Source organism: Siphateles boraxobius, unplaced genomic scaffold, assembly GCF_051911475.1.
Source record: "Siphateles boraxobius isolate OS27281-9 unplaced genomic scaffold, OSU_SipBor_1 102, whole genome shotgun sequence".
Lineage (NCBI taxonomy): Eukaryota > Metazoa > Chordata > Actinopteri > Cypriniformes > Leuciscidae > Siphateles > Siphateles boraxobius.
Genome location: NW_027508703.1, coordinates 1436770 through 1508858, shown reverse-complemented (window position 1 = coordinate 1508858; position 72089 = coordinate 1436770). Strand labels below are relative to the sequence as shown.

The following is a 72089-nucleotide window of genomic DNA, read 5'->3' as shown; positions in this document are numbered from 1 at the left end:
GATTTCGGCTGAGAGTGCCGCGGCTGAGCCCACTGTCCACCAGGGGGAGCACGAGACGCGACACTCTGCTTCAGCGCCCTATATGATGAGCTCGCAGACGGCCAGGGCTGCTCCCGCTCAGCAGCCCCAGGGACATGAATTTTTAAAGGGAGAAATTTCTTAAAAGCTGTTGTTTGCTTTTCCTTCTCCTGGAATTTATCGATGACAGAATTTACAGCATCGCCAAATAAACCCAGGGGGGAGAGAGGAGTGTCTAAATGGAAAGCTTTTTCTTTTTCTTTTATATTTGTCTGATTTAACCATAGATGTCTTTCTGCGGCCACCAGAGCTGCCATAGATCGACCCACTAGCTTGGCCGACTCTCTGGTTGCGCGCAGGGATAAATCAGCCGCCTGACGCAGGTAGTGAACCACGTCAGCACTGACCTCCTTACTCTCACTCACGTCCCTCAGCAGGTCAGCCTGGTATGCCTGCATAATAGTATGCAGACATGACGCAGCCTGACCCGCCGCCGAATACGCTTTATCCACAAAAACCGAAATATTTCTTTTTTAAGAGGCTTGGTGGGTAATGCCGGTGCCTTAACAGATGACGCAGCCTCGAGGGAGAGAAAACTCGCAAGCGTCTCTTCCACGCGAGGCATAGCCGAATAACCATATGGTTTTGCCCCCACAATATTAGAATATGTTGAAGTCTGGGGACTAAACCCTCTATATGACACCGTTTTTTTCCACGATTTCGACACCTCAGTGTGGAGATCGGGAAAAAACGGCAAGCACCGGCGTGGAGGTTGCACTCGTGACGGCAAAAATCTCTCATCTAATTTTGATTTAGAAACAGACTCCTGTCTAGTCACTGACCATACAATGCTGAGTTTTTCTACAGCTCTTGTTAATACCTCCGCTAGCTCATCACTTTCGGGAGTGTAAGGTGGCGAATCCATCTCCCTCATTTATAACTGGTGCCTCAGCCCGAGCGGAAGAAACCGCAGCGCGTGCTTCCGAACACGGGACTGAGGCATTGGATCTCACAGGTGAAGGGAGAGATAAGGCAGAGCCCGTCTCTAACCCCGCTGAGAGATCCATCTGCGATCCCCACGATACGCGTCATCGCTCTGCCTCGGCAAGAGCGGGACCCGAACCGCGGGGAGTGCGCACCGAACCGCTCTCCTCGAAGAGCGCCCGGCGGGAGTGCAGCGTCCTTAATGGCAGACGCTCGCAATGCTCACAATCAGCTCCCTCGAGAGCTGACTGGGCAAGCTGCACTCCCAAACAAACAACACAAAGAACGTGTGTATCCCCACTCATAAAATAACGCGAGCAGGGAGGGACACACTTCCTAAACTGCTGTTCGTTCGCCATATCTCTCTTAATATATATATATATATATAAATTGTTTGTGTGGTGCAGAGTATGCAAAGACAGACAATATTCACAAAGGGACAGATTCACATATAGTGTGACTGAAGGCACAGAAAGCTGTTGCGCTTGTGTTTATAGGGTGCTTTATAGTTTCCTGGTCGATGACGTCACCCGCCTATGACGTTCCATCTCTCCATTGGGCTGATTCCATACGTGCTTCATGACGCACAACGCAGGGGCGTTCCCACAGCGTTTGACGCAGCTCGAGTTCCCTTGAAAGGGAACTCCAGTGTTAAATGAACTCTCCTGGGAGTTTATATGGCTCCAGACTCAAAAGTATTAAAGTGTTAAAATATGAGTGTAAAATTAACACTCAAGAGTGTTTAAGTTAAAGAGCTAATTACGTGATTAAGTGAGTGATGATTGGGGTGAATTTGCCTTTACTTTTTCTCCAAAACTATACAGTAAAATGACTTGAAAATAAATACAGTAATAGCCAGGGTCACTCTGAACAGGAATCAAATGAAAGAATGAGCAAACCTATGAAGGAGAGATTTTTATGAGTGTTTGAACATGAGACATGGCGTAAGTGCTTTAATGCACTTTGATGATTGGGGTGAGTTTGCCTTACTTTTCTCCAAACCTATACAGTAAAATGACTTACAAATAAATACAGTAATAGTCAGGGTCACTCTTATGAATGTTTGTCACCCTTATATATATATATATTGTGTGTGTGTGTGTGTGTGTGTGTGTGTGTGTGTGTGTGTGTGTGTGTGTGTGTGTGTGTGTGTGTGTGTGTGTGTGTGTGTGTGTGTGTGTGTGTGTGTGTGTTTGTGTGTGTGTGTGTGTGTGTGTGTGTGTTGAGTATCATATTTCATACATCAGGTATGAATGTATATTTCATAGGTCAGTTTTTTATAGCTCATATACGCAATTCAATGATAATGCGAACCAAATGATAAGCGTTACGTAATTCCAATTTCGTGAAGATTGACGCTCCCTGCAACATCTCGAAGGCTGAAGACATCAACGGTAAAGGCTAAGTATTTTTTACCGTGATGTTGCTCAACTCCCGGTAATCAATACAAGGTCGCAGAGAACCGTCCTTCTTCCCCACAAAAAAAACCCCGCCCCCGCTGGAGAAGAGGAAGGACGGATGAACTTGGTTGCTAGAGAATCAGAAATATATTTCTCCATAGCCTCCCTTACTGGGACAGAAAGCGAATATAGCTTGCCTTTAGGCGGAGACTTACCTGGCAGTAAATCTATAGCACAGTCATAGGGACAATGCGGAGGGAGAGAAGCAGCGCGAGACTTACTGAACACCTCCTTCAGGTCGAGGTACTCAGCGGGCACGTCCACATCCACTGTCTCCTCCTGAAACACAGAAACAGGCACAGACGGACAGGCAGACACAAGACAAGACTTATGATATTCCTTGCTCCACTCCAACACAGATCTTTGGTGCCAGTCCACTCGAGGGTTGTGACGGATGAGCCAGGGGTGACCAAGAACGATGGGTGCAAGGGGTGAATCCAGAAAAAAAAAGAAATAGTCTCGGAGTGGTTGCCTGATGTGATGAGGGTGATGTCTTCAGTGATCGACCGTTCAGTGCGTGTACAGAAATCCTGTGTGTGAGTGGCTTGAAGGGAATCTGAAATTTGTGTGTAAAAGTATGGTCCATGAAATTACCTTCGGCACTGGAGTCCAGAAGTCCTTTGCAGTTGTGTTGGTGCACTGACCATCTTAGTCTTACCGGGAGGAGCGTAGATGTAGATGAGGTCTTCTCGGCGGAGATCCCACCCAATAGTAGCCTCATACTTACTACTGGGCTTGAACTTTTACCGGGCAGTTGTAAGCAAAATGTCCCGTACCTCCGCAATAAAGACAAAGGCCCTGGGATCTCCGCCTCTCCCTCTCTACCCGGGAAAGCCGAGCTTGCCCTACCTGCATGGGTTTGTGATCATAGACGGGTCTGACCACGTCCCTGCCGCTGAACCGAGGACCCTCAGCTCCTCCAAGCGTGCGGGTGGACGAGGCTCGTCGTTCCACTCGTGATAGTCGACCCGCAGAGCCAGCTCAATGAGTCTGTTCAATGAAGTGGGTAGGTCCAGGGCGAGAATCTCCCTTTGGACGCGGTCAGCCAACCCATGCAGGAACATGTCCCACTGCGCCTCCTCGTTCCATTGACACTCTGCCGCCAGGGTCCGAAACTCAATAGAAAAATCAGAAACCGATCCGTCTCCTTGGTGCAAGTCGGCCAGTACTCTAGCCGCCTCTCTTCCAGCCACGGCCCGGTCAAATACTTGCCTCATTTCCGCGGAGAGTGTCTGGAACGAGGCGCAGCATGGGTCTTGGTTCTCCCACACCACCGTTCCCCATAGTGCCAGTCTCCTAGTCAAGAGGGTTAAATCAAAGGCGACTTTGGCTTGTTCCGTGCAGAAAGTTCTGGGCTGGAGTGCGAAGTGCATAGAGCATCGTGTCAAGAATGCTCTGCAGTATGTGGACTCACCCGAATACGATCCCGGAACCGGTAGGCGGGGCTCCGACTGGAGAGGGTTCTCAGGTGGTGTGGGGGGAACGGCTGGTGTGAGCGGCGCAGTGGGAGCTCGTAGAAGTTTGATTTGCTGGGTGAGCTCGGACACCTGCGCCACCAAGGATTGTACCGCACGACCCGTGTCATTGAGGTTCCTTTCTTGTGAATCCATCCTTTGTATACTGTGGTGGATTAACTCTTCTAGCGACGCAGATTAAACACTCGCTGCTTCCATTCCTGCGTCAGATCGTTCTGTCAAGATCTCGGAATGGATGACAGGAAGCAAATGCAAGTGAACACTCCTTTATTGGGTAGACAGACAAAGTAGACTCGACAACGGGCGTAACAGATGGCGCAGGGACTTCGATGGTCAGAGTCCGGGAAAAGTGGTGGGATGAATAATGGTGACGATAATCCAGCGTATAGACGAAAAACCACAGGAAACTGGAATGCAGGAAGACAGGACGGGAACACAGACAGGGGAGACATCAAACAACGATCTGACAAAAGGGATGCGACAACGGTGAGTAAATATAGAGTCATGAGATGAACTGCAGCTGGTGAATGAGATGATGATCAGCTGGAGCGGATCAGGTAATGACACTCAATCACGCCCACTACACACGCGCACTCATACAACAACATAAACACTAGACGAGAAGGAATCAATGAATTCGAATACCGTGACAATACATTTAAAAGATGTCTTGATGTTTTTCCTGAATGTATTTTACAACAATAAGAGCAATCTGTAAAGTTTTACCAGATTTAGTGCTACACTTATTGTCTCTTATTTGTTCCCCACTAAATAGTGTTTTTTTCACTAAATGTTCAGATTTTATTCAATTATTGTGCACTCGTGATTGTTCTAGAGTAAATTTTACTGCTGAATTATCACTAATCTAGTTTATAATAGCATTTTTGTCATATATTATGATCATATTTTTTTTTATTTGTTGTTTTTCTTTATAATAAAGATGTCTGTTTTTAGTAGATTGTTTTTAACACACAAAAGAGTGATTGAGATTAAGAAATTGGAATCATACTTGAGTGCTGTTTGGAAGTATTGGCTAAAGGAATTTAAAGGATTGTCCATGTTTTTTAATTTTTGTGTTTGTGAAAATAAATGTGCAACACTTTAACGGACTTGCAGTGTATTTGACTTGTGAGACACTTCAACTCCTAATAGAATCAAGAAAAAGCTGTCTTTGATCCTTGTTTCTATATATAGTATTATGTATAGTATTATAATATATATAGTATTTAAAAAAGTTAAAGGTAATCTTATAACCAGCATGTGGGATGGATCATCACAGACTGTCTTAAACCACCATGATTGCACAGCATGCATTAATAGAACAATGCAACAATAATAAAACAATGGTTTACATAAAAAAGGAAATTTATTTTTGAATCGCAAGTACTTTTAAAAGCAAGTTCTTTTACTTTAGTAAAAATTGGGTCTTTACAACTTTCACTTGTAACATTTGAACAGTGGTGTCCAGTGGCGTCATGCCCATTCAAAGTGAGGGGGCACGTGCCCCCTCAGATTTTTCCTCCCTGATAATTTTTTTGTCACAACTTTATTCCTATTATGCTCCATAATTACCAGAGCCTATAACGACTCAAATGTATTCTTCTGGATGTGTAATAAATCGGTCAGCCTCAGCCCGCCCCTTTTTCCTAATATGGTGTCTGTGTATAGAGCGCTACGCGCGTATCGCTCTAGAATCTTTGCATTGTGTGTTCAAGCAACTCACTCGTCTCGCACGTTGAGCTGGCAATGTTTTACAGATGGTCTTGAAGTGGTAAGTGGGCAAAGCAACAAATCGGCATTGAATTAGTTATCGGATGATATTAAAAGGTAGTGGGAGTATTTGTGGTTGATCTGGAAATTTTAACTTGATCAAAAAGTTATGGATTTGATATTAGCTGCGAATTTAGAGCATTAACTTAAGTTGTGTCAGTTTAACGTTAGCGATAGCTAGCCTAGTCTAACCGTAAACTATTGGCTAACGTTACTGCCTGCCATACAAAGCCAATAAGCCATAGTAACGTTATCTGATCAGTTTTGAAACATCTGTTAACTTTTGTCTTGTGTCAAAGTCTCCAGCTGGTTCAATTGTTTTCAGTTTCATAGAAACAAGGGTGTTCAATTTGTTGTAGGCTAACTGCAAAATCCAACCTAACGGCATCAAGGCATCGACTTGATGTTTCTCCAATAGACTGTTATTCACGGTTGATTAACCATTTTCAGATAAACTGTGTAGTGTTAACCTTATTCAGCACTGAAATCTGTCAAACTTCTTTCAAAGTCCTTCATCACATATTAATATTAAAATTATTTAATTTCAGAGCACCACAAAGTCAGACCTCAGCACCTTTATGTACCTTTAATGTGAGATCGTTCTTAGGTCACATACCAATTTAAAATCATAACATAAAAACTGCAATGGTACTGTTTTTAAAATCATGTGTAGTAGGCCTGAGTGTACAGTAAGTGTGTGTGTAAACATGCTTTAATGAAGTAGACTTCAAAAGCTTTTGAATTTGAGCTTACAATTCTTTCATCAACCTGTCTTTTACATAAACGTACAAAATAGATACTTTAACTTAGTCCTCAGATAGAGGAGGGTTGCTGCTAGCTCCGTTAAGGTATTTCTGTCCCTCCCAAAATGCATTGAAATGGTATGTTTAGCAGCCAGAATTGAAAAAAATTCAGGGGGAGAAACCCGCTAATCCCTCCTAACATGATCCATATCACCCGTCAGAAAACAATTGCAACGTCTCAGATTGTGCCCCCCCCCCAGAATTTTGGCTTGCATGACGCCCCTGGTGGTGTCTATGTAACACTTAGGGTGTATTCACATCAGGAAAGTCCGCTAGTTCTTTTGGTTTGGTCCGGATTTCTTTTTGCTTAGTGTGGTTTGCTTGCACACTACCCTTTTTGCAAGTAAGCCAACATTTGTAAACAAAAATTTCGTAGTGCGATTTTTATTATTTTACTGATTTGGTATTATCAGTTATTAACACAATATGAAAACACTTATGAGCATCATATGATACAATGTCATCTATACGATGTTGTAATTAGGATTTTGCGAAGACGAAGATGTTCTGCAAGACGGTTCCGGCAGAGAGAGCATGCTCTTAACTAATAAAGTTCAAACACTATTAAAAACAAGTGAACCATCAGTAATAAAATAAGAACAAATACACAAATTACAAGCAGAGATGAATACTAAATAACAAACATACAAAGTCTAACAGTAAAATAATGTTGTAATAGTATTGTTATGTATAAAATTAAATGTCCCCAACTAAGCAAGCCAAAACCCAATGGCGACAAAGGCAAAGACAGATGACAATGCGACAGTGAAGGAACCAAAACTCCATCAGTGACAGAATGGAGAAAAAAACCTTGGGAGAACCCAGATTCAGTCACTCAGTTCTCCTCTGGCCAATGAACGAACAGTGTATGATTATGATTTAGGCAGCATAATAGGTCAGAAGTCAGATTGGATCAGAACTTTCACAATATTTATCCAGTTCATCTGGTTGGGGATCGGATCACGCCGGTATGGAGATGAGTTTGTTGAGGTGTCCATGAGGCCTTCACAGTTTTGATGAGGCTGGCACTTCAGGGATGCGTTGTCGTCGTGTCGATTCGATGGTCCTTCATCAGATCTGGATCCGGCCCGGATCCGGCGGACTGCGGTAAACCTCGGAATAAACAGAGAGACTGATATTAGCGTAGATGTCACGGGGTGACTAAAAGCGGAACCTTAGTTGCAGAAATTGGGCCCGGGGAACGTTTCCGGCGTAACACGGGACCGGTTCCGGGAAAACACAGAAGTAGGGAGAATAGGGAAGTAGAGATGACGAACGCGATTGTTGTCAGCTGTGCAGCGGGGAAAGATCCTGAAGGGCGATTGGACCATGAGGAACATAAAAGAGGTTGATACGGAGAGGAATGGAAGCGGTGGAGCGGGAAAGCGAATCGCAGAGACGCAACGGAGGTCGGGTGAAGAGACAGCGAGGAAGTGGCCAGCGGTGGAAAGCACGAGGCTTAAAAAGAGATATGTGATGGTCTCTTCTCACCGAACATTGTATTTGGATCTGTCATGGTATTATTGGGTGGGAGATTTACTTCACTTTGTTTCTTGAAGAGGTTGTAACGGGACTGCGTCTGCAGACATTAATTTGGGGGAGAAGAAGAGGAGTGCTTCAGATGCGACATTGCAGTGCAGAGTTTGTTTACACCTGTCATAGAGATTCTGTTCGCCGAGGCTGCCGTCAGGGGCCCACATGCTGATTTCGGTGGGTGAGGTCTTGCGAGTGCAGTGCCGGTCATTCTAATCACGTGTGCAGTTGAGTGTGTCGTAGTGGAAGCACGAGTGGGGAGAGAAAGCTGTGGCCTGTGCGGTATCCAAACGAACAGAGCTACGACGGAATCGCATTCCTCATTGTTGTCAACTGAGCTACATCCTCGCTGTTGCGTCCGGCCCTGTATTTGAGAAGAAAGAGTGAGCATATTGAATACATACTAACACACTCTGTTTAACAGTCTATGCTGAAGTCCCGCTGAGCCAGAGAACTGAGCCATATCCTCGCTGTTGCATCCAGCCCTGTATCTGAGAAGAAAGAGTGAGCATATTGAATCCATACTAACACACTTGTTTACCAGTCTATGCTGAAGTCCCGCTGAGCCAGAGAATTGAGCCACATCCTCACTGCTGCATCCAGCCCTGAATCTGAGAAGAAAGAGTCAGCATATTGAATCCATACTAACACACTCTGTTTAACAGTCTATGCTGAATTCCCGCTGAGCCAGTGAACCGAGCCATATCCTCGTTTTTGCATCCAGCCCTGTATCTGAGAAAGAGTGAGAATAGTGCATCCATCCTAATCTGCTAGTTTACCAGTCTATGCTGAAGTCCCGCTGAGCCAGAGAACCGAGCCACATCCTTGCTGCTGCATCCAGCCCTGTATCTAAGAAAGAGTGAGCATATTGAATCCATACTAACACACTCTGTTTAACAGTCTATGCTGAAGTCCCGCTGAGCCAGTGAACCGAGCCATATAATCGCTGTTGCATCCAGCCCTGTATCGGAGAAAGAGTGAGCATATTGCATCCATACTAATCTGCTTGTTTACCAGTCTATGCTGAAGTCCCGCTGAGCCACATCCTCGCTGCTGCATCCAGCCCTGTATCTGAGAAGAAAGAGTGAGCATATTGAACCCATACTAACACACTCTGTTTAACAGTCTATGCTGAAGTCCCGCTGAGCCAGTGAACCGAGCCACATCCTCGCTGTTGCATCCAGCCCTGTATCTGAGAAAGAGTGAGCATATTGCATCCATACTAACCCACTCTGGTTACCAGTCCATGCTGAAGTCCCGCTGAGCCAGTGAACCGAGCCACGTCCTCGCTGCTGCATCGAGCCCTGTATCTGAGAAAGAGTGAGCATATTGCATCCATACTAATCTGCCTGTTTACCAGTCTATGCTGAAGTCCCGCTGAGCCAGAGAACTGACCCACGTCTTCGCGGGTGCATCCAACCCTGTATCTGAGAAAGAGTGAGCATATCGAATCTATACTAACCCACTCTGGTTACCAGTCCATGCTGAAGTCCCGCTGAGCCAGTGAACCGAGCCACGTCCTCGCTGCTGCATCGAGCCCTGTATCGGAGGAAGAGTGAGCATATTGTATCCATCCTAATCCACTTGCTTACCAGTCTATGCTGAAGTCTCGCTGAGCCAGTGAACCGAGCCACATCCTCGCTGCTGCAGCCAGCCCAGTATCTGAGAAGGAGTGAGCATATTGAATCCATACTAACACACTCTGTTTAACAGTCTATGCTGAAGTCTCGCTGAGCCAGTGAACCGAGCCACATCCTCGCTGTTGTATCCAGTCCTGCTTCCGAGCATAAAGAGGGAGCATACTGAATCCATACCAATCCACTCGGTCTGCAGTCTCGTTGGCCTAGCGACTCGAGCTCAATCCCCACTGCTGTCATCCAGGTCGGACTTGTTGACACAGGAGGAACGGTTGGCCTGTTCTCTCCCCTTGAGATTGCCTTTTAATTAAATAAATAAATTTGAGATTACTTTTACTCTGTTGTCCGTTGTCCTTGAGCTGCGGGGTAGCTCCCCAGGGGGGGAAGGTACAGTATAAGGAGGGAGGGGCGGTCGACAAGCAGAGCCCCCACATACACCTCCCTCCGGCCTGTGACAATTGGCGTAGTCGGCAGGGTTTGCCTTCCCTGAGTTGAGCACCCGTAGTTTGAGAAATGGCGGACGAAGATGCACCGGCTGCCAGACCCCAAGTTATGCCAGTTTTCATGGGGGCCCCCTGGGCGCAAAGTGTCGGAGGGCCTGGCTCGGAGTTGAAACTGTCGGAGTGGAAGGCACAAATCGAATACTTGGCCGGTCTACAAGAGCTGAATGAACAACAGAGACAAGACCCCTTGTTGACGTTCGACGATCTTCGTCGAGAAGCCTTGGCCCAGGAAACCGACCACACCGAAGCCATTGCTTCCACCGTTTGCATGGCTGCCAGCGGGACTGTTACCCCTGCAGTTTCAGTACAGACCGACTGGCAACAGGAGCTACATACAGAACTTATGAAGAAAGTCCAGGAGCAGATGGCCGAACTCTCTCGGACACTTTTGGCAGAAATTCGCCGGGGACGACTTGGGGAGACACCTTTGCCCCGTGAGCGGTCTTACTCTGAGGGGAGTCATGTGATGGGACACCGCCCTGGACGATCTAATTCTGCTAAATTCCAGTGGGATGACCAGGGGCGACCAATTTGTAATCATTGCGGGGAGCCAGGACATATGAGTCGTCAGTGTGGCCCACGGCGTGGTTCGCAAGTGGGTTTTTAGATTTGCCGGCCACTGTGGGTCAAGTGGTCGGGATCCCTTTGATTGACCCCCATCCTTTGAATACTCCCCGGGACCAATTGGTCGGACACTGTCCTATTGTCGAGGTCCAAGTTAACGGCAAGAGGCTCCAGTGCCTAGTGGACACTGGCTCCCAAGTAACTTTGGTTTCAGAAAGCCTGTCTAGGGAGCTCTTTGAGGATTACCAAGAGCAGGGGACTGCAGCACCTTGGCTCACTCTCCGGGGGGCAAACGGACTGGACATCCCCTATGTTGGATATGCAGTGGCAGATTTTCACATTCATGGGGTCAGTGTTCCGCAGAAGGGAGTTGTCATCATCCGGGACCAGTGCCTGGGAGCCCATCGAGCCCTGTTGGGCATGAACATCATCTCGGAGTGTTAGGAGGAGTTGTTCCAGAGTCGGGCCGCCCCAAGGTCCCCTTCTACGGAGGAGCAGAAGTGGGAACATATAATAGCAGACTGCCGTAGAATCCATACTGCTAGAGCCCGGTGGGATCGGGAGGATGTTGGTCGGGTGGCTTGCCGGTATGCCTTAACTGTTCCAGCACGGAGTGAAGCCATCGTATGGGCTCGGTTGCCGGCTCGCCCAGATAGAACAGACGACTGGGTCCTCATAGAGCCCCATTGGGATTGTCAAGCGATTGAGGTTGCCCGAGGGCTTGCCGTTGTTCACCGGAGACGGGTGTCCGTTAGGGTAAGAAACACCAGTTTATATCCGATCACCCTCCATCGGCACCAGCGACTGGCCCGGGTTACATCAGTAGAGCCCCAGCAAGTGAGAGAAAGCCGGGATGTGTGTTTCAGTCAAGTAGATGTGTCAGTGGTTGAAGTTGCCATTGTCCAGGAAGATCAGCAGGTCGGAGTGCCGAAACATCTGATGGGAGGGTCCCTGCGGGGAGAGGGACTGGAGGAAGATCAGCAACGCCAGCTCCAGGATTTTCTGAGCCGGTGGCAGCATGTGTTCTCCACGCACAACGAGGACTATGGCTGCACTGGCGTGGTGAGGCACCAGATCCCTATGGGCGATGCAGCCCCAAGCCGGGAGCGGTACCGCCCTGTACCTCCAACCCTAAATTCAGAGATCCGTACCCTGCTGAGGGGAATGCTAGAGGGAGGCATCATTCGGGAGAGCAGTAGTCCTTGGGCGGCACCGATCGTCCTAGTGCAGAAAAATACTGGAGCTTGGAGGTACTGCGTTGATTACCGAAAGCTGAACAACGTGACCAAGAAAGACGCCTTTCCCCTACCACGGATTGAGGATTCACTTACCAGCTTAACTCAGGCCGCCTGGTATTCAACGCTGGACTTAGCTAGTGGATACTGGCAGGTCCAGGTAGCAGAAGAAGATCGCGAGAAGACCGCCTTTACCACCCCTTTCGGGATTTTCGAGTAGGATAGGATGCCCTTCGGGCTCTGCAACGCTCCGGCTACCTTCCAGCGGCTCATGCAGCGCTGCCTGGGGGGGCAGTTGGTTGATACAGCATTGGTATACCTAGATGACATCATAGTCTTCTCTCCAGACTTCACGGCCCATCTGCTTCATCTTGAGCAAGTGTTCCAGGCAATGGAAAGATACGGACTGAAATTGCGACCAGAAAAGTGTCACCTGTTTCAGGAGGAGGTAAAGTTTCTGGGTCACTGCGTCAGCGCTGCGGGAATTTCCCCAGATCCGGAGAAGGTATCGGTAGTACAAGGGTGGGAGTCCCCTACGACGGTCCGACAGGTGCGATCCTTCCTGGGTTTTGTCGGTTATTACCGGCGGTTTATCAAAAACTTCTCGAACTGCCAAGCCCCTAAACCAGCTTCTTGTGGGCACTGCACGGCCATGTGGGGGGCTAAAGTGCTGGTCGTAACGGATAATAACCCTCTGGTCCATCTACGCACTGCTAGGTTGGGGGCGGTCGAACAGCGGTGGGTGGCTCAGTTGGCTAATTATGACTATCAGCTGCAATATCGGCCAGGACGGGAACACGTGAATGCAGATGTGCTTTCAAGGCTCCCTACGGCGGATCCAGGAAGTTCAGTCTCGTCTCTGCCCAACGACACCGGAGAGGGGCTCCCGGTGGGGATAGTGGAAGCCCCAGGGTCGGATAAAGGGGATGTTCCTGCGAACTGGGGATGGGATCCAAGGCGGTGGAGAGAGCTGCAGGGAAGGGACAGAGACTTAGCGGTGGTTCGGTCCTGGTTGGACAAAGGCTGCTTGCCTCCAGCCGCCGAGAGGCGGACACAGACAGTAACGGTGCAACGACTCTTGGGGCAATGGGGCAGGCTTTGCCTGAAGGAGGGAGTAATATGTCGCTCCATCCAGGATCCGGCAACCCGAGAAAGTTTAGAACAGGTGGTGGTACCTGACGACCAGATTCAGCCGCTGTTATGTGCTTATCACACCCAGGTGGGACATCAGGGGCAGGGGAGGACATTGTCCTTATTGAGGAGGTGCTTCTTTTGGCCCAGGATGGATGCGGCTGTTGGAGTCTTTATTCAGGGCTGCCCCCCGTGTTTGCTGTTCAAGACCCGGAAAGAGGTGCGATCTTCGTTAGTCCCGATACGGCCTCGGGCCCCAATGCACATCGTAGGGGTGGACTTCCTGACGTTGGGATGGCCAGCAGATCGTTATCAGAACATCTTAGTGGCCACTGATTTGTTCACAAAATATGCTTGGGCTATTCCTACCTTTGATCAGACGGCGACCACTATCGCCAACGCTCTTTGGGAGGCTGTGTTTCAGCCCTTTGGATGCCCTGAGGTTCTACATTCAGATCAGGGTCCGAATTTTGAGTCGAGGGTGATCTTGGAACTGTGCCAACTCTATGGATGCCCTAAGCCCCACTTGACCCCATATCACCCCCAAGGGAACGGAGGGTGTGAGAGGTTTAATCAGACCCTGTTGAGTTTGCTGGGGACGCTTGAAGCAGAACAGCAGGGCTTGTGGGCGGACTACCTCCCCTCATTAGTGCAGGCATATAATAACAGCGTGCATAGCACTACAGGCTACGCTCCGTTCTATTTGATGTTTGGGAGACATGTACGTCTACCTGCTGACCTACTATTGGGGACTGTCCCGGCAACAGGGATTCGGAGTACCACCGAATGGGTGGGACGACACCATCAGCAGCTCCATCGGGCCTATGAGCAAGTTACAGATCAAATTGGGGGAGCGGCTGAGAAAAATAAACGGTTATACCATCGAACAGCACGAGAGGCCCCCTTGCTGCCCGGGGAGCGGGTCCTGGTCAGAGATGTACGAAGGCCAGGGAAGGGCAAGCTGAGCGACCGGTGGGAGGCTAAGCCATATGTGGTAGAACGACAGCGAGACCCGGACTTACCTGTGTACACTATCCGGCCGGAAGGAAGGTTAGGCCCCGAGCGGGTATTACATCGTAACCTACTTCGGCCTTGTCCCAACTACTCGAGGTCTACAGGGGAGGTACCCATGGCCCCAAGGGCCCCCGCACTGCCAGTGGTAGGATGGGCGGTGGTCCCAGTGGGACCTGAACCGGTGGAAGTAGGAGAGGTTCACCCATCCCCGCCACGACGTTCCCAGCGAGACACTCGAGGACAACCACCAGCAAGGTATGTTGAGTGGGTGTCGGCTCGGGAGTTCTAGGGACTAGAACTGATTGGCGGGGGAGAGTGTTACGGGGTGACTAAAAGCTGAACCTTAGTTGCAGAAATTGGGCCCGGGGAACGTTTCTGGCGTAACACGGGACCGGTTCCGGGAAAACACGGAAGTAGGGAGAAACAGGGAAGTAGAGATGACGAACGCGATTGTTGTCAGCTGTGCAGCAGGGAAAGATCCTGAAGGGCGATTGGACCATGAGGAACATAAAAGAGGTTGATACGGAGAGGAAGGGAAGCGGTGGAGCGGGAAAGCGAATCGCAGAGACGCAACGGAGGTCGGGAGAAGAGACAGCGAGGAGGTGGCCAGCGGTGGAAAGCACGAGGCTTAAAAAGAGATAAGTGATGGTCTCTTCTCAACGAACATAGTATTTGGATCTGTCATGGTATTATTGGGTGGGAGATTTACTTCACTTTGTTTCTTGAAGAGGTTGTAACGGGACTGCGTCTGCAGACATTAATTTGGGGGAGAAGAAGAGGAGCGCTTCAGATGCGACTTTGCAGTGCAGAGTTTGTTTACACCTGTCATAGAGATTCTGTTTAACAGTCTATGCTGAAGTTCCGCTGAGCCAGTGAACCGAGCCATATCCTCGCTGTTGCATCCAGCCCTGTATCGGAGAAAGAGTGAGCATATTGCATCCATACTAATCTGCTTGTTTACCAGTCTATGCTGAAGTCCCGCTGAGCCAGAAAACTGAGCCACATCCTTGCTGCTGCATCCAGCCCTGTATCTGAGAAGAAAGAGTGAGCATATTGAATCCATACTAACACACTCTGTTTAACAGGCTATGCTGAAGTCCCGCTGAGCCAGTGAACCGAGCCATATCCTCGCTGTTGCATCCAGCCCTGTATCGGAGAAAGAGTGAGCATATTGCATCCATACAAATCTGCTTGTTTACCAGTCTATGCTGAAGTCCCGCTGAGCCAGAGAACTGAGCCACATCCTCACTGCTGCAACCAGCCAAGTATCTGAGAAGGAGAGAGCATATTGAATCCATACTAACACACTCTGGTTACCAGTCCATGCTGAAGTCCCGCTGAGCCAGTGAACCGAGCCACATCCTCGCTGTTGCATCCAGCCCTGTATCTGAGAAAGAGTGAGCATATTGCATCCATCCTAATCTGCTTGTTTACCAGTCTATGCTGAAGTCCCGCTGAGCCAGTGAACCGAGCCACATCCTCGCTGCTGCAGCCAGCCCAGTATCTGAGAAGGAGTGAGCATATTGAATCCATACTAACACACTCTGTTTAACAGTCTATGCTGAAGTCTCGCTGAGCCAGTGAACCGAGCCACATCCTCGCTGTTGCATCCAGCCCTGTATCTGAGAAAGAGTGAGCATATTGCATCCATCCTAATCTGCTTGTTTACCAGTCTATGCTGAAGTCCCGCTGAGCCAGTGAACCGAGCCACATCCTCGCTGCTGCAGCCAGCCCAGTATCTGAGAAGGAGTGAGCATATTGAATCCATACTAACACACTCTGTTTAACAGTCTATGCTGAAGTCTCGCTGAGCCAGTGAACCGAGCCACATCCTCGCTGTTGTATCCAGTCCTGCTTCCGAGCATAAAGAGGGAGCATACTGAATCCATACCAATCCACTCGGTCTGCCGTCTCGTTGACCTAGCGACTCGAGCTCAATCCCCACTGCTGTCATCCAGGTCGGACTTGTCGACACAGGTGGAACGGTTGGCCTGTTCTCTCCCCTTGAGATTGCCTTTTAATTAAATAAATAAACTTGAGATTACTTTTACTCTGTTGTCCGTCGTCCTTGAGCTGCGGGGTAGCTCCCCAGGGGGGGAAGGTACAGTAGAAGGAGGGAGGGGCGGTCGACAAGCAGAGCCCCCACATACACCTCCCTCCGGCCTGTGACATAGACGCCATCCTTCTTATGATGGAAGTGTTCCTGGTTCCGGCTGATCTAAACTATGCAGCCTAACTTTGAATTATAGAAGTCTATAATGTGTTATGTGTATGCTAAGCCAAAGAGATGTGTTTTTAGTCTAGATATGAACTGACAGACTAAGGCTGCGTCTGAAACCGCATACTCAACTTAATTTCAATGAGTACTTACTCAACGAGCGCTAAAAGATTAGGTACTTTATAGCCAGATCTCGTTGAGTATGAATGCGAACCGGACATCTACCATGTTGATGTTATCATGTGACCTACAACGCGTTATCACATGCGCAACAACTTAAAAGATATGAACGACACGTTTAATTAATCTATCTGTAAATATCTTGATATTGATTAAACTTGCTCATTTTGTGGTCTCTTTGAAGAAACTGCTGCCAATATATTTTGTAAATACATTTAGGGGTAATTTAAGTTCTTATATTTAACCCTACTAATGTGACCCACCGTTTTATACTTAACGATATTATTTATTTTTATTAAGAAATCCCTCTTGAATCATCTCTTGAATATGTTATTAATTTCTTTATTTTATATCCAAACATTTTCATCCACAAGCAAAAGTGCTTACTGCTTTGTTTTGCTCTTTTTCTTGTTGAATTTAACTCTCGTTTCATCTCTAGGCCTATAAATTACAAAAAATGCATTTTTTAAATGTATTATAATTAATTATTTAAGAAAATATATTTTAAGATATTCAACCCTGTAGGTTCTTTTTTCCTGCCTATAAAATCTCATATGATGTATGCAAATCCATGATATATATATATATATATATATATATATATATATATATATGCTTTATATATATATATGCATTGCTATCCCACCCCCATAACATACAATAATAACAACCATAAATGCCATTTCATTTCTAAAGTATATTACTTTTTACTGAAAATATAATTCAATAAAACAAACAAAATGTAATGTCATATGACATAGCTATGATTGAATACACTCTAGATGTGTATATAGTGAACATATGTACATTTTCATTCAAACAATTAAATAAAGTATTAATTAAATAATTATATTTTATTTACTGACAACAATGAGAAATAGTAATAAATTAGCAAAAGAATGAATGAAAGTCACCATCACACAATAAACAAATGCATAAGTCAACACATGAAACAAAGCTTTATTCAAACTACAATCATGTATGTAGGCTACAGGCGCTGAACCACATCCTTCTGCCGTCTCAACACAGCGGATCCCATTCTGCGGCTTTATTCTGATGAATCAGCTGACCGCCAGAGGTGAACCGTGCCTTCGTGCCTGAGGTTGTTGTGTGATGTGTTGTGCTTCACAATCTGAGGCAATAAGAGTAGGTGGAGTGATGGAGGGTCTCGTAAGGGCCAGTGGAGTGATGGAGGGACTCGTAAGGGCCGGTGGAGTGATTGAGGGTCTCGTAAGGGCCGGTGGAGTGATGGAGGGACTCGTAAGGGCCGGTGGAGTGATGGAGGGACTCGTAAGGGCCGGTGGAGTGATGGAGGGACTCGTAAGGGCCAGTGGAGTGATGGAGGGTCTCGTAAGGGCCGGTGGAGTGATGGAGGGACTCGTAAGGGCCGGTGGAGTGATGGAGGGACTCGTAAGGGCCGTTGGAGTGATGGAGGGACTCCTAAGGGCCGGTGGAGTGATGGAGGGACTCGTAAAGGCCGGTGGAGTGATGGAGGGACTCGTAAGGGCCGGTGGAGTGATGGAGGGTCTCGTAAGGGCCGGTGGAGTGATGGAGGGACTCGTAAGGGCCGGTGGAGTGATGGAGGGACTCGTAAGGGCCGGTGGAGTGATGGAGGGTCTCATCCATGGCACCATCTCCAGGATTCAGCTCTGGACTCCTCATCCTCAGTGCTCACACCAGCCTGCTGACATTTCAGATCCTACAAAAATGCACAAACATAACACAAAAGCAGTCAGTTTAACCGCACATTGTCATTCGATTTCAGTATTATTTAGAAGACAAAAAAGCTTTTTTTCACAAATGCCACCATCATCTTTCCTTGCAGGTCCTGCTCCACCACAAAAGATCTGCAGCAAATGCACAGAAATCAAGAATCAGAAAAGTGCTGTAATAGCTCTGTTTGAAATTAGAATGATTAAAATAAACTACAACTTAATATTGAAATAGTTGTTGTTATTCATTTCTGTAGTGTCACTCAAAGCCGTTGATGGCAGCATTCCGCTTCATGATCTCTCCACCGGATAAACACACATCTGTTCATCTGTCCCTGTAACATCCAGACAAGATTCACATTACCTCTGTGATTTATTAGCTCAACAACACTACATTTACATGTTGAGGTTGTTTTAACTTTTTATCCAACATAAATGTTCCTCAATTTATCAACAGTAATGGACAAATAAAATACATAACTTATGTTTAGTTACTTTACAGATTTGTTCTACATAATAGCACACATACATTACTTAGAAGTCTATTTCATGTTGTGATGTGCTCTTCTGCAATACTTACTGAAGATTTTCCTGTCAGATGTAAATAGACATTTAAAATAAAAGTCTTTAGGATGTATATGGTTTATGTAAATCCATGTTAGAGACGTAACTTACGTGTCCTTACTGAAGCTCCCCTGTTAGCTAACGTTATACATAATAAAACGTGTTTTTACAGCAAAATCACAACTAAACTGTACTGTGTAAAGTCTTTACACCTTCAACAATTCAACAGTTTACTCTACAGTAGTTCAACACATGCAATTTTAACACAAGGAACCGTGTTTACTCACATTTGAAAACCCCCGCATCGCCGATCTCTACGATGTTTGATAATGACGTATCCTCGCGTGTGGCCTCCTGGGATAGAAGAGTATCCATCGATGAGCACTCGAAAACCTGTCCGGAAGCAGTAAGCCATCCGGGAACTTCTCGCCTACTCTTTTATGAATACTGATGTTTCGAAGGTACTGCTTCCTTCACGTATTGTTTTCGCCTACTATATAGTAGGGAAAGTAGGCATATTCGAACGCACTTAAGTCCGAATCTCGCGATAATTAGTACGTCACCCAGGTAATTCTCGCCTACTCTTTTGGATTCGTACATACTTTTTCGCTCGCCAACTCTTTTTCCCATACTAAATAGTAGGGAAGTATGCGGTTTCGGATGCAGCCTCTGTCTGCTTCCTGGACAATGTTAGGAAGATTGTTCCAAAGTTTTGGTGCTAAATAGGAAAAGGATCTACTACTGATTTTGATATTCTAGGTATTATCAACTGGACAGAATTTTGAGATCGCTATAGACGTGAAGGATTATAATGTGTTAAGAGCTCGCTCAAGTACTGGGGAGCTAAACCATTTAGTTCTTTGTAAGTATTCAGCAATATTTTAAATTTATACGATGTTTAATAGGGAGCCAATGCAGTGTTGACAGAACCGGGCTAATATGGTCATACTTCCTGGTTCTGGTAAGAACTCTAGCGGCTGCATTTTGGACCAGCTGTAGTTTATATATTAAACGTGCAGGGCAACCACCCAGTAGAGCATTACAATAATCTAGCCTTGAAGTCATGAGAGCATAAACTAATTGTTCTGCATTTTTCATTGAGAGCATATGACGTAATTTAGATATATTTTTAAGATGAAAAAATTAAGTTTTACAGATACTAGACACGTGACTTTCAAATGAAAGATTGGTATCAAAGAGCACACACACACACACAAGTTCCTAACCAACGACGAGGACTTGACAGAGCAGCATCAAGTGTTAGACAGTATTCTAGGTTATTACGTGAAGAAGTTTTTTGTCCAATAATTAGAATCTCTGTTTTTTTCTGAATTAAGTAGTAGGAAAGTACTAGTAATCCAGTTCAGCTATGCATTCCGTTAATTTTGTGGATTTGGAAGTTTCGTCAGGGCTTGAAGAAATATAGAGCTGAGTATCATCAGCATAACAGTGAAAACTAATTCCATGTTTCCTAATGATATCTCCTAAGGGTAGCATTTACAGAGTGAACAGCAGCGGTCCTAGTACTGAGCCTTGTGGTACGCCATACTGAACTTGTGACCGATAAGACATCTCTTCATTTACTGCTACAAACTGATAACGGTCAGATAAGTATGATTTAAACCATGCTAGTGCAATTCCACTAATGCCAACATAATTTTCGAGTCTATTTAAAACAATGTTGTGGTCGATAGTTTTAAATGCAGCACTAAGATCGAGTAGCACTAATAGAGAGATACAACCACGATCGGATGATAAGAAAAAATAATTTTTTACTCTAATGAGAGCAGTCTCAGTACTATGATATGGTTTAAATCCTGATTGAAAATCCTCACAGATACCATTTCTTTCTAAAAAGGAACAAAGTTGTGAGGATACTGCCTTTTCTAGTATCTTTGACAGAAAAGGTAGATTCGAGATCGGCCTGTAATTGACTAATTCTGTGGGATCAAGTTGCGTTTTTTTTAACAAGCGGTTTAAACATAGCCAGCTTAAAAGTTTTTGGTACGTATCCTAATCACAAAGATGAATTAATGATATTAAGAAGAGGATCTATGACCTCTGGAAGCATATATTTCAATAGTTTAGTCGGTATAGGGTGTAACATACATGTTGTCGATTTAACGAGTTTATAAAATTCACCCTCTCCTATAGCAATGAATGAATCGAATTTTTCATCTGTGAGACTACACTGCACTGTCTGATGTGATACTGTAGTAGAGGGCTGCATAGTTATAATTTTCTCAATGATATTATCAATTTTGTAAGTAAAAAATTTCATAAAGTCATTACTGTTGTGCGGCTTGGAAATGTCTGGGCTTGAAGCTTTATTTTTCGTTGTTTAGCAACTATTTCAAATAAATACCTAGGGTTTTGTTTATTTTCTTCTAATAGGGTTGAAAAATAAGCAGATCTAGCAGTTTTTTAGACCTCTCTGTATGCAATCATGCTCTCTTTCCATGAAATGTGAAATACCTCTAGTCTTGTTTTCTTCCAGTTGTGCTCCATTTTTCTAGCTGTTCTCTTAAGGGCCCGGGTGTGCTCGTTGTACCACGGCGTTGGACTATTTTCTTTTATCTTCTTTAAGCGCAAAGGAGCAACTGTGTCTAAAGTGCTGGAAAAGAGAGAGTTAAAAATTTTCGACACAATATCGAGTTCTTCTAAGCTATCTGGGATGCTGAGATTATGAAACTGATCAGGAAGATTATTTGTAAAGCAATTTTTAGTGGCAGAAGTGATAGGTCTAACATACTTGTAACACGGAGTCGCATTTGCAGCCTTGGCTAAATTAAGTTTACACAAGACTAGATAGTGATCTGAGATGTCATCGCTCTGCTGCAGAATTTCAACGGCATCAACATTGATTCAATGTGATAATATTAGATCTAGAGTATGATTACGACAATGAGTAGGTCCTGACACGTGTTGTCTAACTCCAATAGAGTTAAGAATGTCTTTAAATGCCAATCCCAATGCATCATTTTCGTTATCTACAGGTATATTAAAATCCCCAACAATTAGGACTTTATCTGCAGCCAGTACGAACTCTGATAGTAAGTCAGTGAATTCTTTGATAAAGTCTGTATGGTGCCCTGGTGGCCTGTATACAGTAACCAGCACAAATCTCAAATGTGATTTATCATTTACACTAGATATTGTTACATTAAGCACCAACACTTCAAAAGAATTATATTTGAAACTAGACTTCTTAGTAATTCTGAAAATATTACTATAAATTACAGCAACACCTCCCCCTTTGCCTTTCAGAAAAGATTCATGTTTATAACCGTAAACTTGGGGCGTGCACTCATTTAAAGTAATGTAATTGTTTGGTTTTAGCCAGGTTTCTGTCAAACACAACACATCTAGGTTATAGTCTGTGATCATATCATTAACAATAAGTGCTTTTGAAGAAAGGGATCGAATATTCAGCAACCCAGGCTTTATCATTTGTTCATTTGTATTATTTCTGTTTTTTATTTGTTGAACATCAATTAAATTTTTACCCTTAGATGGGTTTGGAAGTTTTTTGTATTTCCTAATTCGGGGAACAGACACAGTCTCTATATGATGATATCTAGGTGAAAGAGTCTTGTCGTGGAAAAAATTATAATAGACAAAGTCAATCATGTCACTAACCATAAAGTTCTGATTTTATATTATAATCAGTAAAGTTAATCATATTACTAACGTTCTGATTTCGTATTTCTATCAGATATCATGATTTCAATATTTCTCTCATGTCATACAATCTATCATGCTTCCTACTTCTCTGTCTGAAGACGACTAAAACTTTCCATTTCTTATTCTAACAATAAAACATAATGAGACTTACTTCCTTTATTTCAGGATGTAGCCATCAGGCGTTCTTTCCACATGATCTAACCATCTAACAAATATTTGACCCAAATATAACCTTGGTCAGGTTGAAGTTTGACAATGAACTAAACGTTCTGTTCCTTGAACATATGCTGATGTCACTAACAAAGGAGGGGGGCTTGCTTTAACAAATGTGACAAATCATGTGGGTAGAGCGGGACAATGATTTTTTGCTTAGTGATGATGATTCTATTTTTGATGTGTCTGGCTTTTCCACTATAAAGCCTGTTGTATTCTTTGATTAATTTTGAGACTTCTCTGAGTACTGCTCGAGAGGACTCCCAGCTGAAATAAAGAGCATCTAAAGGACATTTATTGAAGTCTGTCTGTCATTTAAGCTGCGCAGCAAAGGAGTTGTTAAGTAAAGGAAAAAACTCGAAGCTAAGATGTCGACTGTAGACGCAAGAAAGCTTGAGTAGAGTAGTTTAGCAAACTCGAAGCTAAGATGTCGACTGTAGACGCAAGAGAGCTTGAGTAGGGTAGGATTAGTAGAAAAACTCAGCGGTTGTCGATTGTAGACGCAGGGAGCTGGAGTATTACAGAGTGAGCATTTTAGGAAAAGCGGATAGTCAGATTATAGGTTAGCATTAGAAAAGAAAATTCCACTACAGTTTGGCGAACCAGCCAGGAGCCCAAGGATTGGTCCCTCCATCGGCGAAGGACGTTCCGGAAAAACGGACGACAAGATATAGGTTCTGAAAAAAGGGGAACTTGTATCTCTTATTATTTTGATTTCAAAATCCTGCCAACTTGCAGCAGATTCAACACCGAAGGAGGGACCACATCTTAGACGGGCGAGAAAAGGAAAAGAACCTAAGGTAGGACACACAGACTTCAGTTTTCTGTTTCCTTTTTTTTTTGATGTGTAAATTAAAACATTTTTGTGCGTATGAAATTTTTTTTAAATAAGAATTTGGAACGTGTTGTTTGTTCTGTTCTGATGATTGTAATTGAAATTTCCAAATTTGAAAGATCTGAAAGAGGGATTTTGGAAGAGTGAAATTGAATTGGGAAATTATTAACCATTTAAAAAAAAAAAAAAAAAAAAACTGGCTGCACTGGAGGCACCTAGATTTAAACGCAGTATCCCGTTATCTTATGGGGAGGATGAAAGACAATTAAATTTGCCACAACGATATAATTTCTATTTGACAAGATATACGTATCTACGACGACGTATAGGATTGAGATTAAGTGGCCAGATAGAACAAATATTTGAGGAAGATCCTGCCGTGTTGGGGATTGGATGCACCAGGGCGTGGCAGCAACCCCAACCAGGACTGGAATTATTAATAGGGCAAACATCTCTTTATTTAATCACCAGGCCTAATTTAAGACCTTACATAGACAGAGCAACAGGTGAATTAGGATTAATTCCTATTGCAAAAAAACTAGGGTATCCACAAATTTGGGCTTGGAGATACACATCTAACATATAACCAGTAAACTGAATTTATAAGATTGTTTCCTTGTGTTTGTAAATTGTTTTCTCTTTTTCTATTTCATTTTGTTTTTGCTTTCTGCAATTGAAGAACTGCTTCTAACAAAAGATGGGGAATTGTTGTGATAAGGGAAAAACTGAAAAAACTGAAATTCAGGGTGTGTTTAAAGAGTTGATCAGGAAGTGGAAATTGGGAGATGAGCAAATCGCTCAAATCAAACTGTGGTCAAAATTAACAAAGGGGCAGTTTGCTGATTGTGGGACTTTGAGTGTGTCAGTTTTAGGAGAGACACGACGTCTCCTTGAAAATTTGCCCCCAAGGAAACGGAAGAGGATTGACTGGACACTTTTCCGAAGATGGGAACGAGAGGCTGAGGCACGCTTTGAAAGCCAAAAAGAAGGTGAGCGAGCTGCAGATTCTCTGATTGCTTTGCAGACAAAAAAGAGGAAGCAGGAATTGGATGAGATTCGGCCGCCGCCCGTGTCAAGGCCCCCTCCCTACAGAGCAGATGCTGCAAAAGCTGAAGAAGGGGAAGTTCGCCACACGTTAAGAGATGGCGACTCTGCAGAACCACTCCGGAAAGAAGAGGAAGTTGAAACGGAGGATGAGAGTTCGGATGAGGATAAGGGTGAAGCAGGGGGCATCTACAGAGAGGTGAGGAAACTTTTAGATGAAGCAATGACACCAGAACTGAAAACACCACTCAAACGAGTGTTTAAAAGTGTCAAAAGAAAAGCAGCTGGGAAACCACCTCTCCCACACCCAATGAAAACCCGGGCAATTTCTGCAACTGGGGAAGGATCCCAAGAAGCTTATAATCTGCCTATGCTCCAGTTTCCAGGTGCAGACGGTCCGGTGTGGCTGGAAAGGCCATGGGATCTGGAGGAACTACGAAATGTGACAGCTGCCCTTCCGAATCCAGAAAAGGGAGTGGAACGTTTTATTGTCGCAGTAACGAATGTTGATGTGACTTATAAACCCACAGGTCGAGATTGGGCTGCCATTTTCAGTGGAAAAATGGGCCTGAAATGGACTGAGATCCGAGGAGTTCCTCCTGCCCCTGCATTCAACCCCGCCCTTCCGCGCTTGGAGGAAGGAGGGACTGAAACTCAAGAATGGAGAGAGCAGTGGACAGCATTGATCGAACGCCTGAGGCTGGCCTTTCCCATTAAACCTGATTGGGCAGCTATCACCAACACAAAGCAATTGAAAGGTGAGACGGTCTCTGCTTATCTTGCACGACTAAAGACTGTTGTTGATGAATGTGCAGGGCTTCCAGAAGGAACGGCTAATTCCAGTGTCCTGAAACATCACTTTGTCAACGGCCTCCTTCCAAGCATTCAGGGAGCTGTGCGACTGACCTGCATTGCGTGGGAGGCACAGGATCTTGAAGTGGTGACGCAACACGCGAAGCATGCTGAACAGAATGACGATAAGAAGAACACAGAGAAAGAAAATAAGTTGCAGACTGCTCAGTACATGTTTTACCAAGCTCAATCCAACAACCAGCCGCCAAGAAATGGCATTATGGGATCGAGGTGCAGGAACTGTGGACAGAGAGGACACTGGGCTAAAGATTGTCCCAACAATTTTTCCCAACGACAACAACGTCACCCCCAACAACGCTATCCTCAGCAACAGCAGCAGAGCTACCAGCAGAGAAAGCAGAACTACAGAGAGCAGAGAGCTTCCTCATACCAGCCCCCCCCCACCAGCGCCTTATAGGACTGCATAGCATGAGGAGAAAGAGACTCAGACAGCCACTCAACTGAGAAAAGAGACAAACTCGAACCAAACACAACTGCTACAACTGACAAAGGACCCAAACTCAAACCCAATGATGACAATTACTATAAAAGGACTTCCAGTTTCTTTTCTTGTCGATACCGGTGCGATTCTTTCAACTATCACGACTAAGACTGTATCCAGGTTTGACAAATTGCAAATTTCTGATCAAACTCGTACTATTTATGGTATTGCAGGCTTACCACAAATTGATAAACTCTCAGAACCATTGATAGTGATAGATGGAAACAGAACATGTACACACTCATTTTTGATTTCTGAATCATGCCCTTTGAATTTGTTAGGTAGAGATTTGATGGCTAAATTAGAAATGACAATTGATGTTTCATGTGAAGGAATAACAGTAACACCAAAGAATGGAAATTTTGCTCAAATGTCGCCAAATTGGTATTATAACTGGGCTATAACTCCTGCATTTGACCCATATTCAGAGTATGAGTTTTTACCAGCAGACTATGAGAAGCCGCCTCATTTCCATTGTACCTCGCGGTTCGTGGGCCCCGAGAGGGACAGTGAGTATGAGGAAAAATGGTTAAATGAGCAGATGGGTGAGGAATTAGCTCTTGAATACCTTCTAATATCACAACAGTTCTCTGCATTTACTGTAAAATTAACAAACTCTCAATCTGCTTTCTTTCAACAGTTGCAAGTCCAACCTCATGTCTCAGTGGGGAAAAAGGAAAGCTCTTGGGCGGAAGTAGGAGAGTGGCTCACAGAGCAGGTGGAGTCAGGAGGTTGGACTTGGAATGGTGAGGGGTACTATCAAAACGACACAGGGGTAAGAGCATATCCAGCAATGCAAACGGTAATAGTTCACAGGTTGTGCAGTGAGGAGAGAAAATTTATTCCTGATAAGATTGATAATGATTTTGATTTATTATCAGGAATTCCAGAAACCCTTTGGGCTAAAGATAAATTTGACATTGGAAAAATGAAAGATGTAATGCCTCTTCTTATCACACCGAAGACACAATATAGGCCATTTAGGCCTCAATACCCTCTCAGCAAAGAAGCTATAGAAGGAATTTCGAAAGTACACGCTGCGTTGGTTGAAAAGGGTGCTATTGTGCCCTGTCAAAATTCACCCATAAATTCACCTATACTTCCTGTGCGGAAGGCATCAGGTGAATGGCGTTTCGTGCAGGATTTAAGACAGGTAAATGAGGCCATTCAACCGCGCTCCCCGATTGTGCCTAATCCATCGACAATTCTATCGGAAATACCAAACAACGCTACCCATTTTACTGTGATAGATTTGGCAAATGCATTTTTCTCAATTCCAGTACATCCAGATAGTCAATATTGGTTGGCGTTTACGTTCAAAAATAAACGCTGGACCTGGACTGTAATGCCGCAGGGCTATACAGAGTCTCCAACTGTGTTTACAGAAGAACTTTCTAGAAATTTGGAAAGTTTCGTCCCACCAAAGGGGAGTACATTAATTCAATATGTCGATGATTTATTAATCTGTTCTCCAGATAAAGCCTCCTGTGAATGTGATACACGTGCATTGTTGAATTTTTTTGTCACAGAATGGACACAAAGTGTCTAAAAATAAGCTGCAGTTAGTCAAAGAGGAAGTGAGATATCTGGGCCACCTAATCTCAGCAAATGGCAGAGCATTAGGCCTAGATCGAATTGAGGCGATCCGAAAAATTCCGAAACCAATTACAAAATCACAAACGATGTCATTTCTAGGAATAACGGGATACTGTAGACCATGGATCCAAGATTATGCTGAAATTTCAAATCCTCTCCTCATTGCAGCACATGAGGTTCAGAAAATGACTGATCCAGTAACCTGGACAGAGGAACGTAAAATAGCATTTGAAAAACTAAAATTGTCACTTGCTACTGCACCTAGCCTAGGGTTAGCTGATTATACAAAAAATTTTGAATTATTTGTATCTGAAAAAAAGGGTTTATGTCTGCTGTTCTAACACAACCTCATGGCGATCGTCGGCGTCCAGTAGCGTACTATTCGAAACGATTGGACACTGTCGCACAAGGAATGCCACAGTGCCTACGATCCATAGCCTCTGCAGTCGAAGCAGTATTGGCATGTTCAGATTTGGTGGCTTTCCATCAACTAATAGTGCATGTTCCTCACGCAGTACACGCTCTGTTAGTGCAGTCAAGGACAGCTCACCTCAGTGCTGCCCGATCACTGCACTGGCAGAACGTCCTACTCACAATGTCAAATGTCACATTGAAAAGATGCACTGTGTTAAACCCATCTACATTGCTACCGACTGACGAAGACGGGGAACCCCATGATTGTACTCAGGTGGTAGAAATAATGACAAAACCGCGACTTGATTTACTAGACACACCATTGCCAAATCCTGAATTGGTTTATTATGTGGACGGATCGTGTCTCCGAAATCCACATACAGGATTGCTTTCAACTGCATATGCAGTTTGCACAAAATTTGAGATCATTGAGACCGAGTGTTTACCACAAAATCATTCAGCTCAAGCAGCAGAACTTGTAGCACTTGCACGTGCATGCGAATTGGCTAAGGGTCATTCGGTAACTATATATACTGATTCACGTTATGCATTTGGTGTGTGTCATGACCATGGAGCAGTTTGGAAAAATCGGGGTTTCCTCACTGCTAATGGGAAACCGGTGGCACATTCAAAATTGATTGATAAATTACTCGAGAATTTATTAATGCCAAAAGAAATTGCTATTTGCAAATGCGCAGCACATATGAGGACCAACGATGAAGTATCAAAAGGTAACAATTTCGCTGACTCTGTAGCAAAAAACACAGCGCTGACAGGATGTAAACTGACTGACTTTATAGGTTTTGCATCCCTTTCTACCGACAGTACCCCAGTGCCACCATCATTAACTGAAATTCAAAGGCTGGGTACTAATCAGGAATTAAAGTACTGGTCAGTAAAGGGTGTAAAAAATGACGAAGGTGTCTGGATAGATACCAAAACCGACAAACCATTTTTACCCAAACAATTGTATCCTAATTTTGCAAATTGGGCCCACGGATTAGACCATGCCTCAAAAATGGCTATGAATGATCTGATAAGTACATCCTGGGTGGCTCCAGGATTTACATCAGTGGCAGAAAAATTTTGCCGAAATTGCCATATTTGCGCAGCAAATAATGTGGGAAGACAGAGTAAAAAAGCTATTTACTCTGCCCACCCCACACCTGACCTTCCTTTTCAGCATCTACAGATGGATTTCATTGAGTTGACACCATGTCAAGGGTATAAATACTGTCTTGTGATTGTTGATATGTTTTCAAAGTGGGTTGAGTGTTTCCCAAGCAGGAAAGCTGATGCTACGGCTGTAGCGAAAGCTTTGATAAGAGAGGTAATTCCTAGATGGGGAGTACCTGAGAAATTGTCTAGTGACAATGGAACTCATTTTGTAAATAAAGTCATAACTGAATTGGCAAAAGGGCTTCAAATAAATTTGAGAAAACATTGCTCCTATAGGCCGCAATCGGCAGGAGCAGTTGAGAGGTCAAACCAGACAATAAAGAACAAATTATGTAAAGTTATGGCTGAGACTGAAATGACTTGGGTCCAGGCTCTGCCCATTGTCTTAATGGCCATGAGAGCCCGAAAAGGGACGAGGACAACCCTCAGCCCACATGAAATTCTTACAGGTCGTCCCATGCGAGTAGGAATCGAACCTCCTCCCCAGGAGGGTTTGGCGGGGGTAGACGAGCAAATGAGGAAATATATATGTGACCCGTCACGGAAAGCAGTGACACAAGTCGGCAGCACAACTTGCGAGCAAAATGAGAAACAAGCGTTTTTTTCCAAAATTGGTGATTTCCGCTTTTTTGCAGAATCTGTTAGTTGAGATCATGAAGAAGCCTCTCCATGTTTGAGATAACAGTATTGGTATATTCAAAAGCGTACATTTTGAGGTTGAAATCGGCTTGTTTTTCGGAGATTCTAGCATGCAGTAGGGGCGTGTCATTGTCTGTGTGTATTTCCATACTGAATAGCCGCCGGCGCTTTTGCCCCCGCCCCCCAACAGCGTGGCTACTTAATTATGCAGCGCTCTAGCCGGCTCTATCTGATATCAAAATTCAATGAAGATGGACGCCGCAAAGAATGTCGCAGACGAGCTGAACCGTGGCCGTTACAATGAAAATGTTTTGAAGTACTTCTTCGACAAGCCGGATGCTTATGAACAAGCGTTCACTGATTCTGAAGACGATCTGAGCGACGATGAAAGTGGCATGATAAGACTGAATAATATCCCTAATCTACAACTGAGCGAAGATGAAGACGAGGAAGAATGTATCGGACTGGCGTCAGACGAGTTGGACCGTAAGATATCAGAGGCTATATCGATAGTAACATTTGATGGGGATATAGATAGAGAAATGGGGAAAATCCGTAACTTTGACTGTAAATGTTACACGAGGAGAAAAGAGAACTCTCTGCATGGGAGACAGTCTTGTAGCCAGAAGCTTTCTCCAGACATTATGTACAACATACGGCTGGATTCTTTAGCTGCGGAAAAAGAGTGGCAGGACATGCAAATTATTGGACATTTAGAGGCAAACAGACGCACAGTGCAAACTTCGGAGATGGTTACATCCACAAAGAAGACCCCGACAAAGAGAAAGTGTGCCCGAACGACTTATTTCATTGGAGGCAACGAGATCTGCAAGAATACTTTTCTGTTTCTTATGGGGTGAGTTTCCATAAACATCAAAGTTTGTCGTTTTAAGTTCATTCTAAGTTCAGCTCATGTTTAGTCCATGTTTAGACCTTCCAATACCTACCTATTGTTTTTAGCTAGCTCAGGACTGTCGTTTTAGTTGTAACGTTAGCTGCTAATCGTTAGCACCATATCACTTGCCAAAACCCCCATTACTATAATGAGCTTTAAGATGGTAATGTGAGCTTCTGCTATTAATTTGAATAATGCTTCAATTGCTTGAATTGACTGGTGTTAATGACTTAACTTATCCCAGGTAAACCTGCCTGTTAGCATTCTTGAATTGATTGTGATGCTAATAATTTTAGCCAGTGGCGGAGGAAGTACTACTTAATATTCTTACCAAGGATTTACTAACGTAATCATAAATGTATCAGATTAAATTCCTACTTAAGTAAAAGTATAAAGTATACGTAGCCGTAAAATGTGCATTATAAGTCAAAAGTAAAAGTATTTATGAAGAGTTTAATGTACAGGATTTTTTTAATCCTTTGACTCGAACCAGGTCTAACCACTAACTGTGAGGTCTAAACCAGGACTAAAACAAGACTAAACCAGGAAGTACAGATACAAGCTCTAAAGTAAGTAAAAGTAAAAAGTATTCATCATAAAATTTACTTCAGTAAAGTAAAAGTACCTATAATTTGTACAATACGTGAAGTCTGCTAAGGAGCTTGGTATGTGTAAACATTGATTTAAAATTGAGTGCTTATAAAGTGAAATAATGCGGAGCACTATTAGCAATTACAATACAATTAACCATAAGCAATATCTGTTTTTCAGGTGAGCGTGCAGTTTGTAAAACCAGCTTCAAAGCACTGTGGAACCGACTTCTCCCACACATCAAAAGTTGCCGGCCACGCACAGATCTCTGCTGGCAGTGCCAAAGCAATAACGAGCAGCTGATACGAAGTGCAAACCTCCCAGATGATAGAAAGTCTGAAGCAGTAAAGAAGCAACAAGATCATCTTTCCCTTGTGCAGAAAGAGAGGGCTGTGTACAACGACATGACTGCTGCCTGCAGAAAGATTTGCTCTGGCTCTAACCTGTCTTTTGGACCATCCCTACCAGCAAGCAAGAAGATTAGGATGCATTACAGTTTTGATTTTGCTCAGCAGGTAATATTTACACACATTTACTTCACTTTACTTCATTAATGTCCCTTAAAGGGCGATTTGGTGCATGAGAATAAATAGTGCAAATGCAGAATAGCATCAATATAGTAAGTTTTATCTTTATTAGACAATTATGAATAGATGCAAATTTAATTTAATCTAATCCAAGTTCCCTCTCTCCCTCTGTCTCCTACAGTTACACTTTCCCTCAAACCCTCTCCAGCCAGGACCAATGTACTTCCTGACCCCACGGAAATGTGGCCTATTTGGTGTTTCATGTGAAGGGCTGCAGAAACAGGTGAATTACCTGATTGATGAAGGCATGTCATCTACTAAGGGAAGCAATGAAGTCATCAGCTACATGCATCATTTCTTCTGCAACTTTGGAGTTGGAGAAACAGAGGTGGATCTTCATTGTGACAACTGCAGTGGGCAGAACAAGAACAACTTCATGCTCTGGTACCTTGCCTGGCGGGTTGGACACAAGCTTCACGATAAAATTGAAATCCACTTCCTTATTGCTGGCCACACCAAGTTTTCCCCTGACTGTGGCTTTGGACTCATCAAGCAAGCCTACATGAAGACAAGAGTCAACACTTTGGCAGACATCGCTGAGGTACTTTAACTTTACTTTGCTTTAATGACTTCAGTGCTGTTTTCTGTTCTGCTTCAATGAAACATTTAACTGAAGATTTTTTTTTTCTTCCTCTCTTCTCTTTTTTGTCATCAGGTTGTGGAAAACAGTTCTCCTGTGAGTCGCCTCAATATCCCACAGCTTGTTGGAACGGCAGAGGGCAAAGTTTTAGTCCAGACCTTCGACTGGCAGCAGCATCTGACTCGCCACTTCCGTAGACTCCCACAGATCAAGAGTTATCAGCACTTCAGGTAATTGAAACTTTCACATTGTGTACATACAATATAACATAGCAACAACATACACATGACAGTTTTTTCATAAGAAAATACTTTGCCATGTTTAAAATGTCTTATGTGCTTTTTCTGTCACAGCTTTGAAGCCAAGAGACCAGGTGTGGTGCTTGCAAAAAGTCACCGTGATGCACAACCTGTCGAATATCAGCTACTGCGCGACGGAGCAGATCTGCCCCCTGTCGACGGTCTTCCTGTCCTGGCCCCACCTGGACTGAAAATTGACAGGCAGAACTATCTATATGAAAAAATCAGGCCATTCTGTGCTGACGAGGCAAGAGACATCACATGCCCAGCGCCAAGGGTCACAACACAGAAGAGTCCACAGAAGAGGATGCGAATGTAATTTCTTTGGACTGTGTCACAAAGACCTTTTTTCTTGTTTACAACACCTGCAATGTCACTTTATCAACCAACCACCTGAATTTAGTTTTACATTCTTGTATGAAAAGCACTCTAAACAATGTTTGATTGATTTGCTTATGGAAAATAAAAAAAGAATATATCAATCAACCAGTTTATTGCTTATTTTTTATCATTAGCAAAAGTTTGTGTTTCATGTTGCATGAGTACACCGAAGAAAATTCCTAGTCTGTAAAACCTTTCATTGACAATGGCAATAAAATCTATTCTGATGCATACTCCTATACTGTATGTAGGGACGGACGGGGACTAAAAAACAGCCCTGGACTTTGACTAGGCCCGGCCCAAAGCAATCGGCGCGCAGAAACTCGACAACAACAACAATAACGCCTGCCATGAGTGTCACAAGACTTTAATTGTGGCTCATGGTACTATACCATCCAAATTATAGCTAACAGCATATTCTACAATCTATTCCATGCTGTCTTAAAATGAATTTATTACTTAATAATCTTAATTAATTTATGCAGTAATTAATCTTAGCTACTGCACAAATAATAATACCACATCTAAATGAAAATACACCATTACAAATGTAACTTCTGTATTCAAAATCTTCAATGTTTGTAAGCATTAACTGTAACGTTACCAACATTTTTAAAAGTAAAAGCACAACATATTTCTTAATATTAGCTACTGCCCAGCATATATATATATATATATATATATATATATATATATATATATATATATATATATATATATAAAATCACATAGCACATCCTGTTTCTGATTTTAACATTCTCTAGAGTTTATCTTATTTTTTATTCAGTGTACATAAGAGTTGCCTATACAGTTTTATCGGTAGATGCTAAGAGACATTTATTTATTACCTGTTTGCAAACTTTTTTTTTTCTTTGATGGCACATTTTCCTGACCTTTTTGCTCCCCCCTGTGCTTTACAGCTTTACAGGGGGGAGCTTTACAGGGGGTATGGCTTATCTAAATGAGATGTAAATGAGCCCTATTGTCACTCCCAGCAGCAGAGAGAGGTGAGAACTGCACAATCTTTTGAGGCTGTTTTCTCCCCTTTTAGCTTTTTTGTGTGCCTACCTTCAAATGGCCACAACATCTCCAAATATTATCAGATTTCCATGTGTTAAACATCGTTGGAAAGCTTTGAGACTACACTTTCAGAATCTGTGAATAACTCAAAATGCCCCAAAACCGACTTGTGTCCCTACTTTCCGTGATCGGTCACATATTGTCACTAACCAAAACTATCAAAACAATTCATTCCCAGGTCAAAGCTGCTTTGCCGGTTCCAGGTACAGAGACACAGCACTCTTACGAGCCAGGACAGTGGGTCTGGATCAAGGATCACAGACGCAAGGCGTGGTACAACCCGAGGTGGCTGGGTCCGTATGAGATCATTCTAACAACGAATACAGCAATCAAAGTTTCCGAGCGTGACGCTTGGGTTCACGTGTCACACTGCAAGCCCCACCAACCGCCATCCAGAGGAAAGTAGGGGAAGAAAAACAAAAGGACGTGCTGGTAACGTACCTCCTCTACCTACGAGGGAAAGACCTTGCTATTGCTCGCAAAGAGCAATCAAGGTGAACATGGAACGTTTCAGACGTCTGTGGGGCCAACGCGACGACCAGCACACCTGGGAACGAATGTGGTCTGAAAAAGTGTTTAAATGCAGCATATGTGTTATTATATCTGCCAGTGTGGTGATGTTGATTATATTGCTGTTCCTGTTTGAATTTCCTCCAGGATGCGACCAGGGTAGAAAGAAAAGGGAAGTAATGCCTGTTCATCATGACTATTCATCCGACACAGAAAGAAATCACTATGAGTTAAATTTGTTCTGGAAATATGCTAATTATGCAGCTAAAAAACTAGCACCCAACAAAGATTGTTATGTCTGTGCACACTCCTCCTTCTCTGCTCGCGAAGGAAGGGGGAGTGTGTGTAAAACTTGGAAAAGAATGTTGTACTTTCATTCCAGCTTATGATGAGGATGGGAGTTCCATCCCAAAAGTGCTGGACGATATGACAAGGGTGCGGGATGATCTGTGGCAGGATGAGCAGGCAAAGAACAAACCAATGGGGTGGGACTTAGATTGGATAGCTGATGCCTTCCGCAATGCTTTTGGTAATATCTTCGGACCCATACTTAAGCTCTTGTTACCAGTAATTGCTGCCTTGCTCATGGCAGTAATTATTATTGGGTGTTTGATCAAATGTATCCGAGCTTGTCTAGGAAGGTTCATCAGAAGCATTGTCTGGGGAGGTATTGGAAGTAGGAGAGATGAGGAAGAAGAAGAAGAAGACTCTCACTATGAGCGGTTGCATCCGGCTGTCCGTGGGCCATTGCCCCCGATCGGCCGGATGCGGTTGAGCCCGATTGAGCAATCAGAAATCCAATACCGTAATTTTGCTATTGCACGGGGTCTGCCAGATGTAGTTGTGGCCAATCAGTCTGATAGAGAATCAGTAATTTGATAATTTTTCAAAATCAATAATGTGATGTACTAACCAGATCAGATTTTTGGTCATAGAAATTTATGACCAGAGGGTGGAAATGTCGTGGAAAAAATTATAATAGACAAAGTCAATCATGTCACTAACCATAAAGTTCTGATTTTATATTATAATCAGTAAAGTTAATCATATTACTAACGTTCTGATTTCGTATTTCTATCAGATATCATGATTTCAATATTTCTCTCATGTGATACAATCTATCATGCTTCCTACTTCTCTGTCTGAAGACGACTAAAACTGAATTCTATATTATTTTGCGGGCACCACTTAGACAGCCAGCCATTGAGTGAGGACAGTCTGCTAACTATCTCATCACTCCTGCGAACAGGAAGGGGGCCAGAGCAAATTACAGTGCCTGACATTGTACTTGCGAGTTCACACGCCTCTTTAACATTCATTTTAGTGATCTCCGACTAGCAAAGTTGAACATTAGTATCGACATGAATAATAATCTTAGAGAATTTACGATTAGCATTAGCCAGGACTTTTAAATTTGCTTTGATTTCAGTCGCTCTGGCTCCCGGCTAACATGTGACTATGGTGGCTGGTGTCTCTATTTTCACGTTCCGTGTGATAAAATCGCCAATAACTAGGGCACATTCAACAGGATTCTCAGTGGGTGTTTCACTGAGTAGGGAGAATCTATTTTATGCTGTAATCGGAACAGAAGAGCAGTGTTTTTCCCCACGACTCGAGTATACTGCTGTTCTCGACAATGTAACTTTGTAAAAGTGGGGATTTAGCACTTACTAGCGTGGAGAACAAATATAGACAAAGACTGTGCAGAGAGATTTAAGATTCAATCTCTCTTCAATACAAAAACATACTGTGTGATTCTTGTGTTTAATGTTGATCACATTATACGAATATCCACATGATTACAAATGTGACATTGATTTTATAGGTTTTAATTTTAAGTGATGTTAATTTTAAACAACTATTTTTTGCAACAAAACAATAGCTCTGATGAGAGCCACAGCAGTGTTTGTGAACAAACAAATCGTGAGAGTTAATGATTCAATGATTCATTTATAATTACAGCCACTTGCTTCTTTCCTGAATAAATTAATCCTTGACTCAATGACGCATAAATACCGTGACTTGCTGCGTCCTACTGGCGGATTTAATTTAATATTTAAAAGCGTCACTTTGTTTTTACAATCATTGCATATTTCTCTATTGCAATTTTTTTATTTAAAGCATTATTTATTTTATAAAGGTAAAAAATACACTGGAAATATCGATTTAAGGTTGGCAAATATTGTCTCTTACTGAAAAAGGAGTGACTGCAGAGAGGGGGTAAGCAGGAGGAGGTTAAAAGCCTCAGGGGTACAACACACTAAAGAGTTTGAGAACCACTGGGTTAAGGAACAGAACAAAATAAACATCAAAATCAAAGCAAAATACACATACTAAGGGCAGAAAGTAATATACAGAGGTCACTTACAAAGTTAGGTTAAAGATACAAACAAAGAGGGATTCAAACGAACAACATGTAATAAGGTATAATTTACAGACTGAGAGATGAAGAATAATATTAACAGAAATTTTTTTTTACGAGGTTTTTGAAGGACAAAAGGGTGGATGCTTGACAGATGTCTTGAGGGAGAGCCACAACGCTAAAAGACCTGAATATGGCACAGTCCTACCTTAGATATTTTTCACCAGCCGCCACTGCAAGGAAGCACAAACATTTTACGTACAGTACACAATAGTAATTACAAAAAATGTTGGTTTTTAGTTGCCAACAGCACAGCAGCTCCAGACACACAATGACACACAAACCCAGTGTTTCCCAGTGTTCCTCAGTGTTCCCCAGTGTTCCCCAGTGTTCCTCAGTGTTCCCCAGTGTCCCCCAGTGTTCCCCAGTGTCCCCCAGTGTTCCTCAGTGTTCCCCAGTGTCCCCCAGTGTTCCCCAGTGTTCCCCAGTGTTCCCCAGTGTTCCTCAGTGTTCCCCAGTGTTCCCAGTGTTCCTCAGTGTTTCTTAGTGTTTCTCAGTGTCCCCAGTGTTCCCAAGTGTTCCCCAGTGTTCCTCAGTGTCCCTCTTCCTCAGTGTTTCTTAGTGTTTCTCAGTGTCCCCAGTGTTCCCCAGTGTTCCCCAGTGTTCCTCAGTGTTCCTCAGTGTCCCTCAGTGTTCCTCAGTGTTACTCACTGTTCCCCAGTGTCCCCCAGTGTTCCTCAGTGTCTCCCATTGTTCCTCAGTGTTCCTCAGTGTCCCTCAGTGTACCCCAGTGTTCCCCAGTGTTCCCCTGTGTTCCTCAGTGTCCCTCAGTGTCACTCAGTGTTCCTCAGTGTTCCTCAGTGTTCCTCAGTGTTCCCAGTGTTCCCAGTGTTCCTCAGTGTTTCCTAGTGTTTCTCAGTGTCCCCAGTGTTCCCCAGTATTGCCCAGTGTTCCCCAGTGTTCCTCAGTGTCCCTCAGTGTTCCTCAGTGTTACTCAGTGTTCCCCAGTGTCCCCCAGTGTCCCCCAGTGTTCCTCAGTGTCCCCAGTGTTCCTCAGTGTCCCTCAGTGTTCTTCAGTGTCCCTCAGTGTACCCCAGTGTTCCCCAGTGTACCCCAGTGTTCCCCCACTGTTCCCCGGTGTCCCCCAGTGTTCCTCAGTGTTCCCAGTGTTCCTCAGTATTCTTCAGTATTCTTCAGTGTCCCTCAGTGTCCCCCATAACCCTTTATTTTGCTGTGATTTCTTCTCATCTCTGTTTCTGCAGTCTTTCTTCAGTTCAGATCTCGCTCTTGCTCGTTCTCTCTCCACCACCGTCATACGCCTCGTAATGCTGATCGTAATCACTGTTCCTCAGTGTTAAGCAGTGTTACCCAGTGTTCCTCAGTGTTAACCAGTGTTCCTCAGTGTGTTACTCAGTGTTCCCCAGTGTTCCTCAGTGTTACTCAGGTTTAACCAGTGTTCCACAGTGTTCCTCAGTGTTCCTAGTGTTCCTTAGTGTTTCCTAGTGTTCCTCAGTGTTAGTCAGTCCCCCCCCCCCCCCCCCAGTGTTCCCCAGTGTTTCCTAGTGTTCCTCAGTGTTAGTCAGTGTCCCCCAGTGTTCCCCAGCATTCCCCAGTGTTCCCCAGTGTTCCTCAGTGTCCCCCAGTGTTCCTCAGTGTTCCTCAGTGTTCCCCTGTGCCCCCCAGTGTTCTTCAGTGTCCCCAGTGTTCCTCAGTGTTCCCCAGTGTTCCCCCAGTGTTCCCCAGTGTTCCTCAGTGTACCCCAGTGTTCCCCAGTGCACCCCAGTGTTCCCCCAGTGTTCCCCTGGTGTCCCCCAGTGTTCCCCTGGTGTCCCCCAGTGCTCCCAGTGTTCCTCAGTGTTCCCAGTGTACCCCAGTGTTCCCCAGTGTCCCCCAGTGTTCCTCAGTGTCCCTCAGTGTTCCTCAGTGTCGCTCAGTGTTCCTCAGTATACCCCAGTGTAAGCCTGTTTATTGGTCCAATGAGGGTTTCCAATAATACAAGTGAAGAGCTCTGCGTGTTACTGTCTTTCCTTTTACGCAACACAACAAGATTAAATGGAACACATTTTTCTCATATGTATTGACTCGTTATTTCATCCGACTCCATAAATGAAAAGGGTTTTAATGATATCTGGGTATCATTAAAAGTGGGCGAATGTTTGATTATTCTTTTGAAACTCTTTAATTACGTTTTACCCCTTCAGATTAGGAAACTATGCCGCTTAGAGGTCCTCGCATCTTCTGCGGGTCTCACGATCACAATCTCGTCAGTTTCGTCACTAAACAGAGGTTTTGACTAATATCTCAGACGGTCGGATTCACCCAAAACACAATCAGAGATACTTTTCTTTTAGTGCCCTTGAATTGCATACACTTGAACTTAATTCAATAGTTATACTTTAGTAGAGGTTCTGGCCCTATTATAGGAATGAGTTGACCAACGATGCTTTCCTCATAATAGTTTAGACTGGCCAAGCCCGTGATCTCTCACGTACACTTATCTAAAGTTACATTAAATTAAGACAGAGGTAAAATAGACGTACCCAAATTTAGGCTGGTGAGGCAGCATGTTAGCTACCCCTAAACGGAATGCCCCGTCTCTACAAAGCAAGTACACTTGAACTAGTGACAAAGTATTAGCCGTCGCCAATCTGACACAGAATTGCGTGAGCATACGAATCCGATAATCTCCTCGGGAGAACAAACTCAAGAGTCAATCAGAGTAAAATCAAACGTTTACAGTTTATTGACCAGGTAATGAAGCAATAATTCAAAATCCAATTCATGAGAATAAAATCATCAGTTGATCATATCATAACAGAAATCGAGGAATTTGTAGAAAGTATTACGTGGAAATGAAAATTACACACAGCGATTGTGTGGGCAGTCAACCTACAGACTCCCAGAACCTTTTGCCCATTTTCCTTATAAACCCAGATAATTCAATTTGCTTACCAAATGGTGGTGTCTGTCATTATAATTAGATTTGGTCCCCTAGTGAGGGGCTCACAACTGTGAGATCAGAATGGAGGATCTGGGGGAGGGAACACCTTAGAGGGACACACTACTTCTCATATTTTGTAACTTCTTTGTGCTTTCCATTATGGTTCGGAGAATGAGACCATTTTACCAGGCGCACTGAGATACTTTAAAGGATACCAAACATGCATAGTTACTTATTTGTACATTTCATGGGTTTTCAGTGAGTTTCAGGTGAGCAGGAGAAGGGGAAGATTGTTCAAGTGAGGTGTGAGTTGCATTGTGCTGTGTTTCAGATACTGCTGTCATATCATTATGCGAGGGAGGGTTCAAATGTTAATTCTCAGGAGAGTCTTTGTTTCCACCAGGTGGGGCCCAGACTTTTCGGCACCCGCCTTACAGTTTCCCCATTTGGCACCGTGGGCCACTCACAGGGTTTCCTGCGGTGTCATTTCAGTCTTTGTAAGGTGGGCAGCTGTAGGGGGCTGAGAGTTAAGATCGTGTTGGTGGATGCTTTTACTGATCTGATTAGGTGTCTGAAGTAACAACATTGGAGTAGCGTGAAGGAGAAGATGAGTGCGCTTCCAACCGCACAACCTTGAAGTACCCAGTCCCACCAGGTGTATGCCATCTGTGCCGATCGAGTAGATGAGCTAGACAGGATCTATGGAGGCTTTCGCGCCAAGTTTGTCTCCACTTGCGCTTGAGAGAGGTGGTACTCTGTTTGGAGGATGACGTTCTGTATCAAGTCCATTGTGTCGACCAAAGCTTGTGTTCCGTGTTCATAAAAGGTGTCGTCCCACCATGGGGAACCCTCGGCGTTCTTTGGCATCCTTCCGAGGATGTCGATTTGACCCATAGAAAAGTCCTCTGTCACTTCCAAGCAAAAGGAGTGATTAGCAGGACAGGTCAGTCCTCCATATGTGAACGAATTCATCTCACTGATGACGCACCACTGTGTATGAGACACTTGAACAGCATTTGAATGGCCGTGCAAAGATTCAACATTTATGAGTTTGCTATCATTGGAAGAGAAAGGCTGCAATGTGTTACATGTACAGACAACATAATTGTGAGTTTCATGACAACAAGTGCGGCTGGTAAATAAGGTCTCAGTACCCTTCAAGGTCATATATCCAGTGAGTTGATCCCATTTAATTATCTGATCTTTAACTACCACGCCAATGGACCGAATAGTAGTGGAATTTGGATAAACTTGATCTGGGTGGATTAAAGGAAAAGTGGCAAAAAACCCAATACAACCAATACATTCGTTTCCAGTATACATCATAACTGTGGATAACAGTTCTGAATACTTAATATTTTTCATTTTTTCTGAAGAGAACCATCTATGCAAATCTAAAACCTCAATTAAATCATTCAAAACATGTCTAGGGGTCTTTTGAAGACGAAGGTCTAAAATTTCCTGTCTTGTTGCAGTGAACAAATCTTGTGCATATGATCTACAGGCTAAGTCACGTTCGATGGTACGGGTCTGATCAACAATGAACAATGTGTGGCTGATCGTTAGAAGCGCCTGCGCCTCGGAACGAACTGCTTTGATAATGTTATCATTGCTATTGGTGATGTGTTGAAAACCAGTGGCCATCTGATCTGTCAACCATGTGGAGAATTGGGATTGTTTGGTTATTTTATAGGTGTTGGCTGCTGAATTAATTGATCCAAACAAGCCGGCTATACTGCTGAGTAGGTCTCGCTTTGAGCGAGTAGGTGGAATTTGGACAGCAAGTCTGTCTTTGTAATCAGAAATTAAATCATCGATTTGTGACTGTAGCCATTCATATGACTCATCATTAATATTACAGTGTTTTGTGTAGGCAGAGAGTATGTTGGAAATGTTGTAAGTTACATGTGTCATTATCAAATTTACATCATGTAATAGAGTCTTGTTGATGTTTCTTCTAATCAGTCCACCAGGTGGAATTGAGTGCAATTCCGGACACTTTTTGGGTTTAGTGTATCCACAGGTGGTCAAATTAAAACAATAAGTACCAGTCCAAGTACAGTTGTGGGGATTGGTGAAATTGTCTATGCTATGTGAACATTTTTCAACACAATATGTTCCTTCCTTTCGGTTGGTCCACACAAACGTTTTTGGTTTTGGCTCGTTAGGTGTGTATGATGTGAGATCATACATTAATTCTGTGAATCTTATATGGGTGTCATTATGTGTTTCTGTATGTGTGCACCTATATGTTGCAGGTTCCACATTTTTGACATAATAGCACAATTTTAGATCTATGCCATTGTTGTTGTTTTGTTGATACCAGGCAGTGAGATTGTGTATGAATTTTGGTGCTCGAGTGTATCCTGAAATGTTTCCTGAAGGCTGGGTGGGTGCTACCTGAACTACAGCAAATTTGTGGTGTGCAATTTGGACTCGGTATTATACCGGGAGGCCATGTAGCTGTCTCTTTAGGTGCGACTGTGATTTTTGGTGTGGATGGCCCCTGGGAGAATTTCCACACCCACCTCCCACATTTCAGGTTGTGTGTGAGTGAAACCCTTTGGCCCAGTCTGATGCACGTGGGCCCGGACACTTTCCTTTCATCCGGCCTCCATGGGATCGCTGCAGTCGACCTGGAAGGCAGGAAGAGAAGACAGTGACAGTTATTTATTTATTCTGTGAACTTTTTAATGATTTGCACTGAGACATGTGATACCATCGCAGTTTCCCTTTTACGGTTGTGGCCACACAGCTGTTGCATACAGCTTTTATTTCATATGGCCCATGCCATCGGGGTGTGAATGCACCTTGCTTCACAAAAACGCGTATCATTACCATGTCTCCTTCTGAGAACTTTACCTCAGAGTTTGGGTTGAATTGTGCATCATTTATTAAGTCTGATTGCTGTTGTTTCAGAACAGCATGTGCATGTAGCACTTCCAGTCTGTCTCGCAATTGCTTTAACACAGACTGTTGAGTTGCAATCACGAGAGGCCCCAGGTTTGCTGGGGTAATTTCTGGGTCGATGGGCAGCTTCATGACTCTTCCAGTCATGAGTTCAAATGGACTGATACCTGTGGCTTTTGAAGGAGTTGCCCGCAGTACTGTTAGGACCGTGGGTAGGGCATCAATCCATTGGTTTTTATGTTGTGCAACCTGTTTCGAGATGCTTTCTTTTATGGTGCGATTAACGTGTTCCACCATCCCGGAGCTCTGCGGCCTGTATGAAACGAGAAATCTTTGTTTGATTTTTAGCATCTGGCTTATGTGTTTCATTATCTGACCTGTGAATTGTGTGCCCTGATCAGATTCAATTTGGATTGGTGCTCCCCAGAGTGGGAGGATTTGGTTCGCTATCACACGTGCCACTGTGTTTGCATTGTTATTGCGAGTAGGAAACGCTTCAACCCATTTGGAAAATTTGTCAATTATCTCAAGGCAATAACGATATCCCCCTTTGGCACTGGGTAGTGGGCCTATAAAATCCAATTGAAGCGACTCCCAAGGTCCTTTGGGTGGCTCTGGTCTGCACAGTTTTGTACGGCCAGTCCTACCTTGATTAATGGTAGCACATACGATGCATGTGTCACAGCATCTTGGAATATCTGATGCCATTTGTGGCCACCAAAAGTTCTTTTGTATCAGATGTTGTGTTTTGGGGGCTGATACATGTGCATAATCGTGGTACAACTTTATCACTGGTTTCTGCAGGGCTTCTGGAACAATCTATTTGTCGTCTCTTAAAATCATGCCTTCAGTGACCTTGAGTAATTGGTCCTGTTGCAGGTGCGGTGTCAGTTCTCCATAAGAACTCCACAGTTCTTGTTGGTACTGTTTAAGTCAATAGGAACAGTCTGAATCGCACTCACAGCAGGAACAATCAGTCTGTTAGGCTTCCATTCCTCTCCCGTTTGTGCTGCTAATTTAGCTAATTGATCTGCGATGTTGTTGTTTTGTTCGTTTTCATTTGGATTTTTGTTAATGTGCGCGCGCACTTTGACAACGGAGAGTGTGTAATCACGTTTTTTAATCTCCTTCCAAATCGAAGTTATGATGTCAAAATGTTTTATCGGCGTTCCGGCAGAAGTGAGGAAATTTCTCAACTGCCACTGTGCCATAAAATCATGGACTGCACCAAAAGCGTATCGACTATCAGTGTATACACACAGCGGCTCGGGATGTGATCTGATTGCTTCGAGTAATGCAATAAGTTCAGCTTCTTGCGCAGATGTGTTTTCGGATAGTTTGATTAGCAATTGGTTCGGGCCTGAATTGGGAGAGTGAGGAGTCCACACCGCACATCCTGTTCGGAATTTGCCATCATGCCAGTATCGGGAACCATCAATGTACACCAGTGTCTGATTTGGAAGTTCTTGATCATGAACTGGGCTCTGTGCTTCCTGTTTGGTTTGGCATGTGTGTGGTTGGCCCTCTACATCTCCCAATAAATGAGGTAATATTCGGTCGTTAAGAGTTGTGATGTCACGTGCCTGTATGTCTGATAGCCATCTTGCTAACCTTTGCGACGACACACCTTTTATTCGTCCTTGCAAAAGCATTTGTACTGGCGTGTGCACTGTATGCACAAGGATAGGTTGAAAAACTACAATCGCTTCAGTTGTTGTCAACATCCAGTGAACCGCCACACGTGCTGAGTGCATGGGTCGAATCCCTGTTCGACCGTGGATTTTTTTCGGCTGTAAGAGGCGATTGGACGCAATTTTCCCCCATGGTCTTGAGCTAAAACGGCAGTTAGTGTGTTTTCATTCGCGTCCACTTGTAAGTGGAAGGATTTTTTGGGGTTCGGCAGACCGAGCGCGGGAGCACAGCATAAGTTTTCTTTTGGACTCGTAAAGGCTTTTTCGTGTTCCTCTAACCATTCAAGGACGTCAGAGGGCTATGATTTTCCTTTTAAGAGAGAATATAATGGCGTGACAACGTTTGCGAAGTCTGGAATGAAGTCTCTTAAGTAGTTTGCTGTTCCCAGCACTTTCTGTAACGCGTTCAGCGTGTGTGGTCGGGGAAGTTCAGCAATGCATTTTCGCCTATCATCTCTTAATGCTCGGTGGCTTTTCGTTATTGTGTATCCCAGGTACTGGACCTCGCTTAGTGCGAATTGACCTTTTTCTTTGTTTAATTTGAAGCCAGTTTTGCCGAGTGTTAACAATACTTCATCAACGAGTAACAAATGATCATCAATTGATCCCTCGGTCGCGATAAGTATATCGTCAACGTAATGAATCACGTTTCCGGTCCCTGTCAGTGGATTGAGCAGGTCTTCTAATGCCCTGTGAAAAATCGCAGGACTGTTATGGAGGCCTTGTGGCATACGTTCCCATGTGTACTGTATTTGATTCACAGTGAAGGCCAATTTCCACTGATCAGCGCGTTTGATTGGGATGGACCAGAAACCGTTCTTTACGTCAAGCACTGTAAACCAAGACGCTTGTGTTGAAATCTGTGATAATAATGTCGACGGATTTGCCACTATAGGTGTAGCCTTGGGCAAAACTTTGTTGAGACGCTGATAATCAATACAAAGACGCCATTTACCGTTTGATTTTGGTACTGGTAAACACGGAGAGTTCGTTGTTGAACTACATCGACGGACTATTCCTCTGATTTCAAGTTGTTGTACTATTTCATGAACAGCTGACTCGGCCTCTGGTTTGATGCGGTATTGTTTTTGTGGGGGAGGGGGATCCCCCTCAATGCACACAACAAAGTCAATGAGGCCGCAGTCATCTTCATGTGTAGCCCAAATACAATCATGTTTGTTTACCATCTGTTGAATGGGATCTGGGGTGGATATGGACATAATGCTCATTCTGTTTTTTGGTGGGCACTGTTTCACTGCTTTGTCTGTTTTCAATTCAATTTGTTTTTCAAAGCAGTGAATTACAAAGCCATATTTTCGCATAATGTCCATTCCCAGCACAGTCCCTTCACTGTTATTAGGTAAATACCAGAGGGGTTCCTTCAATACGGTCACGCCTAAATCGAGTTCAATTGGCTGTGTTTTTGTTGCAATCATTGACGTGTCGCCGATGCCTGTGACCTGAATAGTTTCGTTGGTTAAAGGTAAGGGAATGTCTGTACAGGAGCAAGATGCACCAGAATCAATAAGTACGTTAGCTAACTGGCCTCCTAAATTAGCCCTTATTTTTATTCGGTTTCCACTCTTAATTATGCTCCCTATGGCGATGGAGGCCATGTACCCCTATTGGTCATGATATTTTTCAGTCGTTCCGCTCGCGTTGTGGGCGTCGCCATTTTGGCTTTTTCGTTTTTTAAATTCTGTGATGAAATTCACGAATTGTTTATACAGGTCAGAGTCGTCGCTAGAGGGCGTTTTTTGGCTAAGTTTTTCTTGTTCTCTTAAATCTCTTTCTCTTTTTTGACAATCTTTCATGAAATGGTTAAACTTTTGGCAATAGCGGCATTGCATTTTGCTTGGAGATCTTTGGTTAAATTTGCCTTGGCTGTTCCCTTCTGTTAACCAATGTGCGGACGCAACGCTTCAGGGTTTTGATCTCCATCTGCTTTCTATCCTAGTACCCCAGTCTACTATTGCTCTGAACGTGTTTTCGGCCGGGTCGACGCCATTTGAGAGAGCCTTTTGAACTGGAATGCCAGCATTGTTCTTAACAAGCTGTAGTAACACGTCATGGTTACGCTCTACATTCTCTATGCCTGAGTGTTCTCTGTATGTTACCCATAACCGTTCAGCGTACGTTTCAAACGACTCATTACTTGCTTGTTTGATTTCTAATATTTTGTTCCAGTCTGCATGCGTCGGTCCCCTCATGTCTAACAGTGCCTGTTTATGACGCTTGTAGATTATTTCGTCGGTTTCATGAACGTTTCGGTTCATTATGTTGCCAGATTTCTTATCTGCGGTGATATATATAAGCTCCTCAGGGATAGTGAGGAGAGCTATTTGCCATACATCTCGAATTTCTAATTTGTATACGGTGGCCTGTAACATCAATGCTTCCCAGTACGGTTGAAACGGCCCTTTTCCCAGCATAATTCCTACGACTTGTTTATGTCTAGAACATTCTTCGCATGTTAATAGGCGGCTGATTGTTGTGATTTCATCATCAGTATTCGTCATAGTTTTAAGCACAGCCATTTTAACTGATTTCTTTGGCAAGTCATTCGATTTTGTTCGAGTCTTTACTGGGCTTCGCAGGTTTCGCTCTTCGGGCCACAGTCTCACAAGAGCTCGGTTACGAGGTTCTCTCCGTGGCCTGTATCCTAACGCGACATCATCATCGTCATCACTAACGTTATTCTAGATTAGAGGTTTCATCCAGTGCTTCTTGTTTAACTGCGGCTACTGGAAACCCTGATTTATCACAGCAATCTTCGAGAGCAGATATGTAATTACTGCCGGTTTGAAGTTTTCTTTGAATTTGATCAATTTTCGTGGCCATTTCTTCGCGCTGTCTAGCCCACCCTTGTTGCTCGTATGCGAACGCTTCGACTTGTTTTCTTAATTTTTGCAATTCGTCAGATCGCAAAATGGTCTCGAGGTCGTTACGACGAAGCAAATACACAATAGCAGCGGGAATTTTCTTGTATTTTGATTTTGATTTTAGTTTCGCACCCTCGGCAGAATACCAGGATATTATTTCGTTGTTGTTCCACTTTAAGTTTAATCCCTTGTCGCTTAATTGAACAAGGAGCTTTTGTAATTGCACGCCTAGAATCTCCATTATCTCCTCATCTACGCTGCTGCTGTGCTTTCCCTGAAAAGACATGTTTCCCGTTTAATTCTTCCCCACCGGATTTTTCGGTTCCGGTCTAAACAGAGGGTATTCCGACCCATACTAAAAATGTGTCTATATGTGAAGTGCAAACAATCTCTCCCTCAACGCTTCTAAAAGACAAACAAGATTGACTTACCACAGCAGCTGGAGATGGATCAGAAGGAGCTCAAACCTCATGTTCCGGGCAGAGTTCAAGTTGAATGTTGCGCCAGAAAGACGTTGCTCGTCTGGTTTCGAGATCACGGAGGCGTGGTCACCACTTTGTAAGCCTGTTTATTGGTCCAATGAGGGTTTCCAATAATACAGGTGAAGGTCTCTGAGTGTCACTGTCTTTCCTTTTACGCAACACAACAAGATTAAATGGAACACATTTTTCTCATATGTACTGACTCGTTATTTCATCTGACTCCATAAATGAAAAGGGTTTTAATGATATCTGGGTATCATTAAAAGTGGGCGAATGTTTGATTATTCTTTTGAAACTCTTTAATTACGTTTTACCCGTTCAGATTAGGAAACTATGCCGCTTAGAGGTCCTCGCATCTTCTGCGGGTCTCACGATCACAATCTCGTCAGTTTCGTCACTAAACAGAGGTTTTGACTAATATCTCAGACGGTCGGATTCACCCAAAACACAATCAGAGATACTTTTCTTTTAGTCCCCTTGAATTGCATACACTTGAACTTAATTCAATAGTTATACTTTAGTAGAGGTTTTAACATTTAACATTTCATGGGTTTTCAGTGAGTTTCAGGTGAGCAGGAGAAGGGGGAGATTGTTCAAGTGAGGTGTGAGTTGCATTGTGCTGTGTTTCAGATACTGCTGTTATATCATTATGCGAGGGAGGGTTAAAATGTTAATTCTCAGGAGAGTCTTTGTTTCCACCTGGTGGGGCCCAGACTTTTCGGCACCCGTCTTACACCAGTGTTCCCCAGTGTACCCCATTGTTCCCCCAGTGTTCCCCGGTGTCCCCCAGTGTTCCCTGTGTCCCTCAGTGTTCCCAGTGTACCGCAGTGTTCCCCAGTGTCCCCCAGTGTTCCTCAGTGTCCCTCAGTGTCCCTCACTGTACCCCAGTGTTCCTCAGTGTCCCCCAGTGTTCCCTGTGTCCCTCAGTGTTCCCAGTGTTCCCAGTGTACCCCAGTGTTCCCAAGTGTCCCCCAGTGTTCCTCAGTGTCCCCCAGTGTTCCCCCAGTGTTCCTCCAGTGTCCCTCAGTGTCCCTCAGTGTACCCCAGTGTTCCCCAGTGTTCCCCAGTGTTCCTCAGTGTCCCTCAGTGTCCCTCAGTGTACCCCAGTGTTCCCCAGTGTCCCCCAGTGTTCCCCCAGTGTCCCTCAGTGTACCCCAGTGTTCCCCAGTGTTCCCCAGTGTACCGCAGTGTTCCCCAGTGTCCCCCAGTGTTCCTCAGTGTTCCTCAGTGTCCCTCAGTGTCCCTCAGTGTCCCTCAGAAAATTAAAACACTGAACATACTGTGACAGTCTACACTTCCACTCAAGTAATTGTTTTGGAAATTGATACAGCCATTTACCTGCTTCAAAGAAATGATTTTGCTTGATTTTAAGTTAATGCAATTAATGCTTGAATATAAAGATCATTAAATGCTATATGATTGGAAAGTACCTGAAAGTACCTGCAATTGTTTGTAACCAACCACAAGGGTTGGCGAGAGGGCGCACAGGGGTGAAGTGATGGTGTTAAACACACAAGCGGAGATAAGAATGATGAAGCCTACAGTAATGGACAAGAGTGTAAGGAAAATGACCAATAGTGTAGGAGACGGTGGAAGGACATCCTTCTATTAGACATGAGTTCACAGAGATTGATATGTATTTGGAATTTCCCAAAAAGTATAAAAACTAGCTGCCTACCTGCATTTAGTGAACTGGAAACCTGAACCCTATCGAGGGATGCTCGATGCATACTTGACTTGAAGCATGCTTGACTGTCGAGCCCTTTGCTTAGCTAATTTTAAGTTTTTCAAGTGCTTTTTATTGTAACCAATAAAATAAGTGTTTTCATTATTACGATTGCCTCTTGTGAGACTTTGCTTAAAACTACAAATTGAGCCTCAAAAAAGAACAAGCACAAGGGAGTCTTCTACATTATTGCTGAGGGACTGTAACCTGCGGCCGGGGAGTAATTTACGGATCAGGCCGGATTTGACTATCCGTTCCCTGCCTGATAATCATATGGTTAAACGTATAAGATAAAAAGACACACCAAGTAACATGATGGAGTCTTAAACTCTATAAAAGACAGAGTACATCTATATTCTTTCTCTCTCTCTCTCTCTCTCTCTCTCTCACTCACACACACACACACACACACACACACACACACACACACACATATCTATATTCTCTTCTCTCTCTCTCGCTCTCTCTTCTGACAGAGAGATCCAGGTCCAGGTTCAGTTTCTCACAGTTTGAGCTCCATCATGAAGCTTCTTGTGTTTCTTCTGTTGCCTTGCCTCTCTCTGAGTGAGCTTTCGCAGGGGTTTGCTAAATGCAGTCGGTTCTTTTTGAATAATGACCCTCCTCAATTCACACCACAATGGGCCAACACAGTCCAGGAGATCTGCCAGTGTGTTTGGTACAACGACAACAACAACAATAAGCAGATAATGTATCTTTATGCAACTTTGTACAACAGAGACTGGAGGATCCCCATCTACTCTGCGTACGTGTTTTATGGGAGCGTAACTGTTGGGAGGTGTGATGCTTGGTACATCGAACCTCAGGTAATTTATTCAACTGTAAATTATTATATTGGTCACGCTTTGTATTAGGTGTCTTTAACTACTATGTAGTTACATTTTTAAAAAAAGTACTTGTACAATGTAGGCTTATTGTGTTGATGTTGTCCTGTGAATCATGTGCTGTTATTAACGAGGATTAGCACAGGTTTTCTGGTTTAAGGGGTTAACAGTGTAATTATAGAAGTGATTAAACATACAAAATGTAAGTTCAATGATAAACTTGTATGTACACAATAAGTGCATTGTATCAAATTATTATTCAAATGTTAGTAAATAGTACTTAAAGACACCTAAATTAAAGTGGGACCAGTATATTTATTTGAAATGACAATAATTAATGTGAATTTTGACTGAAACACTGAGTTTTCTTTCTTTCTCTCTTGTCACTTAGCTGGATGGAGATCCTGAGCAATGTATGGCACCTAAAGGTCGCAAAACCATTAATAATCAGGCTGTGAATAGTGACTATGATAATTCTAACTATGACAGAGGTCACTTGTACCCAGTTCAGCACACACACGATCCTCTCTCCATGCTGGCCACCTCCACCCTGACCAACGCCGCTCCACAGGACTCCGCTTTCAATCGGGTTCAATGGAAGAATCATGAGAGGAATGTTATTAATGATCTGGCGTCCTGTGTTAGTCTGCCTTATGTAGTGACTGGTATAGTTCCTGACACCAACAAACCAAAACTGAAACTTAATGTTAATTTCTCAAAGTATTACTGGAGAGCCACCTGTTGTCTGAAGAACGGTGTGTACACAGGGCAGGGTTACTATGGACCTGATAGCAGTAATGTAGTGCAGACATTATCAATTAAAGCCCTACAGACACAACTGGCCAAAGATTACAACGTGAATAGTGTTATAATTTTCCCAACCCTACCAACACCCACAGGGGCCAAAAGACCCAGGACAGGGGGTTGTATCTAGTTTAGCCTTCAGCCTATGAGCTAAACATTTAAAATTGGACATTTATTTACATCTTTGACTGGTGTTGTTAATAACTGGTATTAATTCTTCATACTCTAGATCATGATTTCATAAACCTGACCTGCCTTTCTCTTATTTTAATGAATATCTCTAACCATCTTTGTCCACTTCACTGTTTCACTGTTACTGGATTAACATGTGTTAAATTAATGCTGGATGTATAATCAGTTACATTTAATAAAGTCTGTGTGCAAATGTGTCTTAATGTGTTTAAACCTTTATTCAAGCCCACATGAACCTGAATAGACACAGTCTGATCTTGTGGTTTACCCCAAGACAAACCACACACACACACACACACACACACATGTAGTGTTTCCATGTTTTATGGGGACTTTCCATAGACATAATGATTTTTATACTGTACAAACTGTATATTCTATTCCCTTACACTAACCCTACCCCTAAACCTACCCATCACAGAAAACTTTCTGCATTTTTACATTTTCAAAAAACATCACTTAGTATGATTTATAAGCTGTTTTCCTCATGGGGGCCAAAAAATGTCCCCACACGAACAAGGATTTCAGATATTGCCATCCTTATGGGGACATTTTGTCCCCATAAGGTAGGGTTTACCAGGCCACACATCACACACACACACACACACACACACACACACACACACACACACACACACACACACACACACACACACACACACACACACACACACACACACACACACACACACTCACTCACACACACTTTTTCTCTCTTTCTCAAACACACACACACACACACACACACACACACTCAAACAAACACACTCAGACACACTTTTTCTCTCTTTCTCAAACACACACACACACACACACAGAAAAACACTCACACAAACAAACACTCACACATGCACACACACACACACACTCTCACTCACATTCACACAAACACACACACAAACTCTCTCTCTATCACACACACACACACACACACACACAAACACAGTCAAACAAACAAACACACTCACTCAAACAAACACACTCACACTGATTAACACTCTCACTCACACACACTTTTTCTCTCTTTCTCAAACACACACACACACACACACACACACACACACACACACACACACACACACACACTCACACACACACACACACACACACACACACACACACACACACACACTCAATCACTCAAACAAACACACTCAGACACACTTTTTCTCTCTTTCTCAAACACACACACACACACACACAGAAAAACACTCACACAAGCACTCTCACTCACACAAACAAACACTCACACATGCACACACACACACTCTCACTCACACAAACACACACACAAACTCTCTCTCTATCACACACACACACACACATGTAGTGTTTCCATGTTTTATGGGGACTTTCCATAGACATAATGATTTTTATACTGTACAAACTGTATATTATATTCCCTTACATTAACCCTACCCCTAAACCTACCCATCACACACACACACACACACACACACACACACACACACACACACACACACACACACACACACACACACACACACACACACACACACACACACACACACACACACACACACACACACACACACACACACACACACTGCCCCTACCCCTAAACCTGCCCATCACAGAAAACTTTCTGCATTTTTACATTTTCAAAAAACATCACTTAGTATGATTTATAAGCTGTTTTCCTCATGGGGACCAAAAAATGTCCCCACACGAACAAGGATTTCAGATATTGCCATCCTTATGGGGACATTTTGTCCCCATAAGGTAGGGTTTACCAGGCCACACATCACACACACACACACACACACACACTCACTCTACTTGTAATGAGTTACTTGTTACATCAAAAAGTAATCTGATTCTATATTGCGTTACTTGTAATGAGTTACCCCCAACATTGGTCATCATAACCTCCCTAACCATTACCTGCCCCTAAAATCTGATGGATATGATGGTTTGAAGAGATGAAGTAACCATACAACAGAACTCTAATATGTGATTGGTTGAGAGAATGTTGTCCCAGGACCAACCTGGATTCAGGAACATGTCCTACTTACTAACATCACACAGTTCTCATGCTTTTGCTAAATACAGTTTTTTACAATTGCTAACACACAATTTTGCAAACTATGCTGGTTTTATCAAAATACTTAACACAATTCACAAAACCACACACCCAAACTGCAAAATACCTCATATCTCCTGCAAAATGAAGCACTGCAACCAAAACTAAATATAGCATTATCAAAATCAAACTTTTGCACGAAATGGTACACACTTCATTTATATTACCAGATTTTTGTCTAACCAACTACACACTGTTGGGCATAATGAAAAGCACTCTCATCTTTAGTATGCTTTGCCATAATACTAAAATAGTTTAAATTGTAGAAAATTCTTCAGATTGTTCACATGACAGAAATATTTGCAGATACACATGCTGTTGAAACATTATTTTTTTTATTTTTCACCAAACAAGTCAGTGCAACATTTGCACAGCAGATATATTTACATTGGCCTGAACAAAAATATGCTCAGTAAACACAGTAAACTGAAAAACAAAATTGCAGAAAAAATAAATATATAAAAAAAGAGGCAAGAAAAATAATTAGGCAGCATCTTGCCGCACAGCTGGGTCAGGCCACATCACAGGCCACATCACAGGCAATATCTTCCCTTGCCAGACATCGAGGGAAGAAGCGCCTTGAGTTCCTTATCCATCCCTGAATCACACCCACATCAATCCCCTCACGCCTCTTCCATAGCCTGCACAAGAGGCATGCGCACAAAGGGCTGCCGGTCGTATACCTTCCACCGCCATGCTGAAAATAACTCTTCTAGGGGCTCCTACTCTTCCTCTTCTTCCTTCTCTTCCTCCTCTTCCTCCTCCTCCTCTTCCTCCTTCTCTTCTTCCTCCTTCTCTTCCTCCTCCTCCTCCTTCTCTTCCTCCTCTTCCTCCTCCTTCTCTTCCTCCTCTTCCTCCTCCTTCTCTTCCTCCTCTTTCTCTTCTTCCTCCTCTTCCTCCCCCTCCTCCTCCTTCTCTTCTTCCTCCTCCTCTTCTTCCTCCTCTTTCTCTTCCTCCTCCTCTTTCTCTTCCTCCTCCTCCTTCTCTTCCTCCTCCTCCTCCTTCTCTTCCTCCTTCTCTTCCTCCTCCTCCTTCTCTTCCTCCTCTTTCTCTTCCTCCTCCTCCTTCTCTTCCTCCTCCTCCTCCTTCTCTACCTCTTCCTCCTTCTCTTCCTCCTCCTCCTCTTCCTCCTCTTTCTCGTCCTCCTCCTTCTCTTCCTCCTCCTCCCCCTCCTCCTCCTCTTTCTCTTCCTCCTCCTCTTTCTCTTCCTCCTCCTCTTTCTCTTCCTCCTCCTCTTTCTCTTCCTCCTCCTCTTCCTCCTCCTTCTCTTCCTCCTCTTCTTTCTCTTCCTCCTCCTCCTCCTCCTCTTTCTCTTCCTCCTCCTCTTTCTCTTCCTCCTCCTCTTCCTCTTCCTCCTTCTCTTCCTCCTCCTCCTTCTCTTCCTCTTCCTCCTTCTCTTCCTCCTCCTCTTTCTCTTCCTCCTCCTCCTTCTCTTCCTCCTCCTCCTCCTTCTCTACCTCTTCCTCCTTCTCTTCCTCCTCCTCTTTCTCTTCCTCCTCCTCTTTCTCTTCCTCCTCCTCTTCCTCCTCTTCCTCTTCCTGCTCCTCTTTCTCTTCCTCCTCCTCTTTCTCTTCCTCCTCCTTCTCTTCCTACTCTTTCTCTTCCCCCTCCTCCTTCTCTTCCTCGTCCTCCTCCTCTTCCTCCTTCTCTTCCTCCTCCTCTGTCTCTTCCTCTTCCTCCTCCTCTTTCTCTTCCTCCTCCTCCTTCTCTTCCTCCTCCTCTTTCTCTTCCTCCTCATCTTCCTCTTCCTCCTTCTCTTCCTCCTCCTCTTTCTCTTCCTCCTCTTTCTATTCCTCCTCCTCCTTCTCTTCCTCCTTCTCTTCCTCCTTCTCTTCCTCCTCCGCTTCCTCTTCCTCCTCCTCTTCCTCTTTCTCTTCCTCCTCTTTCTCCTCCTCCTCCTCTTCCTCCTTATCATCCTCCTCCTCTTTTTCTTCCTCCTCTTCCTCTTCCTCCTCTTCCTCCTCCTCCTCCTTCTCTTCCTCTTCCTCCTTCTCTTCCTCCCCCTCCTTCTCTTCCTCTTCCTCCTCCTCTTTCTCTTCCTCCTCCTCTTCCTCCTCTTTCTCTTCCTCCTCCTCTTCCTCTTCCTCTTTCTCTTTCTCTTCCTCTTCCTCCTCCTCTTTCTCTTCCTCTTCCTCCTTCTCTTCCTCCTCTTCTTTCTCTTCCTCCTCTTCCTCCTTCTCTTCCTCCTTCTCTTCCTCCTCCTCTTTCTCTTCCTCTTCCTCCTTCTCTTCCTCCTCTTTCTCTTCCTCCTCTTTCTCTTCCTCCTCCTCTTCCAGTTCCTCCTCCTCTTTCTCTTCCTCTTCCTCCTCCTCTTTCTCTTCCTCCTCTTTCTCTTCCTCCTCCTCTTCCTCCTCCTTCTCTTGCTCCTCTTCTTTCTCTTCCTCCTCCTCCTCCTCCTCCTCCTCTTTCTCTTCCTCCTCCTCTTTCTCTTCCTCCTCCTCTTTCTCTTCCTCCTCTTCTTCCTCTTCCTCCTCTTTCTCTTCCTCTTCCTCCTCCTCTTCCTCTTTCTCTTCCTCTTCCTTCTCCTCCTCTTTCTCTTCCTCCTCCTCTTTCTCTTCCTCCTCCTCCTCCTCCTTGTCTTCCTCCTCTTTCTCTTCCTCCTCCTCTTCCTCCTCCTCTTTCTCTTCCTCCTCCTCTTTCTCTTCCTCTTTCTCCTCTTCCTCCTCCTTCTCTTCCTCCTCTTCTTTCTCTTCCTCCTCCTCCTCCTCCTCTTTCTCTTCCTCCTCCTCTTTCTCTTCCTCCTCCTCTTTCTCTTCCTCCTCTTTCTCTTCCTCCTCCTCCTCCTCTTCCTCTTCCTTCTCCTCCTCTTTCTCTTCCTCTTCCTCCTCTTCTTCTCTTCCTCCTCCTCTTTCTCTTCCTCCTCCTCTTTCTCTTCCTCCTCCTCCTCCTCTTTCTCTTCCTCCTCTTTCTATTCCTCCTCTTCTTTCTCTTCCTCCTCCTCCTCTTTCTCTTCCTCCTCCTCTTCCTCCTCCTCCTCTTCTTTCTCTTCCTCCTCCTCTTTCTCTTCCTCCTCCTCCTCCTCCTCTTTCTCTTCCTCCTCCTCTTTCTCTTACTCTTCTTTCTCTTCCTCCTTCTCTTCCTCCTCCTCTTTCTCTTCCTCCTCCTCCTCTTCCTACTCCTCTTCTTTCTCTTCCTCCTCCTCTTCCTCCTCCTCTTTCTCTTCCTCCTCCTCTTTCTCTTCCCCCGCCTCCTCCTCCTCCTTCTCTTCCTCCTCCTCTTTCTCTTCCTCCTCCTCTTCCTTGTCTTCCATTGTTGTTGTAAAAAAAAAGGTGCTCACCTGTGGTCTTTTCATAGTACTTACATCCTGATTGAAGTGTTAACCATTAACCATTGAGGTGTTTGGTCAGCTGGCACATGTATTGGTCAATTAGCTCATGTAGTGTCATTTTAAATGGCAGTGTTTTGAAATGGCAAACATGTGACTTTATGTCAGATTGTTGTGTCTTATGCAGAGAACCGTGTTCAGTGCATTTAAAAAGTGCCATTTTGAATTGCAAAATGTGTGTAAAGCAGAAAATGTGTTTAGACTTTTTGGAGACTTGAGAAGAGGTTTTGCTCTCTGTGTGTCAGTTTAAATAATTGAGCTGTGCATGTCAGTTTAGTGTGTTAGCAATTGGAAAAAAACTGTAAGATGATCCTGAAAGGCAGGAGATGTGAAGTCTAGTGTGATTAATCTGTTAAACTCATCCACCGTAGAGGAAGCTCCACCCGCCACAGGAAGACATGGAGCGTAACCTTCTGTACAAACACAGCGGCTTAGACGAGACCCAGAGTACCTGAGCCACAGCACAGAGACGTTCCAGAAACAACATGTCTACAGGACACAGGTGTAAAGAGTACCTGAGAACCATACTAGAGTAAAAGTACATTGATACCTTACAGCAAAAATTACTCCATTACAAGTTACAAGTCACCAATTCCAATACGACTTGAGTTAGAGAGTCTGATTTTAACAGTATTTTACTCAGACTGAACATAGGCTCAAATATGCACTAGTCCTCGACACCTGTGAGACATGCCAGTGAAAATAAGAAACAGTTGATTTGTAATATGAGAAATCAAGTTTATTTTCTAAAATCTAAATCAAACTGAACACCTAAATATTGTAATAAATAACGGTCAACACAACAGCCTCTTAATCGTCTACAAACTCTCAAGTCTCAGTTCAGCTCAAGTGCACAAAAGCCCATAAACCAATATCCTTCAAAAAGGTCTCATTAATATAGTGGATAAATAAATAATGTTAAGTAAAATTAAATAGTAAAGTCACTGTAAAGTCTTCTTGCCCTGTATGTGCTGGTTTCGCCCTTGTCATGACCTCATCATTACCTCATCTCCTTAATCAAACACCCGCGATTTACAACTACCTTAATGCACTGGCACTCATGTAAAGTAGCCTTGTTTGGTATAACCAGTGTGTGTGAATAAAGGCGAAACACACAGATATAGTTCCTTCACTGTCCTAAGATGGCGATATCGCTTCTTTATAGCAGAAACAATGCATTACTCTTACAAATGTATTGCAGTAAAAGTACATTTACCTATTCAAAAATATAGCCAAGTAGAAAGTAAAAGTTGCTAATATATTTGATACTCTGTAAAACTACAAAGTAGCCAAAAAGATCCTTAAATACAGTAACTAATTACATGTACTGGAATACTTTACAGCACTGCTACAGGAACAGGATTGTTGGTCAGTAAGTGCATTGCGTAACGTATGTGTTCTGAAGCAGCCAATCCAAGATATCCAACACAAACACTCGCTGGTTACATAACTCTATTGTTCTTCTGAAACATCTCTCCTCATCATCATCGTGTCTGTGTGGGCCTTTCATCCTCGGACAGGAAACTCTTCCTGCGGCGACGAGACCTCGACAGTCTCATAATCACTGCATGCTCTCTCACCAAGAGATGTTTAAATATGGAGTTTTTTGCAGTGGTATTCACACATTCTGTGCAATATTTTTGATGGATGTGTTTCACCTCTAATTGCCTGTAGATCATATTTTAATTCCATAATCAACAAATTATGTGTATTACGGTTTACTTATTTTTTTATATTTTGTAAGAAGAACAAAGCAAGCAGTGCGAAGACTGGAGCAGTGATTTGTGGAAGAACAGCGCGTCCGGAGTCAGGAAAACCCGTGGAGGGAAAACACCCTTCATTACTCGCTCCTAACGCAGAGGACACATCTGAGGACACAGTCTCTGCTAGAAGTTGCATCTGTGTTTGCTATGCAGTTTTTATTCGAGTCAGAAATGTGCCACATTCAGTGTAATAAAAGAATCGAGATTTGTTTAGCATACAAGCAGGGGCGTCATGCAAGCCAAAATTCTGGGGGGGCACAATCTGAGGCAATTGTTTTCTGAAGGTTAGACTAGGCTAGCTATCGATAACGTTACACTGACACAACTTAAGTTAATGCTCTGAATTCGCAGCTAATATCAAATCCATAACTTTTTGATCAAGTTCAAATTTCCAGTTTAACCACAAATAATCCCACTACCTTTTAATATCATCCGATAACTAATTCAATGCCGATTTGTTGCTTTGCCCACTTACCACTTCAAGACCATCTGTAAAACATTGCCAGCTCAACGTGCGAGACTAGTGAGTTGTTTGAACATACACAGCAAAGATTCTAGAGCGCTGATTTGATATACAAAGACACCATATTAGGAAAAAGGGGCGGGCTGATGCTGACCGATTTATTACACATCCAGAAGAATCAGGCATGTGATTGGCTAAGGACAAAAAAGCAGGAAAATATACCGAGTTTGTGGTTTTATTAACATTAAATAGATCTCCCAAAAATTTTAATTGTCATCATTTACTCTCTCAAGTTGTTTTAAACATGAATAAGTTTCTTTCTTCTGTTGAAGTTATTTGGAAGAATGTGGGTAACCAAACAGTTGATGTACCCCAGTGATTTACATAGTATATTTTTCGCTATGGAAGTCAATGGGGACCAGCAACTGTCTGGTTACCCACATTCTTCAAAATATCTTCTTTTGTGTTCAGCACAAGAAATAAATTAATATAGGTTTGGAACAACATTACAGTGAATAAATAATTAGGGCTACTGTCTCTTTAAGACCTGTACGCGACGCGTCTAATATACACGCATTTGACAAGCAGATTTCTCTCAATTTTCTCGGTTTGCTTTCAGTTTAGACATAACCAATTTATGTATTTTTAATCCAATTAATCTGGAAAAATCACATCACTGAGAATAAATTTGAGTCTTTATAGGCTCTGGTAATTATGGAGCATAATAGGAATAAAGTTGTGACAAAAAAAATTATCAGGGAGGAAAAATCTGAGGGGACACGTGCCCCCTCACTTTGAATGGGCATGACGCCACTGCATACAAGTATTTTAAAAGCATCTATTCTGTGATCACTGAACTGATTGTCTTGATGAAAACGATACTGGTAAAGACCGTAAATAACCTTGCTTTTCTTCATGCGTGACTTTTCTCCAGAGCGGCTATATACAGGTGCTGGTCATATAATTAGATTTCCATTACACGAGAGTAGATGTTAAAACTTCATGCTGATTTGTACTCGGCTTTCGCCAAGATAATCACCAACTAAGACGTAGCTTTACAGTAACCTATGCTTCTCCATCCATTTACGCTTCTTTCCATCTGGTGACGTGAATCTTCTGTCTGGTGTTAATACAGTGTATAGCGCGTCAGCACACACAACGGCTGCAACCACAGTGCGGTCCCCCCATAACAACCCTCTGGATTGAGCGGAGTAGGGAACATTTCTAGGGTCTTCAAGTGGGCACCTTCCGTCCTCAGTGTTTCGTCGACTAGCCCACGACACCTCAAGAGGGCTCGACAGTGACTCTGGCGTCCCAGAGTCACCCCCCTCCGTCCCCCACTCAACTCAGCCTAGCTTACTGACCTCTACTTCCCTCTTGCTGCTGAGACCTAACCACAATCTCACAATCTCTCCGCAACCCAACCTTACGCGCCAACCCGTTTGACTAAGGCTGTCGAGCCCCACTAGTGCGTTAATATGCAGTTTCAGTGGCAACGGTTCCGTATGGCATACCACCTACCGCAAAACACAATATCTGCCCAACCACCCGTCATTCACTCAATATACACAGGAACGTAATGACTGTAAATACTATACAACCTATACAAATAAACCAACAGTTGCTGCTGAGACCTAACCACAATCTCACAATCTCTCCGCAACCCAACCATACGCGCCAACCCGTTTGACTAAGGCTGTCGAGCCCCACTGGTGCGTTAATATGCAGTTTCAGTGGCAACGGTTCCGTATGGCATACCACCTACCGCAAAACACAATATCTGCCCAACCACCCGTCATTCGCGCAATATACACAGGAACGTAATGACTGTAAATACTATACAACCTATACAAATAAACCAACAGACCTTTCAAGTTTTCAAGAATTCTACGAAACCGTAGCATGGCGGCCTGTACACAGCCAGCTAGAATCTTTCCGTCTCAACCACAGCCAGTTGCTGCTCCTTTCTGCTGCTTCAGATAAGTTCTTTACTGTACGACGCAACTCTTGGCCACTGAATCCGACGTCTCTGAGGAACCGGGTTGTAGAGTGTGCCACAAAACCACGACAACCCACTTCCACTGGATAAACCTGGACTCTCCATCCTTGCTGTTCTGCTTCAGTGGCCAGATGAGCATACCGCAGTTTCTTCCTCTCATATGCCTCATCTACCGCATCCTCCCATGGCGCTGTTAACTCTATCAGTTGAACAATGCGTGCTGATCCAGACCACAAAACAATATCTGGTCGTAGGTTAGTGGTGGCAATCTCAGGTGGAAAAATAAGCCGTTGATCAAGATCAACCAGCATCTTCCAGTCCCTAGCAGCTTCCAGTTGTCCTGGGCGAGAATTGGTGTTAGCACCTTTTCTTGGTGGTTGCTCGCCTGGGCGGAGGAATATTGTCTTCTGCGTGTAATGTTTTGCTAGAACAGGCGGCAATTTATTGGTCATACTACGCTTGCCTTCCAATGCTAAAGCCAAACATCGCAATACTTGGTCATGGCGCCAAGTAAACCGACCCTGGCTAAGAGCCACCTTACATCCTGTCAAAATGTGCCTTAATGTGGCAGGTGATGAACACAAAGGACAAGATGGATCCTCTCCTACCCAGAGGTTTAGGTTCTGCGGTGATGGGAGGACATCATATGTTGACCTAATAAGGAAACTGATCCTACTCTCTTCCATTGACCAAAGGTCTTGCCAGCCCATTTTGCGTTGTTCCACACTCTCCCATCTCATCCACTCTCCCTGCTTGGCCTGGGAAATGGCCTTTATACATCTCATCCTCTCCTCCTGCTTGCGCACCTCGTTGACTACCAGCTTCCTCCTTTGGGCTGGGCCTGCCTTGTACTATTTAGGAGGAGCTAAACTGAGCCCAAAACCCCCTCTTCCATGCTGTACCTGTCCCACGATATCCCCAATTTGAAGGTCAGCCTTTGCCTCTACTACAGATTTCTTTGCTGACCACTTTCTACCAGTTTTTACCACAGGGGCTGTCTCCCTTACACATTTGTCGCGTGACTCTGCTAAAGTCATTTCCAGTCTGACCTTGGCACACTTAAACTCCTTGGTTAAAGCAGAGACTGGCAGCTGCAATACTCCTTTACTATAAAGTCCCACTCTGCTGAGGCAGCGTGGAACTCCCAACCATTTCCTGATGTATGAACTTATTAACACTTCCAGCTTATCCACTGTTGTCAAAGAAACCTCATACACAGTCAGTGGCCACAGCAACCTTGGCAGTAGACCAAACTGAAAGCACCAGAGTTTCAGTTTGCCTGGTAGAGCACAGCTGTTTATGCTCTTCAACCCTTCCACTGCTTGTCGTCTAACTTCTCCCACTCGAACTGTGTCCTTTAGATCCCCATCGTACCATCTCCCTAGACTCTTCACTGGCTTCTGAGAAACTGTTGGTATTGCCTCACCATTAATGAAGAATGTTTTATCTACTACATTGCCTTTAATTATGGAGATGCTCCTTGATTTAGAGGGCTTAAATTGCATTCGTGCCCATTCAATATTATCTGTTAACTTCCCCAATAACCGATTAGTGCAGGCTACCGTTGTAGTCATGGTTGTCATGTCATCCATGTATGCTCTGATTGGAGGTAGTCGCATCCCAGAAGCCAAGCGCTCTCCTCCTACTACCCATTTTGATGCCCTAATGATTACTTCCATTGCCATGGTAAAAGCCAGTGGAGAAATGGTGTATCCTGCCATTATTCCAACCTCTAAGCATTGCCATGTAGTGCTGAATTCTGGAGTTGAGAAACTAAATTGCAAATCTCCAAAATAGGCTTTCACTAAATTTGTTATCGACATCGGTACCCTGAAAAAATCAAATGATGCCCAAAGAAGCTCATGTGGCACTGAACCATATGCATTAGCCAAATCCAGGAATGTCACGTGGAGCTCCTTCCTCTCCTTTTTAGCTGATTGAATTCGTTGCCAGATAACACTGATGTGTTCTAAGCATCCTGAGAACCCTGGAATGCCCGCTTTTTGAACTGAAGTGTCAATGAAGCCATTCTTTAATAGGTAGGTTGACAATCTCTGAGCAATAATGCTGAAGAAAATCTTGTCTTCGACGTTTAATAGTGAAATAGGGCGAAACTGACTGATGCTTGTAGCATCTTTTTCTTTGGGTATAAAGACTCCCCCTGCTCTGCGCCATGCTCTAGGTACAACCTGCTTTTCCCAAGCCACTTTTATCAATTTCCACAGAATTCGTAGAACTCCTGAAGCACTCTTGTACACTCTGTACGGAACTCCATTAGGCCCTGGAGATGATGAAGCCCTTGCCTTTCTCACAACCTGCTCTATCTCTTTCCACTTAGGTGCACAGACCTCCATTTGGTATTCTGGTGGATTGACAGGTGGGATGTCTGACGGAATAGACATAGGCTTATGCCTTTTTGCATCTGTATGTGTTTCCTCCAAATATCTCTCTAGCTCAACCCTAGATGCTTTTAAAGTGCCATTCTTCTCACTGGTGAATAACTTCTTTGCGAATTTGAATGGATCTTTATAGAAATTAGCCCTCGCACGCTCCTTTTTGTAGCGTTTCCGTAGGCGCTCAGCTCTGCGTAATGTTGCAAGCTTATCTTTTATGGCCCTTTGTAAGAGATTGAGTCCCTCCTTCTGACTTTGTTCCGCTCTTTTCCATTGCTTCCTCAGCTGTCTCCTTTCTCTAACTAACCCTTCAATTTTCTGCTGCCGTCTAGACAATCCAGGAGTAGTTTGTACTTTTTCCTTCCTTTTTTCCACACCAAACCTCTCACTTCCATATGCGTAAATGATGTCCCCAAATTTATCCAGCTTCTTTTCAACTGTACCAGTTAATCTTTCTAATGCAAAGCATAGATCTGTGTTTATCGTGTCCCATGCAGTTTTCTCACAAGCTCTTGGCCATCTAACTCCAGGCCTATGCCCGTTGAGGTTCTTTTCTCTCTTATGCTGGTTAGTCTGACCGGGTTCACAAGAATCAATGTGTTCATCACTAACTGTGCAAACCCTCCTCTCCTCTATGACAGGGGTGCTGATATCCTGCGAACTGTGGTTTGCTTCCTGTCGCTGGATTTCATTCGACTGACTTGACTGACTTCGTAAGAAGTACTGATCAATGCGAGGCCCTTGTCCCTTCTCCCTCAAGCATTTCATTTTCCCTTGATGAATCTTCAAACCCCTGACCGTTGTCGCCTTGCTCCAGCCACAGACACAAGCTTGGAGTTCAATGTCTTTGCTAATTGCAGAACCTGAACTAGTCTTTTGTGAAGTACTCTTTATACTCATATCCGTTTCCATTCCAAAGTCGTTAACCATGTTGTCCACCATTGAGTCATGAGACTATGATCAAAAAGTTGATTTCAGGAATTCCATTCAAAAAGTGAAATTTGGATATTATAGTCATTCATTACACACAGACTGATATATTTCAAATGTTTATTTCATTTAATTGTGATTAAAACTGACAACTAATGAAAATCCCAAATTCAGTATCTCCGAAAATTAGAATATTACTTAAGACCAATACAAAAAAAGGATTTTCAGAAATGTTGGCCAACTGAAAAGTATGAACATGAAAAGTAAGAGCATGTACAGCACTCAATACTTAGTTGGGGCTCCTTTTGCCTGAATTACTGCAGCAATGCGGCGTGGCATGGAGTCGATCAGTCTGTGGCACTGCTCAGGTGTTATGAGAGCCCAGGTTGCTCTGATAGAGGCCTTCAGCTCTTCTGCATTGTTGGGTCTGGCGTATCGCATCTTCCTCTTCACAATACCCCATAGATTTTCTATAGGGTTAAGGTCAGGCGAGTTTGCTGGCCAATTAAGAACAGGGATACCATGGTCCTTAAACCAGGTACTGGTAGCTTTGGCACTGTGTGCAGGTGCCAAGTCCTGTTGGAAAATGAAATCTGCAAAAACTTCCTAGTAGACGGCAGCGTTGACCTTGGACCTCAGAAAACACAGTGGACCAACACCAGTAGATGACATGGCACCCCAAACCATCACTGACTGTGGAAACTTTACACTGAACTTCTAGCAACATGGATTCTGTGCCTCTCCTCTCTTCATCCAGACTCTGGGACCTTGATTTCCAAAGGAAATGCAAAATTTACTTTCATCAGAAAACACAACTTTGGACCACTCAACAGCAGTCAAGTCCATTTTGTCTTTAACCCAGGCGAGACGCTTCTGACGCTGTCTTGTTCAAGAGTGGCTTGACACAAGGAATGCGACAGTTGAAACCCATGTCTTGCATACGTCTGTGCGTATGTGGTTCTTGAAGCACTGACTCCAGCTGCAGTCCACTCTTTGTGAATCTCCCCCACATTTTTGAATGGGTTTTGTTTCACAATCCTCTCCAGGGTGCGGTTATCCCTATTGCTTGGACACTTTCTTCTACCACATATTTTCCTTCCCTTCACCTCTCTATTAATGTGCTTGGACACAGAGCTCTGTGAACAGCCAGCCTCTTTAGCAATCTTTTGTGTCTTTCCCTCCTTGTGCAAGGTGTCAATGGTTGTCTTTTGGACAGCTGTCCAGTCAGCAGTCTTCCCCATGATTGTGTAGCCTACAGAACTACACTGAGAGACTATTCTAATTATATGACCAGCACCTGTATATTAATGAACTTAAAAAAGGATATTTATAAGGTTGTAAGTCGTAATATATATATATATATATATATATCTATATATATATAGATATATATATATACACATATACAGGTCCTTCTCAAAAAATTAGCATATTGTGATCAAGTTAATTATTTTCCATAATGTAACAATAAAAATTAAACTTTCATATATTTTAGATTCATTGCACACCAACTGAAATATTTCAGGTGTTTTATTGTTTTAATACTGATGGTTTTGGCATACAGCTCATGAAAACCCAAAATTCCTATCTCAAAAAATTAGCATATTTCATCCGACCAATAAAAGAAGTGTTTTTAATACAAAAAAAGTAAACCTTCAAATAATTATGTTCAGTTATGCACTCAATACTTGGTCGGGAATCCTTTTGCAGAAATGACTGCTTCAATGCGGCGTGGCATGGAGGCAATCAGCCTGTGGCACTGCTGAGGTGTTATGGAGGCCCAGGATGCTTCGATAGCGGCCTTAAGCTCATCCAGAGTGTTGGGTCTTGCGTCTCTCAACTTTCTCTTCACAATATCCCACAGATTCTCTATGGGGTTCAGGTCAGGAGAGTTGGCAGGCCAATTGAGCACAGTAATACCATGGTCAGTAAACCATTTACCAGTGGTTTTGGCACTGTGAGCAGGTGCCAGGTCGTCCTGAAAAATGAAATCTTCATCTCCATAAAGCTTTTCAGCAGATGGAAGTATGAAGTGCTCCAAAATCTCCTGATAGCTAGCTGCATTGACCCTGCCCTTGATAAAACACAGTGGACCAACACCAGCAGCTGACATGGCACCCCAGACCATCACTGACTGTGGGTACTTTACACTGGACTTCAGGCATTTTGGCATTTCCTTCTCCCCAGTCTTCCTCCAGACTCTGGCACCTTGATTTCCGAAAAAAGTACTTTGGACCACTGAGCAACTACAGTCCAGTGCTGCTTCTCTGTAGCCCAGGTCAGGCGCTTCTGCCGCTGTTTCTGGTTCAAAAGCGGCTTGACCTGGGGAATGCGGCACCTGTAGCCCATTTCCTGCACACGCCTGTGCACGGTGGCTCTGGATGTTTCTACTCCAGACTCAGTCCACTGCTTCCGCAGGTCCCCCAAGGTCTGGAATCGGTCCTTCTCCACAATCTTCCTCAGGGTCTGTTCACCTCTTCTCGTTGTGCAGCGTTTTTTGCCACACTTTTTCCTTCCCACAGACTTCCCACTGAGGTGCCTTGATACAGCACTCTGGGAACAGCCTATTTGTGCAGAAATGTCTTTCTGTGTCTTACCCTCTTGCTTGAGGGTGTCAATGATGGCCTTCTGGACAGCAGTCAGGTCGGCAGTCTTACCCATGATTGCGGTTTTGAGTAATGAAACAGGCTGGGAGTTTTTAAAAGCCTCAGGAATCTTTTGCAGGTGTTTAGAGTTAATTAGTTGATTCAGATGATTAGGTTAATAGCTCGTTCAGAGACCCTTTTCATGATATGCTAATTTTTTGAGACAGGAATTTTGGGTTTTCATCAGCTGTATGCCAAAATCATCAGTATTAAAACAATAAAAGACCTGAAATATTTCAGTTGGTGTGCAATGAATCTAAAATATATGAAAGTTTAATTTTTATCATTACGTTCTGGAAAATAATGAACTTTACACAATACAAATCACAATATGCTAATTTTTTTAGAAGGACCTGTATATATATATATATATATATATATATATATATATATATTAATGAACTCAATTACTTTTTTACAACAAAAATGAAACCTCACTGAACTTACTTAAGCTGAACTATGATGGTAGTTTCTTCTGGAAACAAACTTTGTTGCATTATTTTCCTGCTATCACTGTAAAGCTGATTTGAAACGCTCTGTATTGTATAAAGCGCTATTTAAATAAAGCTGACTTGTATTACAGCATGCATACATTGTTCTATCTTTTGTAAAGGTATACATTCATCTTTGTTCACATGTTGTTTGAAAGCACACATCAGTAAAACCTGTTTATTGTGTTAATATAAATATACTGGTTGCATGAAAAGGCTTTATGCCAGAGCCAACATCACACTCAATAATAAACACACAACACTGTATTTCTGTACAAAATAATTTAATAGAAACATTGTTCAATTATAAATTGAAAGAAAAACAGGTGTAAGATCATCATTCCTGCAGAATACGTTAATCAACGTGCGTGTGTGTGTGCATATATACACACACACACGCACAAACACATACAAACATGAATTTTTTTAATTTGTGAAGAAACAGTATTACATGAACAGTTGAATGAGGTGTTTTGGCCAGTCCATGAGATATGGCAGTCTGTGGAGAAGTGTCATCAATACACCGACACTGGCGAGCCAAACAGAATACTTCCAATAACAGCCATTTAATCCATGGTTGGAGGAGTAGAAGAAAAACAACAACAAAAAACTAAAGAAAAAAAAAACACTTGGTGCTGAGCCCTTAAACTCTCCAACGAGTTCATATTCTTCGCGAGACATGGTTGAGACACCATGAGAAAAAATAACAAACTGAAGTATACTGAGAAGGAGGCAAGCCACCTTAAAAACAGTCACAGTCTGTCAACAACTATGACGCAACGTTAAAGAAAAGTCAAATTAAAATTGTTAGTGTACAAATGGAACAGGTATCGTCAACAAAGTTATACTTACGTACATGATGTCAAAAGAGGCCCACATACTGGATTATTGGCAGCTCAGTGTCTGGACTGGATTCTGCTCTTAACACTGAGTCTGATCTGAGCGTGTGTGTGTGTGTGTGTGTGTGTGTGGGAGTCTGGCTGGGCTAGTGTGTGTTCGTGTCACTCGCTGTGGCTCGGCTCTAACCCTAGCGGCTCACTTAGACTCACTCCCACCTCTTGGCACTTGTCAATTATTTTTTTCAGTGTGTCAGTTTTACCTCCTTCTGCCGCCTCGAAGAGCAAACACTGCAGAGAGAGAGAGAGAGAGAGAGGTGAGGGACGCGTCAGAGAAACACACGTGACTGAGGTGTGTGTGTGTGTGTGTGTGTGTTTACATCTTTCCAGAGAGCAGCACACAGGGGCAGTTTCTGGAGCGCCTGCTGATAGAGTCGCCGGACCTGCAAACGTGCCAATCACAGCACAAACACACCAGAGCAAGAACACAGTCAGTTCACAACACACACACATGCACACTCCGCTTGTCTGTCACAGGTATGCCTTTTAAACTCTTACATATATTCGTGCACAGAGCATACCCTGCAGAAAGAACAATAGATTGATCAAAACTCCAGACATCGGTCACTGTATAAGGAATGACCTGACCTCTGACCTCACTCACCTCTGCTCGTTGCCTTTGCTCCTTCTCAACCGCAATAGCTCTGGCAAGAAATATATCGACAGAGGACGTCAAACACTTCACCTCAATTCTGTCCATTCAGCATATGTAACTCATGCAGAAGTGTGTGACCCTGGGTCAGCTCATGAACTCGTCTGTGGCTCTCAACACTACGCAAGACTCTGACAGCGTTACACACTCCATATGTACAGGGAAACACCCTTAGACACGTGACCAACACAGCAAACACCAACACTGTTCCTGCACATTACCAGGGGTATGGAAGCTTATGTGTAGCAATATTCAATTTGAAATGTAATATGCAAAATGATGATGCAATATGTAAAATGACAATGCAATATGTAAAATGGCAATGCATTTCTCTATTTAAATTTACATTTTCCATTACATTTGTGCAAGGTTTGGTGCAAAATTAAAATGATAATTCAATTATATAATTTACATTTGCCATTTCATACATATGTTTTAATATGTAAATTGAATACATATTTTAACGCTTTATAAGTTGCAAAATTAAAATGAAAATGTATTCAAGAAATTATTAGATCTGTTTAAAATGTTCAAGCAAAAACTGTAGCAAAATGATATTTTAAATGTTATTTTTCTTAATTGCATTTACACTCACAGTTAAGACACTTGCGATTGCATTTTCATTAAATGTCCCGCAATGAATGTAGCAAAATTCAATGAGCAAATTGAAAATGCATTCCGAGCCGATCACGCCCCTGCCCCGCCCCCTCCCTCCCGCTCTTGTCAATCACTGCATCAAGGCGGGGCTCGGCAACATTTTGAGGTGTTGGAAGGAAACATGGCGGCGGCAGAGCTGATACGAGCGTACATTTACTGGCAGATCGTGAACAGAGAAATTGTAGTGTTTCCGAAGATTATTACGCGGCGTCTGCAGGTGATAGAACCAGTGGGTTGTTGGACCGTCTGGGAGAATGTTCTGCCTCATCACCCGTTTGATGTCAACATTATGCTGCGCTGTTGTTGTCTGATGCAGGACTCTGTTAATGATTATTTCGTTTTGTATTAAATATCCTCATTGTCTGATACATATGCTTAACTTTATTCTTATTACTATTAACTATAATTACCAAATAATGTTGGAGATCCTACAGGTTTTCTTTACACATGCATTGGCCTAATACTCTGAGATCACAGAATATGATGGGTCAAATTCATAGCTACCAAAAAATTTGACCACTCTTTATTTCTTCATAACTGACTGTAATGTTCAATAAAGTGACTCACGTGATGTACGACCATCTCCCATTTATATTTTATTAAGCATATTGATTAGATATATTGATAAATATACTAGATGTGTCGCGGAATCTGACGGGTCATATTCATACCGGAAAATGTGGTCGCTCTTTATTTCACCATATCTGAATGTAATCTTCAATAAAGTGACTCATTTGATGTTTAACCATCTCCCTTTTCTATTTTATAAAGCATATTGATCAGATATTTATAAATATATAGGGCCATCACGGAATCAGATGGGTTTCGATGCCATCGTCTATAATTGGTCTAATATTTTAAAAAACCGAAGCTGCACAAACAAAACTTTAACCGGCACAAACGAACGAGACTATTTTATTTGGAGGATGTGGGGGGCTGGGTGACCTCAGAATGACCTGTAAATATTCTTTAAATATCTATTAAATCTCTAAAAAATTGAAGCAGCACAAACAATAAAGCAAAGTAACAGCACAAATGAAGTAAAAACGATTGAGCCTATTTTGCCGACGTTTTGCATTGGGTGGGGGCGGGGCCAACTTCACGCAGTGATTGACAAGAGCGGGAGGGACGGGGCGGGGCAGGGGCGTGACCGGCTCGGAATGCATTTTCAATTTGCACATTGAATTTTGCTACATTCATTGCGGGACATTTAATGAAAATGCAATCGCAAGTGTCTTAACTGTGAGTGTAAATGCAATTAAGAAAAATAACATTTAAATGATAATTTTGCTACAGTTTTTGCTTGAACATTTTAAACAGATCTAATAATTTCTTTAATACATTTTCATTTTAATTTTGCAACTTATAAAGCGTTAAAATATGTATTCAATTTACATATTAAAACATATGTATGAAATGGCAAATGTAAATTATATAATTGAATTATCATTTTCATTTTGCACCAAACGTTGCACAAATGTAATGGAAAATGTAAATTTAAATAGAGAAATGCATTGCCATTTTACATATTGCATTGCCATTTTACATATTGCATTGTCATTTTACATATTGCATTATCATTTTGCATATTACATTTCAAATTGAATATTGCTACACATAAGCTTCCATACAGGGGCAGGAATCAGATACTTGTTATAAAATTAACATTTCGATTCTGCTCAGATTCCTTTGTGAGCATTTCTATTTGGCTTTAAACCATTGAAGTGAGAGACTCTGTTTTCTGTGTTTTTCACAGGTGTGTATCAGTATATTGGATCAGTGCAGATCTTAAAGTGACAGCACTAATATTCCTGCTGTCTCTATAATAACACTAATCACACAACAGAAGACAGAAAATTCACTCGTTCTTGACTGAAGAACTTTTGTACTGAATTCCATCCCGTCCATTTTTACTGAATAACTATATTTGTAATGCGTATTTTATTTATAAAGTGTAGTTTTATTTTACATTTGATGAGTTTCTGTACCTGAAAATCTTAAAACAATGTTTATTTCAATCGTATCTTTGTTCAGTTTTATCTATTTGTGTGACTGACTGCTAATTTTTTATTTGTTCTTTTCTAATTACTGAGCGTTTACTTGTCTTTAATAATGCTTGAAATATATATTATTTAGGCTAGTTGTTGTTCTATGATATTTTTAAACAACAGGCAAACGCTCCTGTAAGTGTTCTTTAGTCGGTTGATTTTTGTTCATGATATTCAGCTACAATTAAATGTTTTGCAATAAGACTAAA

The 72089-nt window shown here is 43.3% G+C and overlaps 2 protein-coding genes, 1 long non-coding RNA gene and 1 pseudogene across 4 annotated transcripts in view; 1 reads left to right on the top strand and 3 right to left on the bottom strand.

The window, feature by feature from the left end:
* Positions 1 to 17995: 17995 nt before the first annotated feature.
* On the bottom strand, positions 17996 to 18891 carry LOC143752314 (uncharacterized). Its single transcript, XR_013207371.1, has 3 exons — positions 18818 to 18891; positions 18458 to 18572; positions 17996 to 18372 (listed from the first exon to the last, which is right to left on the bottom strand). It is a non-coding gene; the product is annotated as an uncharacterized LOC143752314 (long non-coding RNA).
* Positions 18892 to 40468: 21577 nt separating this feature from the next.
* On the bottom strand, positions 40469 to 47940 carry LOC143752309 (uncharacterized; annotated as a pseudogene).
* Positions 47941 to 50197: 2257 nt separating this feature from the next.
* On the top strand, positions 50198 to 51695 carry LOC143752303 (endonuclease domain-containing 1 protein-like). Its single transcript, XM_077245435.1, has 2 exons — positions 50198 to 50500; positions 50910 to 51695. Exons 1-2 carry the CDS (start codon positions 50198 to 50200, stop codon positions 51450 to 51452), a joined length of 846 nt encoding a protein of 281 aa, XP_077101550.1. The 3' UTR covers positions 51453 to 51695.
* Positions 51696 to 67894: 16199 nt separating this feature from the next.
* The window catches only part of zfc3h1 (zinc finger C3H1-type containing), a 67471-nt gene continuing 63276 nt past the window's right edge, over positions 67895 to 72089 (bottom strand). For both annotated transcript variants that reach the window (XM_077245539.1, XM_077245540.1), the window contains exons 33-35: positions 69128 to 69167; positions 68844 to 68906; positions 67895 to 68754 (exon numbers count right to left, since the gene is read on the bottom strand). In XM_077245539.1, coding sequence (XP_077101654.1) covers positions 68629 to 68754; positions 68844 to 68906; positions 69128 to 69167 — 229 coding nt within the window. In that variant the 3' untranslated portion in view covers positions 67895 to 68628. The remainder of the gene's footprint in view (positions 68755 to 68843; positions 68907 to 69127; positions 69168 to 72089) is intronic.

Excerpts from the sequence above, each read along its gene's own strand:
- LOC143752303 (XM_077245435.1), top strand. The coding sequence starts at position 50,198 with ATGAAGCTTCTTGTGTTTCTTCTGTTGCCTTGCCTCTCTCTGAGTGAG. Across the intron at positions 50,501-50,909 it reads CTTGGTACATCGAACCTCAG|CTGGATGGAGATCCTGAGCA; the intron begins GTAATTTATTCA and ends CTTGTCACTTAG.